Raw genomic sequence first — 68421 nt, forward strand, 5'->3', positions numbered from 1 at the left:
ACGCTGAGACTTCATGGTACTATAAGAGCATAATCCATATAGCAAACAGGATGATAGGTTAGTGCCAGGCTAAAACACACAAGGCCACTACAATCACAATTTGAGAAAGACAGATGCCTTTTGTAGAGTTTTGCATGTCTTTCTCTCTTCCTCTCCTTTCCTATTCTATCCCTCAAGAGAACAAGTGTCCTGGTTCCAGTTAGGACAGAGTTAATTTTTCCTCCTAGTAGCTGGTAGGGTGCTATGTTTTGGATTAGGATGAGAAGAGCGCTGATAACATGCTGATGTTTTAATTGTTGCAGAGCAGTGTTTACACCAAGCCAAGGACTTTTCAGCTTCTCGCTCTGTCCTGCCAGCGAGCAGGCTAGGGGTGCAGCAGGAGCTGGGAGGGGACAGACCCAGGACAGCTGACCCAAACTGGCCAAAGGGGTATTCCATACCATCTCACGTCATGCTAAACAATATATAGGGGTGGCTGGCCGGGGTGGGGGGGCCGGCTGCTCGGGGATAGGCTGGGCATCGGTCAGCGGGTGGTGAGCAATTGCATTGTGCATCACTTGTTTCGTACACATTATTATTATTAATACTATTATCATTATCACTATTATTATTATTGTTATTATTATTTTCCTGTCTTAATAAACTGTCTTTATCTCAACTCACAGGCTTCACTTTCCCGTTTCTCTCCCCCATCCCAGAGAGGGAGGGGGGAGGGTGAGCAAACGGCTGTGTGGTGTTTAGCTGCCAGCCGGGTTAAACCACAACAACAAGAAAGACATGTCACTTCTAAAACTCAGCTTTATTTTCAGAGTTTAAGTAGGAGGGGTGGGTTCAGAAGTGAATTATCTTCTTTTCTGTTTTTCTTCTATGAGGATTGTAGAACTGACTTATCAACCATTAGCAACCAAGATAATGATTCAGCTATTCAGATAGTATTTGACAAAAGCCATCCAGTTCCTCACAACACCCCTTTACAAGAGGGCTTCCGCTATTTATTTGGAAAAAAAAATAATACTTAGTTCCCAGCTATTTCATTGAAACAAACCAAACAAACACCACCCCTCTCACCTTCCCCCCTCCCCTTCTCCCCCACTCCCCAAAGCTGCTTTTGTATGAGAGAACAGTTTCTGGAACTGTTATCTAGAACTAGTTCAGCTTTTTCATTTGCAACAGCATTAAATACTAGAAAAAGGTCAGAAGCTTTTTTTTTCTTTCTTTCCTTCATGTTTTTTCAATATTGTATTTACTAGATAGTGTTACCTGAAAACATTCTGAAACAAAGATGTCAAGGGAAAACAACAACAAAAAGCCACCCAAAACTAAAAAGAAAGAAAAAAATCACAACAACAACAACAGCAAATTATTATTACATCTCTCTCTGTTAGTTTCTTGTTTAATAGAGCCCTAATGGCTCTTTCAAAGAGTGCTTTTGCATTTTCAGAGCCCCTATGGCTTCAAAGAGCAACACTGCATATCAAGATTAACCCAGATGTAAGTCTTAAAACCTTGGTGTGATGTAGTATGTGTGATTCCCAGTGAGAGCATTTTGGTGGAGTCTCTACCAAAGTCAACGCCAGTGATTACTTCTGACCTCTCCCATCTTCAGTGTAGTCTAATTCTTGGGTCTCCCTAATTAGTGAAATATAGTGCTGGCAGGACGGCTACTGTACATACTTTACTTGCTTGATTTTGAGCTTTTTGACCAAAGGACCTGTCCTATATATATTTTTGGAAAGTAGTGTATAAGGCTATATAAGTGACAGAGCTGTTCAAGACATCTAATGAAACAATTAATTGACAGAAATGTTCTTAATTCTGAAATCAGATCTCACTAAGAAACGGAAGAGTGAAAGAGTCATGCATTAATTCCTGGTTTATTGATTTTAATTTTTCCTTCCTCTTTCTTTCTCACTACTTGCAAGCTTTCAGTAACACAATAGAGAGAAAGCAAGCGGAATAAGAAATACTGAATGTTTGTATTGAAAATTAGTTTTTCAAATATTGTCATATAGAGATTTCTCTGTGATGTTAGAAATTATTTTCATAAGATTTTTGTTGTTGTTTCCCCTACACTACTTAATTATGAAATAATAATTTTTACTCATCAAAATAAATCCTAAGAAGGTAGAAAAAGAGTCATAATATAATTACAGATGCACCTGCTTTCATGGTACAACTGTAAACATTCAAAATATTTTAGACATAAAGCAAATGGGTTTCTTTGCACTGACTGGGCTTTAAATCTTTTCAGCACTGAAGATATAAATAAGTACTACACTGTGTATGAAGAATATTGCACCAAATAAGTATGTGGTATGTTTTCTCTCTAGCTGCAACTTCCCTGTCCTGAATTGGTTTTGCTTTTTCTCTAGATTTCAATATGTACATTAAAAAAGCCTACACAGTATATAATGGTGATAGGATAGGATGGACACAAACTAAAACACAGGAAGTTACATCTGAATATGAGGAAACATTTCTTTACTGTGGGGATGATGGAGCACTGAAACAGATTGCCCAGAGATGCTGTGGAGTCTTCTTTGGAGATATTCAAAACCTGCCTGGATGCCATCCCATGCAATGTGTTCTGGGTGACTCTACTTGAGCAGGGGGATTGGACTAAATGATCTCCAGAGGTTCTTTCCAACCTTAAACACTCTGTGACTGTGATTCAATGACTCTGTGATTACACTGTTTTTTTTTTTTTTTTCTTAATCAGATGCTGCCTATACCTGCATGATAATTCATGAGAAGTTGCAAAAGGAAAGAACAGAGAAGTTCAGAATCATGCCAAGAACATGACAGGGAACTTTAATGCCATAGTGACATCATGTAACTTGTATGACTTGGACTCTACCTAGTTAATATCACTCTTCTCAATAATTAGAAAGTTTGCCCTAGAATGTTAAAGAGGCAGTGTTCTTCACAACAACTCAGTCAAAAATGTACCCCACTTTGTCCAGATGTAATGAGAGCTTTTTTTTTTTGTTTCTGTTTTTGTTTTAAGAGTTCTGATTTGCTCAGACATATAATCATAACTTTTGACCATTGCAAACTATAGATATTTCTCACTTGTAACTGAAATCACTGAAATCTACTACTCTTCTTAATGGAAATGTTTTGATGATTGTGGGTTATAACTCCATTCAAGAATAGAAAGGCCATTACAAAATTGTCTACTCAATAAAATATTTCTTGTTCTAATTATGTTAGTGGTTTTTTTTCTTTTTTTTTTTCCTCCTTTCCATAGAATTCTCATAAAAGGCATTGCTTGTGACCTTAAAAAAACAAACAAAACAAACAGACATTTTTCACAGAAAACAATGATAGCTTTTAAACTTTGTTTTTATCTGAAACCTTTGCTTCTGGTGAATACTCACATAACAGATCTCTGAATCACAGAATGAGAAAATAGTTGAGATTGGAAAGAACCTTTGGAGGCCATTTGGTTCAACCTCCTTGTTCAACCAGGGAAATTTAGACCACCTAGATGTCTGCTGGTTTTGTGAATACACTAACCTAGTTGTAAGGACTGCTTCAGTAATAACTGCTGGTGCAGTGGGCAGACTGTGCTGTAGGAGTGAGATCTTGAGAAACTTGTGTCTATCTACTATGGGAAGGCATTGACAACAGACCCAGAGAGCCTTGATGTGAAGCCTCCTCTTTCTGCAATCATTTTAAATTCTATAGTCTGAGGATATGTTGCAGATAGTCATAAAGGACGTGTAAGGATATTCTTACTAATGTCAGAAGGTGAATGAAGTATAAGAATGAAAACACTTTTCCTCATTATATGCTAGGTTATATGAGAAGATAACTTGGTAAAATACACAGGACATAACACACATGCCATTAATTAACTTGGAATATTTTTCTTTCTTTTTAGTAGGAAACCAGAAGACATATCTATGACCATATCTATACAGTAAGTTCTAATTTTAAATGTTGTTAATTAAATGTATTTAAAAGGGAAAAAAAATTCTTTAGATTTTTGTAAGATGGTCTTACAAATAGTGTATAGAAAGACATATTAGCAAAGATATGTGGAGCCTTGTTTTTTATGGTCAGCTGTTTTAAACTTGATTGTAGCTCAGCCTTTTGACCTCAGTACTGGATTTTAGTACATGATGTTAACTCTATATGCTTCTGTAAGTTCTGCACTAAAACAGGTTAAGATAGTTGTTTGTTCCAGCAGGTTTTGAAAGATACTACTCATCCTTTCAACCAAAAACTTTCCTTCATCTCCTCTTTTAACTTCACAAAAATATCATAATTTTGCTAGATAGTTTGGATATGTTGTGTTGTTGGTACTATGTTTGGAGGAAAAAGCAAACAGTTACTGCCTGTACCTTTAATGAGAATCTTCTTGTATAGCATCAAGACTAATGTGGATGAACATGTTAGGTTGTAGGTATCCACAGAGGGCAAGCAATATCTTTTGCAAAGAACTACCATAAAAAATTCTTTGGGGAAGATACAATCTGCCTTGTACAGAAAGAAAGCCAAGTCTATTCCCAACCATTAAATGTAAGCTGTTTAGTGGGGTATTTAAAATAAAAAAATAAATAAAATAAAAATCTAGAGATTAAAAAGTCATATGACACATAAATCAAAAGAACAGAAGGGGCTGAGAATGAGTTTGTAAAGAAGTAATTTTAGCATTCACTATAATTGGTCCGTTATAGTACTTATCCATTATCTGCTTTTTCAGTTATCACCACTTTTTTTTTTACTTTTTTTTTTTTTCTGGAACATGATGGATAATTGTACATATGAATTTGAAAGTAAAATATGGCATTTGCATAAAGAATTCATCTTTAACTCAATTTCACCTTTATGCTTTTTAGTTTCATCTTGTTAGAAAAAGGCACCTGAAAAGCAAAGTTAGTTTCTGTAAGGACATATCTTGTATTGCCATAAATCATAGGACCTTTTGACTTTTGAAAGATAGCTTCCTACTCTTTACTAGATTTCTGTCCTTTGTGTCACTGTGACAGCAACCTCAATTTGCTACTATAATGTAACTGGCTAGAGAAACTGGCACAGTATCTTTGAGGATTCAAAATGAAGGTAGAAAATAATACTTCAAGAATATGTTCATTATTTCTAAAGAGAATGAGGAAAGAAACCAGAAAACATACCATTTCTCGCTTTTAAATACTACAAACTGCTGCAATATGCACATCACACATTTAATCAACAATAGAAGCCCTTTTGGTGAGAGCAATTTATCATCTGATAGATATGGATTGTGATGGATGATGTGATGCAGGAAAGCCTATTTCCCTGCATGAGTCTGAAAGGTATCTGCTTGTGTGAAACATTAAGGTTGTTATTACCTAGGAGAGTTAATAAAGGATTTAGTATGGCATATCCACGCTTAGATTATGCTTTCCTTTCAAGCATTTATATAAAAAAGCACACACAAATGGGTGCCTGCTAAGTGCTCTTGTCTGTACTTTGCCAACAAGGATAGCCTTGTTTCAGGGCTAGTCCAGTTTTCCCCCAAGTACCTCTTTGTTTTCCATTGTTCACTTTCATGTGCATCACTGTATCACATACAGATTCTTCTGGTCAGTAAGAATTATTCAACTTGGATTTAACTTTTGAAAAGTAGTCCTTACATGTAAAGTTCATAGCAATCATATATCAAACTAGGTATACAGTTATATATATATATATATATATATATAATATATCCTAGTTATATAACAATATAACTATATATATAGTTATATATATATATATAACTAGGATTGATTTAAACTAGGTTTGACAGGGGAAGGGAGGGGAGCTAGAAGTGACAGAGAAGGGCTGGAGGAAGTTGTCACTGCTGTCACTGTTGAAGATAGTAGGGAAAAACCTCTGAGTTGTCCCACAGGATTGTCTGAGAGCTCCTCATAGAAGGTAATGATCCCGATAGCCTGTCCAGAATCTTCTTCTTGCATCCCTCCAGGTGTGACTGTGCCTGCTGCTTCCCTAAAGTGCCTGTATACCAAGGCACGGAGCATGGGAAATAAACAGGATGAGCTTGAGATCTGTGTTAGGTCGCAGGGCCACGATCTCGTTGCAATCACAGAGACGTGGTGGGACAGCTCGCATGACTGGAACGCTGTCATGGAGGGCTACGTCCTTTTTAGGAAAGACAGGCTGGGGAAGCGGGGGAGGTGGGGTTGCCATTTATGTGAGGGAACAATTAGAGTGTACCCAGCTCCACGTGGGGGAGGGTGAAGGACAAGTGGAGAGCTTGTGGGTGAGAATTAAGGGGTGGGCTGGTGTGGGGGACACTGTTGTGGGGGTGTACTACAGGTCACCAGATCAGGAGGAGGAGGTCGATGAGGCCTTCTACAAGCAGCTGGTAGTAGCCTCATGATCACGGGCGCTGGTCTCATGGGGGACTTCAATTGTCCAGACATCTGTTGGGTAAGCAACTCGGCCAGGCACGCGCAGTCCAAACAGTTCCCACAATGTGTTGAAGACAATTTTCTGACGCAGGTGGTAGAGGAGCCGATGAGGCAGGGGGTACTTCTGGACCTTGTCCTTACCAACAAGGACGGGCTTGTTAGGGATGTGAAGGTTGGGGGCAGCTTGGGATGCAGCGACCATGAGATGGTGGAGTTCAAGATGGAACTTGGTGGAAGAAGTAAGGCTAAAAGCCGGCTTGCTACCCTGGAATTTCAGAGAGCCAACTTTGACCTCTTCCGGGACCTGCTTGGGAATATCTCATGGGCTAGGTTGCTAGAAGGCAAATGTGCTTGTGAGAGCTGGGCAACATTTGAACAGCACTTCTTCCAAGCATCAGTGCATCCCTAAGAGTAGGAAATTGGGGAAGGGGGGCAGGAAACCTGCATGGATGAGCAAGGAGCTCATTGATAAGTTCAAAAGGAAGAGGACGGTCTATGAAATGTGGAAAAAGGGCCTGTCCTTTTGGGAGGAGTATAGAAGTGTTGTCAGGGCCTGCAGGGACGCGATGAGGAAGGCTAAAGCCCACCTAGAGATGAGGCTCGCAAAAGAGATAAAGGATAATAAGAAGGTTTTTTTTAAGTATGTAAACAGTAAAAGGAAGACTAGGGATAATGTGGGTCCCTTGCTGAATGAGGGGGGTGTCCTGGTAACGGGAGACGCCGCGAAGGCGGAGATACTGAATGCTTTCTTTGCTTCAGTCTTTGCTTCAAGGACTCCCCCCCCCCGGTACTCCTCGACCCTGGTGGGAGGAGAAAGGGTCTGGGAAATGGAGGGCTCCCCCCAGTTGACAAGAGAGTGGTTCAGGAGCGTCTGAGTGGGCTCAACGCACACAAATCCATGGGTCCCGATGGGATGCATCCACGTGTGCTAAGGGAGTTGGCAGAGGTGATCACCGAACCACTCTCTATCATCTTTGAAAGGTCCTGGAGAAGAGGAGAGGTGCCTGAAGACTGTAGGATAGCCAATGTCACTCCGGTCTTCAAGAAGGGCAAGAAGGAGGATCTGGGAAACTACAGGCCAGTCAGTCTCACCTCTGTCCCTGGAAAGGTGTTGGAACAGTTTGTTCTGGATGTCATCTCCAAGCAATTGGAAGAGAAGAAGGTTATAAGGAGTAGTCAGCATGGATTCACCAAGGGGAAGTCGTGTTCGACCAACCTCGTTGCCTTCTACGATGGCATCCCCAGCTGGGTAGATGGGGGGAGAGCAGTGGATGTCATCTACCTTGACTTTAGCAAGGCTTTCGATACTGACTCCCATGACATCCTGCTAGCAAAGCTGAGAAAGCGTGGGATAGAGGAGTGGACAGTAAGGTGGGTTGAGAACTGGCTGACTGGCCGAGCTCAGAGGGTGGTGATCGGCGGCGCAGAGTCCGGGTGGAGACCTGTGACTAGCGGTGTTCCCCAGGGGTCGGTGCTGGGTCCGGTCTTGTTCAACATCTTCATCGACGACCTTGATGAGGGAATAGTGTCTGCCCTCAGCAAGTATGCCGATGACACAAAGCTGGGAGGAGTGGCTGACATGCCAGAAGGCTGTGCTGCCATTCAGCAAGACCTGGACTAGCTGGAGAGATGGGCAGGAAGAAACCAAATGAGGTTTAATAAGAGCAAGTGGTAGAGTCCTGCACCTGGGAAGGAACAACCGGACGTATCAGTACAGGCTGGGGGATGACCTGCTGGCAAGGAGCTCTGAGGAGGGGGACCTGGGGGTCCTGGTGGACGACAGGTTGACCATGAGCCAGCAGTGTGCCCTCGTGGCCAAGAAGGCCAATGGGATCCTGGCGTGCATTAAAAGGAGCGTGGCCAGCAGGTCAAGGGAGGTGATCCTCCCCCTCTACTCTGCTCTCGTCAGGCCTCATCTGGAGTACTGTGTCCAGTTCTGGGCTCCCCAGTACAAAAAAGACAGGTATCTCCTGGGAAGAGTCTGGCGGAGGGCCACAAAGATGATACAGGGACTGGAGCATCTTCCCTATGAAGAAAGGCTGAGAAACCTGGGTCTGTTCAGCCTGGAGAAAAGGAGACTGAGAGGGGATCTCATCAATGTGTATAAGTACCTGAGGTGTGGGAGACAGAGGGATTTGGCCAACCTCTTTTCGGTGGTTTGTGGGGACAGGACAAGGGGCAATGGCCACAAGACGGATCACAGGAAGTTCTGCACCAACATGAGAAAGAAATTCTTCACAGTGAGGGTGACGGAGCACTGGAACAGGCTGCCCAGGGACGTTGTGGAGTCTCCTTCTCTGGAGATATTCAAGGCCTGTCTGGATGCCTACCTGGGCAGCCTGCTCTAAGGAACCTGCTTTGGCAGGGGGGTTGGACCTGATGATCTTTCGAGGTCCCTTCCAACCCCTACAATTCTGTGATTCTGTGATTCTGTGATCAAAATCTAAATTTAAATTTCCATGTAAACAGATGTCTTTCCATATATCTGCTCTATCCCTTTTGAGTTTTTAGAATAATTTATTTAAAATACATTAGTAATATCCCTTTCTTATGGTGTTCTGACTGTGAATAGATTTCTGTTATGCTTAATTTTGCATTTGATTTTTTTTTTTTCTACTTAGTCACTTTTCTACCTGTGATCCTTCTTCCTATTTTAAGGTTGTAGAGGAGTCCTTAGAAAACCTGTGTTGGAATAGCTCTGTAGATATAAGAAAAAACAAGGCAATTTCAAACACTGAAAAAAGCCAAACTTCATCTTATTTTGCACATGGACACAAGAATTGGGTTAACACATAAAAAAACACATCTCAAATGTAAAAAAACAACAATAAAAATCAAACAAACAAAAAAAACAAACAGCAAAACACATTGAGAAAGTGCTATAACCTTACCTCAACAGTAACAAATATAACCCAAAATACAGTTAGATTAAATTTGTCATATTTCAAATAAATTCCTCTAAATTCACTGATTTATTGTTTGTTTGCTTCTCGTACTAGGTATGTTGTTTCAGGTTTATGTGTTCAGCTTTGCCATTCATTCATGTTTTCTTAGCTTTCAGCTTTTTTGTCATTCACTGCTGTAATAATTGAGGTCTTGTTCTTCAAATGAATTTAAAGATGTATTTAAAGATTTGTCTTTCCTATTTTGGCTCTTAGTTGGTCCATAAGACTATCTTTATCAACAGTTAAGCAAACAAACAAGCTACACAGGGCAACATTGATTTTATTTTAAGAAGGAACAACTTATTCCAATTGTCTGATTCTCCCCACAAATTATTAGTGAACTCAAGATGCACTAACTCAGATGCAGAGAACCAATTTTTAGGTGATTCAATGTTGTGGATTTCACCTCTAGTTTCCATTTTTACTGGGTCACAGTGCCTTTCATAATATATTTAAACTCTTAGCTTTTTATTTATTTACTTTTCAAGACAACAGTTTACAGAGATGTTGCTCAGTTGCTTTATATATTTTTTACACATCCCTCTAAAGGGTAACTCTAAGAGGAGAGGTGAGGTATCAGTGTTACAAATACTATTCTGCCTATGGCTAGAATGTTCTTTATAAAGGTGAATGTAAAGTTAAGCAGACTCCAATCTGACCTCAATTTTTTTTTTTTTATTAAGTATTTCTCCTTTTTGTTCCGAACTTCATTCCCCTTTTCTCTTGCCTTTAGAATTTGTATTGTCCCACAAGAGCACACCTGTCAGTTTTCAATTCAAAGCTCAGTCAGTAACATAGCTGTGTCTCATTCATTATCATGCATAACATTAAGAAAAAAGTATTTCCCAATGTGAACAATGAGCAACAATGCCAAAGATGTAGAGTAAATGTGTATATATGCACACATAACTATGTCTCCAGCAGTAAGAGGGTTGTGGGGGATTTTCAGCTGACTACTCTGACTTTCAAAATGATTTGTCTTGTAGATCCTAAGCCATCTGGAATACTTTTGAAAACACTTCATTCTTTCCGCCTCAAGCTTGCTCCCAAATTCTCATTCATCAGAGCCTTCTGGCTCAAGCGTATGTGGGATCTGCAGACTGGTCAACCTACACGGCCAGAAAGTTTAACACAGAACATTTTGGAATTTGCCCTTTTCCCAGTAGAGTCATTTTTTTACCTATCTAGCTGCCACATTCACAAGTCAAATGCCTTTTTTATGATCATCCATTGCCAATGATGTGTTCTGCACCGTGCAATATATAATACTGCAGGCAGGGACTTCTCTAGGGACAAAGTATGTGGTTCTCTAGCTAAGGGAGTGAGACCGTAGGGATTTTGAAGGTAAAATCTCTTCTTGGGCTTCAGAACTGCAACAAGAAAAAGATCGGAGCTTCAGAGCTGCAACAAGAAAAAAATCGAAGTATGTTAAACCAGACAGTGCAATCCTCACAGGTACCTATTAGAGCAGGGTTTTTATCAGTTTTGGATGTGCTTATGTTGTGGATGCAATTCTAGACACTTTGTCCAAATAAGTCAATACTTAAATTATTCTTTGCCATTTATTGACACCGCCCCCCCCCCCCCCCCCCCCCCCCCCCAGATGCCACAACATTTCTGTATATTTTAAGAAAGGCACTCAGGCGTGATGGAGTCACACATGTCCTTTATCATGCTATGCCAGTGAGAGAAACAGAATCTACTCTAAAACAGAAAACTGTCCATGTCTAGAAGCTATATCCTTTCAAATACTGGTGCTGTGGAAGCAAGTTGTATAGTGTTGGAGTGTCATACTGAAGGTGTACTGTACACATTTCAGTGCACCTGCACAATGACAGTGAACTCAAAACACTGACACCTGTGCTAAAAAGAAACAGTGGTATTGCCCATCATCAACTTCTTTGTCGATGACATTTTGAAAAATTTACAAAAAATTGATATTCATAGTGCTACTTCCTGTGTCTCTTTAGTGATATAGATACACCAACTATTGACACAACTATTTACATCAACCATTAATTTTAGTTACTAGTGACACACCAACCACCTGTAAAATACTTTATTTTGTTGTTACTTATAGCTAATGTACTGAACTTTCTCATACTTCACATTAATTCCCATCATCATGGATTAGATTTTCTTCATGCCACTGTAAGAGATATGACTACATTTCTGGAATAGCCATTGAATAAGAGATTAAGGTTGGGTTTGACAAATGTAGCATAGTTACTGTAAGGTTGGCTGGCAGTAAACAGACTTCTCCTAGCTAATGAAAACAAGAAAGTCTAAAGGTGTTCTTTTCTAACCTGAATGAAAACTTAGAAATAGCTTGTTTTAATCCACATAGTGATGGATACCACTATTTTTTTCAACACTATTAAATGACTTTATAAGGGGAAATCACTTCATAACAGTGGATTGCTTCTTACCTGAGCAGCCCTAGTCACTCTGCAGGAAGAAACACAGTAATTTCCAAATTTGGTAAGAATGAAATGCTACCACAGTACTTTATCTACAAATACAGCCAGCACCAGATACTTCTCATGAAAATTAGGCAGACTCTATGACTTTGGAACAGAAACAACCTCCTTGTGTATTTTACAAGAGTTTACTATTAGCTTTGGTGCAGTTTTAACAATCTAGTGGCCAAAGTACAAGTGGATAAATTTAAAAGTGTATTACAGTGATGTTAACACCAGCAAACATTATATGCTCTTCATTTTCTTTAGAAATACTGTTGGATTTGATATATGAGAACATGAGGATAATACTAACCTAGGATAGTTTTTTTTTTTTAATATTTATTATTTACTCTAAGTTTCTAAACTAGCAATTCATTAATTTGCTTATATCTATTATTATTATATATATATATTTTTTTACTATTGCAATAAGATCACTACATCCTGCTCAGTAAAGAAGTGGTAAAGTAAAAATTATGACAGAAAGTAAAGGTGGAAAACAGTTTTGAAAAGCATTTTGATCACCTCAAAGCAGAATAAGGCCCAGAAATCAACATCCTAGAACTAGACTTATCAGGGACCACACCCTTCTTTGTACCAGCTGGTAATGATGCTAGAGACAGTCAGTCATTCACTCATCCTATCCCGCTGCAATGCCATTGTATTCCTTTGAGTTGTAAAGACCCCATTGCTCTTTTCTGATCTGGATCCAATTTTGCAGACAAGCCACTGTCACTAGCAGTAATACTGGGCTTAGTCATACCTTGTGCTTTGTTTGAAGAGGTATCCTTTTATTAGAGGTGGTAGATGAAGTGTTAGTATCAGAAAAAAAATGATAAAAAGATAAAAAAAAAGAAAAAGAAAAAGAGAAGGAAAATTAGACTGTAAAGTTTATTTCGCAGCTGACACTTTGGAGTTAGGTGCTAAGAGCTACTAATATTGGATGATGTTATATCATCTGATTTGGCTTTCAGCTCACAAAGTTTATGTAATTACCTTTCTGAAGCATCCTATTGCAATCCTCTTCTATTTGTTTCTTTTCCATCTGAACTGACATCCATCTGGAATATGCTGCCTTCGCTGGGGAAACTCTAATTAGTAACAATTCCGAGTCATCTGTCAAAAATATTGATTTATATTAAAGGAGTATATATGTTTTTCCTTTGTATTTCTACTTATAAATTCAGCCTTCACATTTTCAACATTTTAGCTACGGAGAATAGTCATTCAAAATATTAATAAGTATTGCTGAGACATCTTTATCTTATACTCCTGCCAAGATATGATTAGTCTCAACAGTGCAGTTTTCATGACATCATCCAGTCCATTATTAAAAATAAGAAAATAAATAAAAATGTGAATCTGTAAATAATGTTTCTTTTATAAAGCATCAACTCATTTGCTAGCTTTAAGGCTGATGAAACTTGTGATTATGAGACCTAAATTCTGGATGAATTGGTAACCCTAGGAATATAATGTAATAAAAGTTGATATATAACAGTGTTTGTGAGGAGAAAGAAAGCAGAAGAATCTTTTCCTGGTGAATATTCTTTTGGTCTGTGATGGAATAATTCCCTGTCACTTTCCCAAAAATCCTGTTGAAGTTGAAAACACGAGAGGTCTTCTCTGTTATTTTCATTCACTCCAATTTATGAATGCTTGTGAATGGGTTAGAAATGCATTTGCACAGCTTGAGGAATGGTTGTTTTTTAACTATGTTTCAGGTTAAGCAGCCAAAAGATTAATCTGCTTTTACACAGCTATCCTAAAATTTTTGCTGAGCTTCTAAACGCAATGATATATTTTTTAATCTACTCAATTAGACAGAAACAGATGCAAACTATAAGACATAAACATAAGACATTATTCTTTCATTTATTATGGCTGAACTTTTATTTCAACAGTGTTTTAAATACCACTGTTTTTTCAGCAGCTTAATCTCATTAATTTTATTTCAATATTTTTCTTTTAGATTTTTCTTCCTGAAAGAAAATATCTGCAATTTGCCTTGAAAGATCCAGTCATACACAAATTATTTGCCTTTTCTACCCAGTGAACCTTATCTTTCAGTTTAAGCAGTTGCTCTGGGAGTTTGCCTTTTGGGGTATTCTTCAGACCTTTTCTTATTTCAGTATGAAAAGTAGGGAGATAGGGAGATAAAATTGCAGAAACTTACACAACTGCAATTTTTATAGTGAATTTAAACTACCCTACAACTGATTGCACAGCTGCTCTATATTTATACTAATGGTGGTTCCAGTTTTCTTTCAAACCCAAGCCCCAGTCACCCATATTCTGATGTCAGCTGACATTCAGATTCTACTCTTGAGTGACACAGCTGGCTTCCCTGACAGGGAAATGAAGGACTTCATTCAAGTCTTCCCTGCAGACTGTATGATGACCAGAACCATAGTAATTAATGCTAGTACACAGCGCCTTTACCGTGCCTTCCCAGTGCCTTCAAGCCCAAACCACTTTGTTCCATGCTGCCTTGGCTTCTTACTGCAAAAATTCATACATGGTGGGCTACAAGACAGCCCTCTCATTTCTGGGGAAGATTTCTGTGTACCTCTGACATAAGGAAAATGATAATTTGTATTACAGGAAAAATAAATTCCTTATCCGTACTTTGAAAGTACCCATAGCTGAGTGCACAGCATCTTGGAGGAAATCTGTGGCAGCAAAATAAAGCTATATCTGAAGATCTCCTGTTCCTTAGCCAGCAGGGGAGTCACACAGATTTTTTTATAAACTCAGGACAAGTTATTCACTGCCATGTTCTATTGTACTTGTGATGACAAACAAAATGCATAGCAGGGAAGCTACAACAGGGACATAAAATCATAGAATGGTTTGTGTTGGAGGGAACCTTTAAAGATTGTCTAATTCTGACCCCTCTGCCACATACACAAAAATGGCATGACTGAGAGATTAGCTAATGTCTACAGTGAATGCAGTTGTCTTGAGCCATGAAGTTCTGCAAACTTCAGTAGTCTCATGCAACTACCAACAGCAGGTAAATAACAAGGTAAATAATTATTCGCTTTTGTCTGTATCAAACTGTACCTTAAATTCTTTTTTACTGAGTGCTGGTCTTGGGTGAGCACAAGAAAGAAAGAAGATAGAGGAAAAGAGTGGTCACTAATATGCTATGCTCTTTGGTCCATTTTGGTTTGTTAGAGGTAATCTGTGGCTGCCCAAAGAGATCAGCCTGTACAGTGAACTCAGGGCTCCTGTACTTCTGCTGTTTTTGTGTTAGATCTTGAGGGCGAGAAAGAGAAAATTTTTGTGTATTTTCTCTAGAGACAGTGTGGCTCAAAATGAGCTTTTTCCTTTTTCAACCCTAAAAACGTTCCTTTTAAGTTAATCCAATTGATTATAACACAGTTGAAGTGGTAATTCAGATTTGGGACTTTTATTTTATTTTATTTTATTTATTTTATTTTATTTTATTTTATTTTATTTTATTTTATTTTATTTTATTTTATTTATTTTATTTATTTTTACCCTCCCATTACTTTGCTGTGTGATTTGGGGCAAATCTCAGACTTGATTTGCCTGAGTTTACTCATCTTTAAAACCTGTACTGGGACACTGTTTTTAATTTCTATGACATTAACCATCGAATTAAATATTACTGAGTATTGAATTGAATATTATGTCATTAAATAATGTTATTGGATTTAAATAATCTTTTAAACTCCTGTCAAGATCCTCAAGATCATTCTGTTGTACTGAAATAATATCAAAGATATATTATTTTGCTGTTCCCGAATCTTCTTACATTTACAGAATAAACAGCATCTGTGGTATATCATGATTCTGCTGAATAAACTTCTATTGCCCGCAGAAAGCTCAAAAAATGTGTTCATAATGGTTTGTGGTAAATAGCTTTTATTTCCAATCTGAACAAGAACCTTTTGGTTGGGGCCAGTGGAAGATTAAAGGAATATTTTTTCTAAATTTTACCTTCAAGGGTTTACTCCACATTGGATTTTATCATTAGTTTTGGCTTCTACACAGCTTTCTTGAGCGTCTTCCAGCCAGAAAGCCCATCATAGAGTGCAGGTGATTCTAAGAATGATGTTGAAAATCACAGTGTCCAGTTTGACTTTGCAGCCCTATTGGATCTGCCTAAATCCACACAAAACAGGACTAAACTTTTTAGAAAAAATAAAACAATATATATATCTATTTATATATATATGAATATATATTTATAGATATATATGGATATAGAAATACTATATATTTATCTATATTTTATATAAATATATACATGATATATATCTAAAAGAACAATATCACAAGATAATACTAATAAAGCTGAAGCTTTATGTGAAAAATCAAAAGATTTTATTTGAATCACAGTTTCTTGATATTTTTTTTTCCCATTACAAGTAAAAATACATATTTGCAAATAATACAGAATTTCCAGTTGTCCTTGACAGCAGTGCACAATACATGGAGCCACATGTCTCTGAGAGGATTATGGCTGTATTCCATGTATCCAAGAAGATATTCAGAATTAGTCTTTCGTTGATTTTTAGTCTATCCTTCAGTTATTGAAGTACTAGCACCAAGTACCCCAACCAAGTAGGTTGAGATTTCCTCTAGATCTCTTTTCTTGTTTGCAAATTATTTACTTTTTTTTTTTTTAATTAATATATCCCTAAGAGATAAGACCATAAACATATCAAAATTGTGACACTCCAATAAGTGGTTGAGACTGAAAATAAATTAATTTGGATTTAGAAAACATAGCGTAATGACAATGAGAATGAACCTTGCAGGTGAAATTTGCTTTTGTATTTCAGATATAATTTTGCTTTTAATTTAGGTTAAAATAGCAGGAGTATCAGGTTAAAATATTACTTTTTAAGAACTATCTTTTAAAAGCACAGAAGCAGTCAACACCATTGTGTTCTAAGTCGTGAAAGTGGGGCAGAAGAGCACCTTGGCAGAACAGCGAATTCCTCCAGGAACTCAGGCAGAAAAAGAAAGTGGATAATCTCTCTAAGCATGGGAAGATTACAGAGCTGCAGTTCATGTGTGCAGGAAGAAAACCTGAAAATCCAAAGCTCAGCTAGATTTAAAACTGGCCAGTGATGCACTAGGTAACAAAAAAGGCTTTTCTAACTATGTTAATAGCAAGATGAGGTCATGAGTCAGCAGTGTGCCCTGGTGGGCCAGAGTGTAAACCGTATTCTGGAGTGCATTAAGTACAGCATAGCCAGCCAGTCAAAAGGAGTGATTATCCCACTATATTCAGCATTGGTGTGGCTTCACCTGGAGTATTATGTGCAGTTCTGGGCTCCACAACACAAAAACGGTTACTAAGATACTTGAATGTGTCCAGAGGAAGGCAACAAAGCTGGCTAAAGGGCTGAAAGGCATGTCCTCCGAGGAGCAGCTGAGGCCACTAGGTTTGTTATGGTTGGAGAAAAGGGAGTTGAGGGGTGACCTCATTGCTATCTACAAATTCCTGAGGAAGTGAAATGGAGCAGGAGGTGCTCACCTTTTCTCCCTGGTATAAAGTGACAGAGCATGTGGCAATGGCTCAAACCTGTGGCAGGGGAGGTTCAGACTGGACTTTAGGCAAAACTCTACCGAGAGAGTAGTTTGACGCTGGAAAAGGGTTTCTAGAGAGGTGGTTGGTACCCCGTGCCTGTCAGTGTTCAAGGCACATTCGGATAATGCCTTTAATTATATGTTTTAACTTTGGGTCAGCCCCTGACAGTTGGACTAGATTACCTTTGTAGGTCCCTTCTAAATGAAACTATTCTATTCTGTTCTATTTAGAATGACTTATTTAAAAAAACAAAAGAAAACAAACAAACAAAAAACACCATAATGCTATCAGTAAATGGAAAAATTTTTTCTTGCTTCAAGACCATTTTAAATGTTTCTGGAAATGGAGAGGAACAGAACTGAGAAACAAGTCTAAAATAATTCTCATTTAAGTTACCTGAGTAGTCTGGTTTGACTTCAAACAGCTTTTAGTAGAAGTTGGGGTTTAATAACCTCCTGAGGTCATTCCAATCTGAATTATCCTACAATCCTAAGATTTATATATGACTTTTTACAGACTTTAAAGGGATTTAAGACATATCCTTTTATCTGCTGGACCTCTTTTGAATTACTATTAAATTTCTATAAATATCCTAAAAGGCTGTCATAAGAGACCTTATTTAGGATTAATGGTGTACTCAAATTGTAATACTGATTTCACACCTCTTTCCAGGATCTTTTCAAGGTCTAATGAAAATGTTCATGAATGTCTATGTTCTTTGGATTTGGAAAGCTATAAGACCTAAAGCTCACAGTAATCATAATGAGAAAATGCATTTATTCCCTTCTACTTGGGAGTGAAGAAGCTGCTTTTGGAATGTTGTCTCCTGTTTTTGGTACCCAGTATACCACGGGTAGACCTTGCACCAAGAACTGGAAATGGGTCAAAATGACCATCCCTCAGGTAAATCTTCCTACCTCTGGCATTGCATAGATTTATGAGCAACCTCTATACCAGTCAACTTAAGTGGGTCATGCCTGAGGTCAACTGGCATGACATGGCTGTACTCTTCTACTTCCCAGAACAAGAAACAATATACAAACTCTGTGGATATGGTTGCGGACCCACAAAGCCCAACAAGTCTAAACACTGTCCATGCCCAAGCACTTCCTTAGAAGGTGTTAGATAGTCCAGGTTAATACTGTACTAGATAAAGTTTTAAAAAATAATAATATGTACCTCCACATGACAGTATTTAATGCTGCAATCTGTTCATACTTAGTTAAAGCCAAAATTTTTCCGGAGTTCCAACCAATTCAATGGTTATGTGGTGTAAGTAATTTATTAATAACATTATATTGAGAGAAAGCATACATCTTGAGGGGTATCATAAACTTTTTTTTTTTTAATTTTCTAAAAACAAATTAAAAGTTGGAGACAGAAACAACTCTGTATAAGAGGTGTGAAACAGTAGTGATGTCAGAAAAAAAACACCCTAGACTTATCAAATACTCCTCAAAAAAAGTAAATTAAGGTAGTGACTCAAAAGATATGTGTATAACAAATTATTAAAATGTGATTAAAGTCTAAATATACAGCATAGCTGACAGAAAGAAAAAAGCTGGGTGAAGCTGAGAATTTTGAATCTCTGCGATCAGTTACTTCCATCCTTACTCACAACATTTGGGTTTAGATCCATATGGCTCCAGACTTCATCCATATCAGTATGTGAAAAGTCTTTCACTGGCATTCTCTCTGTTATCATGTATCTGTCAGAGAACCAGGTGTGGCAACTTTAGTTCCATAAACAGATGTTAGTAAAAGGTGTGTTTATAGTATGAGACTAAGATCAAATGTTAAGGACTTCAATGCAACCGATAATTGGTAGAACTGTTTGTTAAAGCTATCTCTGTTCAATTTAGCATATCAATATAAATTATCATATATCAAATATCATATCAAATATCAATTTAGCAGACTTTAATTATAAAGTCTAATTTGTCAAAAAAAAAAAAAAAGGTTTGGAGGACTATGTCCACCAGTATGAACACTGGATTAAGGGATGGATCATGGCTGAGTGTCCATGGATTTTCTAATCATAGAATCATAGAATATCCTGAGTTGGAAGGGACCCACGAGAATCATCAAGCCCAACTCATGGCTCTGCACAAGATCACCCCAAAATCAGACCATATGTGTGAGATTGCTGTCCAAATACTTCTTGAACTCTGTCAGGCTTGGTGCCATGACCACTTCGCTGGAGAGCCTGTTCCAGCGCCCAACCACCCTCTCAGTGAAGAACCTTTTCCTGATATCCGGGCTGAACCTCCCCTCTCCGGGTACAGCTCCATACTGTTGTCTTGTGTCCTGTTGCTGGTCACTGGAGAGCAGAGATCAGTGCCTGCCCCTCCGCTCCGCCCTCGTGAGGAATCTGTAGGCCGCCATGAGGCCTCCCTTCAGCCTCCTCTTATAATGTCCTTGCTCCAGAGGGAGGTGAGATGGAAAGAGGAACATTATAGCTCCATCTGTGCTATGAAAAACAGACAAACAAAAAAACAAAACACAACAACAAAACAGACCATCAAACAAAAAACACCATACCACTACCAAAAACAAACAAACAAAAAAAACACCAAAAACAAAAACAAACAAACAAACAAAAAAACCCAACACTTTTAACATTTCCAAAACATTTTAGCGATGTATTTTTATGGCCACTGTTGTGGTTTAACCTGTCAGGCAGCTAAGCACCACATAGACATTCACTCACCCTCCCCCACAAAGTGGGATGGGGAGAGAATCAGAAAAAAAGTAAAAGCTTGTTTGTTGAGATAAAGACAGTTTATTAGGACAGGAAAGAAAATAGTAACAGTGATAATAGTACTACTAATGATGTGTAGAAAACAAATGATACACAATGCAATTGCTCGCCACTTGCTGAATGATGTCCATCCCATCCCCGAGAAGTGGTTCTACCCACCCCAGCCAGCCCCCCCATATTAATCGTTCAACATGATGTCATATGGTATGGAATACCCCTTTGGCCAGTTTGGGTCAGCTGTCCTGGGTCTGTCCTCTCCAACTCTTCATGCACCCCCAGTCTCCTTACTGGCAGGGTGGTGTGAGAAGCTCAAAAGTCCTTGGCTTAGTGTAAGCACTGCTCTACAACAATTAAAACGTTATCATCATTAAAACGTGTTACCAACATTCTTCTCATCCTAAATCCCAAACAGAGCACCATACCAGCTACTAGGAAGAAAATTAACTCTATCCTAGCCAAAACCAGGACAATATCCACCCCATTCCATACCCTTTTTGGCATGTTCAGGTCCCATATTTTCCAATATATCCCAATTAATCACCACCTTTCATATATGTATATAAAATGTTTGTTTAGTCTGTGACTGACTTTGAGCTCCATCTGTCACAACAGTCTTTCAGGGCAGAAGAGATGGTGTGTGATGTTGGATCATCACACTTTGAAGCGCACACATCATCACATCTCTATGCTTGTCCAATTCTATCAAAATTCATTCGTCACTATCTCCATGGCTGTTACTGTGATACCATTAATAGGACATATAGCAATCATAGTAGTGATGACATACAGTATTATATAGTAATTAATGTAATACAATTCAAATCATGGTCTATTCTCAAACAACATTAAATCCCTTTGAGGTACACAGTGGAATTCACCATTCTTCTGCATTAAACAGCAAGTGCACCCAGGTACCCGAGCAAAAGCAATCCCATGAATGGATTTGCCTTTGCCTGAGGCAGGAACAGCCCAGAATGCCTTCCTCAGCATGTTTTTTTTTTTTTTTTTTTTTTTTTTTTATGTGCACTGCAGGGACTTTATCCCCTTCTATAGTACGTAACAGGTTTGATTGGGCAGGTTTGTCTCGGATGACAGATCACCTTGTGTTGACTAACCAGGTAGCCTTTGCTAAATGTGTACCCCAATGTTTGAACGTTCCAGCACCCATTACCTTCACTGTAGTCTTTAGCAGTACATTGTATAGCTCAATTTTCAGAGGCTGGTGCACGACAGAGGATGTGATACACCCACTCAATATGAAGCTCTTTGGCCCAAGTGTCTATGAGGTTGTTTTGGAAATGAGTCCCATTGTCTGACTCAGTTCTTTCTGGGGTGCCATGTCACCATAGGACTTGCTTTTCAAGGCCCAGGATAGTGTTCTGGGCGATGGCATGGGGCACAGGATATGTTTCCAGCCATCCGGTGGTTGCTTCCACCATTGTAAGTATGTGGCACTTGTTGCAGGTTGAGGGAGTGTGATATAATCAATTTGCCAGGCCTCCCCATATTGACATTTCAGCCATCATCCTCCATACCAGAGAGGCTTTAACTGCTTGGCTTACTTGATTGCAGCACGTTTCACAGTTGTGAATAACCTGTTCAACAGTGTCCATGGCCAGGTCCACCCCTAGATCATGAGCCCATCTATATGTTACTGTTCCTTGATGGTCTAAGGTGTCATGGGTGCATCGAGCTATAAATATTTTACCCTTATGTTGCCAGTCCAGATCCACCTGAGCCATTTCAGTCTTGGCCACCTGATCTACCTGCTGGTTGTTTTGATGTTCAGTGGCCCGACTCGGGTACATGAGCATCTATATGATGTACTTTTATAACCAGGTTCTCTACCCAGGTGGCAATATCTTAACACAATGCAGCAGCACAGATGTGTTTGCCTGTGCACTGCCAGTTGCTCTGCTTCTATTGCTATAAACATACCCACAGGTCAACTGTTACTATGAATCAGTATAGAGATAGAGAACTGTCCACTTTTCTCGTTCAGCAATATCTAAAGCCAGCTGGATGGCTTTCACTTCTGCAAACTGACTCGATTCACCTTCTCCTTCAGCAGTTTCTACAGCTTGTAACACAGCAGCCTTCCACCTCTGATACTTTCCATAATATGACACGACCCATCAGTGAGCAGGGCATATTGCTTCTCATTTTCTGGTAGCTTGTTATACAGTGGGGCTTCTTCAGTACGTGTCACCTCCTCCTCTGGTGATACCCCAAAATTATTTGCCTTCTGGCCAGTCCACAATCACTTCCAAGCTTCCTGGGCTACTGGGGTTTCCTATTTGAGCCCGCTGAGTAATCAGTACAACCCAATTACTCCACATAGCATTAGTTGCATGATGTGTAAAAGGGGTCCTTCCTTTAAACATCCAGCCCAGCATCAGCAGTTGGGGTGCCAGGAGGAGCTTTGCTTCAGTCCCCACCACTTCTGAAGCAGATCGAAACCTTTCGTATGCTTCCAATAACTTCTTTGGTTGGTGTGTAGTGGGCCTCAGATCCTCTGTGTCCCCAACTCCTAAACTCTAGGGATTGACCTCGAGTTTCCCCAGGCTCTTTCTGCCAGAGGCTCCAAGTGGGGCCAATCTCCCCAGCTGCAGTGCAGAGCACATTCTTTACATCTTGTCCTACTCTGATTGGAGTAAGTCTACTACATGAACCATCTCCTGTTTAAGTTGTTCAAAGGCTTGTCATTGCTTGGGGCCCCATTTGAAATTGTTCTTCTTACAGGTTATTCGATAGAGTGGGTTTACAATCAGACTGTAATTTGGAATGTACATTCTCCAAAAAGCCATGAAACCTAAGAAAGTTTTTTTTTTTTTTTTTTTTTTTTGCTAGTTGGTAGAGACATAGCTGTTATTTTGTTGATCACATCCATTGGGATTTGGTGACATCCATCTTGCCATTTTATTCTTAATAACTTGATCTCCTTTGCAGGTCCTTTGACTTTATTTTGTTTTATGTCAGAACTATCTTTCAGAAGCATTTGGATTATTTTCTTTCCTTTCTCACAAACTTCTTCTGCTGTGTCCCCCCATACGATGATGTCATCAGTGTACTGCAGGTGTTCCTGTTGTAAGTACTGCTCTACTACAATTAAAACATTAGTGCGTTATCAACATTATTCTCATCCCAAATCCAAAGCAGAGTACCATACCAGCTACTAGGAGGAAAATTAATTCTATCCTATCTGAAACCAGGGCATCCACTCATTCTAGTCACTGTATTTGCATATTTGCATGAATGCCATGACCTTCATACAGTTTCCAAATATACTGGCTGCTTCAAATGTTAGTATATCCTGATTTCCACTTTTGTTGTGGTTTAATCCTGGTAGGCAGCTCAGCACCACATAGCCACTCACTTATTCCACCCTAGTGGGATGGGAGAGAAAATAGTAAATGTAAAAGTGAGAAAACTTGTAGGTTGAGGTAAAAACAGTTTACTGTGTAAAGAGAAATCTGCACACACAAGCAAATCAAAGCATGGAATTCATTCACTCCTTTCACAGGCAGGCAAATATTCAACCATTTCCAGGAAAGCCAGGCTCATCAAGCCTAGTGGTTTCTCTGGAAGACAAAAGTCATCACTTAAAACATTCTCTGTCCTTCTTTATCCCAGTTTTATTGCTGAGCATGATGCTATATGGTATGGGATGTCCCTCTGGCCAGTTTGGGTCAGCTGTCTTTTCCTGTGTCTCCTCCCAGCTACTTGTGCACCCCCAGCTTCCTCACTGGTGGTGCAGCATGAGACAAAAAAGTACTTGATGCTGTGTGAGCACTGCTGTGCAACAACCAAAAACCTTATGTGTTACCACCATTATTTTCATCAAAAATTCAAAACACAACATCATACAAGCCTCTACAAAGAAAAATAACTCTACCTCAGTGAAAATCAGGATGACTTGTACAACTGAGCTTGTGTTATCTCAGTAGAAAATGTTTCCTTTTTGTTAGGTTAATTTCTGACCAGCTTGTTGCTTTTTTTTTTTTCTTCCCCCCTCCCCTCCCTCTTTTTTTTTTACCACTTCTTTTTTTGATTGACAAAAATTTCTTCTACTTTGATTGCCACTGAAGTAGAAGTATAAAAAGTATAAGAATTATAAAAACCACATCAGTAGATTTAATGATTTCTCTAACTAACTAAATACAAATTCTAAAGTATTATGTCTAAATAATCTAAACTATTTTGAAAAACTGTATACCAAAAAATAAAATAAAGAATAAATACTGGAACATGGAAAATAAGATTTATTTCACCAAACGGTTTTTACCCCTAAAAACTTACTAGTAAAGAGCTATCATTTTAGTTCATATAAGAAAAAAATGATTTTGTAATTTTAACTGTTAATCTCACAAAAAGTGTTGCTTTACCTGTAAAACTAACATACACAATTTAATAACTATTTAATAACTTTAACATTTCTTTGCCTTGTTGTTGTATTGTATTATAACAGATATACTAACTAAAAATATTGGAACTGAATGATGGATTTCCAAAACAGTATTTGAGTTCAGATTTATTATTTTTTTATGATGAGGAATGACACTCCCCTGACTCTGGAAACAGACTAAGGGTGCAGTAGGTAGAATTTTTGGTTCAGTAAAGGTTATTTTTAAGTCACTACATTTAGTCCACACTTACTATCAACAGTGTGTAGGATGTAGCTGATTTTTTTGTGAAATCTGTACAGCAGCTATTGAAGTGCTGAAATATGTGAAATTCATATTGTTTTTGATACTTAACTCATAATCCTTTGAGACTTCCTAACAAGGTAAAATATTCTAGCTTTAGCCTGTTAGCTTTGTATTATCAATGCTTGTCACCACTCCTCTTCAGGTCTGAAACACTTGTCATTTTAAAGTCAACAAGTTGTTGATATATTATTATTATTTTCTTTAAAAAGAGACATTCTGAAAAGGAAAATAAATAGTGCAATATGATATCTGAAATGAAAGATAAATTGTGTGTATGGGGTCATCCTTTTGGCAAAATTTAGTGGAAATATGTCTGGTAGCACAAATTATGGGAATGAATTCTGAATCTGTTAGTTCTTTGTTCCAAAAGTCCAAGAAATATTTTGTCTGTCTAACTGAATTGGGAGTTTTGGAAAAGCACTTTCTTTCTGAATGTTTTCATCTTATCTGCTTCTGTTCTATCAGAAATTGGTAATAAATAATACGGAAAACTTTTTCTTTAAGCATTTAAGACATTAAAGATAGATATATAAAATTCTATGTGAGTATATATTACATGGATTCATTTGAACAAGTAATTGAGACCAGGGTCTTGTTGATAGCTAATTCGAGCTATTTTTCTGTACTCTGCCTCTCTCTTTCTCACACAGTGTCCACATAAAATTACTACCTGAGAAAATGAACTGAAATACTTACAAGGGTAGGTTTTGCAGAAGCTATGCTTCCCTTATAATAAAAAGTGACAAACAAACAAACAAACAAACAAAAAACAAAAAACAAAAAACAGTTGCAGTTGAATTCAGATGAAATCCACAAGGATCCCATTGGCAACACACTTGCCTCCTTTTCCCCCCTTCCTCTAACAGGTGGAGGCTCCATGCAGTGGGGCGAAAAGGGAGCTGAGCCTTGGCCAGGCCTGGCACTGCTCCCCCAGCCCTTGCTCTCAAACCCGGAGTCTTCCTGGGGTGACCTTCATCCTGCACATTGCTCTGGCTTTCCCTGCCACAGCCACACTGCCTGTGACTCCTCCTCAACTCCTTACAGGGCCCAGACTCTTGGCTGCATCTGAGCCCTATTGTCTTTCACAGAATCAGAGAATCACTGAATGGCTGAAGTTGGAAGGGACCTCTGCTGGTCATCTGGTCCATCCCCCCTGCTCAAATGGGGCCACATAGAGCCAATTGCCCAAGACCATATCCAGACGGCTTTTGTAGATATCCAAAGAGGAAGACACCACAAACTCTCTGGACAATCTGTGACAGTTGTTGGTCAACTGCACAGTAAAGTGTTTCCCGATATTCAGAGGAAACCTCTTGTGTTAGAGTTTGTGCCCATTGCCTCTTGTCCTGTCACTGGACACTACTGAGATTAGCCTGGCTCTTCCCTATTTGCACCTGTCCTTCAATTATTCAGACATTGATGAGATCCCTCTTCCCTTCTCCAGGCTGTACATTCCTAGCTCTCTCAGCTTTTCCTTAGAGCTGAGAGGCTGCAGTCCCTTAACCATCTTTGTGGCCCTGTGTTGTACTCTGTAGCTCTGTGTCTCTCTTGTACTGGGAGTCTTGAACTGGACTGGGGAGCTATTTCCAGCATGGCCTCCTCTCAGCTGTCATCCTCAGATGCTATGGAGGCTCTGAGTGTATTCCACATGTAACCTCTATTCTTTTTATTCAAATGATGTGTTCTTTAACTGTATTGCCTAGAAGAGGAAAGTGTTGTGTACTTGTCAAGATACTGAAGGCAAGGAAAAAACAAGCTAGTTTTTCTCAGTGTAGATGCTAAGACCCAAACCAGTTTGACCATGAAATAGTAATGAGCTATAATTGATAAAAAAACTCATGGCAGGATCCATTATAGAAATTTGTTTTTCAGAAATGGGGGTCCTCTACATTTCCATAAACAGAAAAATAAACAAACAAGAAAACCCTAATAAACAAAACAAATGAACAAACAAAAAATCAATAATATGATAATATTTTCAGAATGGAAAAAAAAAACCCAGCCTTCATCTAAAGACAAAACCCTTTTAGCTTATCTGGTAAAACATCATCCTTTGCATTGAAAATGCTATCAGTTAAGGTTTCGCGATATTAAAAGAAAATGAAACCAGGGCATGTGATGTAAAAAATTGGCCAATTTTGGCAGGCATCATTAGCATCCCAGATTGTATGTTATGAACTTTGGTGTTTTGTGTATTTTGTTTAGCACCTTCTTCATTTAATGAACATTTTTTCTCATAATTTAATAGTTATTGGGTTACAGTGTCAGGAAAATCACAGCCAGAAAAGAGACTATTAGAGCTAATTTAGCCATGTCTGTGCACTGAACTAGTATCAAGTACAATTAGACCTTTCTAGAAGGTATTTATCTAACCTCTTTTTTCATAAACTTTTATGAAGGTATAATCTCTCTCATTAACATCTGGAACTGTCTAAAAAGCCTTAAATTTTTCTAATATGTGTTCTGATTTTTTCTTGTAGAAAAAATGCAGGGACCTCTCAATTATTTTTCAACAGTCCCGGGAATCTGGAGAGATCACAGCTGACTGGAAGCTGGCAAATGTGGTCCCAATTTTCAAGAAGGTCTAGAAAGAATATCCTGGCAATTACAGGCCTGTCAGTTTTACTTTAGCCTGGTAAAATTATGGAGAAGATTAGTCTAGGAGTTATTGAAAAACACGTAAAGAACAATGCAGTCCTTGGTCAGAGCCAACACGGGTTCACTAGGGGAAGGTCATGTCTAACAAACTTAGTTTCCTTCCACAAGATCATCCAGCTGGTTGACCAAAGGAAGACAGTCAATGTAATCTTTCTGGATTTCAGTAAGGCTTTCAGTACTTTCTCTCACAGTATCCTTCTGGACAAAATGAACAGAATACAGTTAGACAAAAGCATAATAAGATGAGTGAACAATTGGCTGATGGGTTGGGCCCAGAGGGTTATTGAAAAAGGGGTTACATCAGGCTGGCAACCTGTCAGTAGTGGGGCTCCCCTGGGCTCCATTTTAGGACCAGTCCTCTTCAGTGTTTTCATAAACGATTCAGCTGAAGGACTTGAAGGTTTCTTGAGCAAGTTCACAGACGATAGCAAATTGGGTGGAGCTGTTGACTCCGTCGAGGGTGGTGAGGCCTTTCAGGGAGACAAATTAGAGACCTGGGCAATCACTAACAATATAAAGTTTAACAAGAGCAAATGCCAGATTCTGCACCTGGGAAAGGGCAACCCTGGTTATACATATAGCCAGGGGGATGAGATGCTGGAGAGCAGCCCCATAGAAAGGGATCTGGTGGTTTTGGCTGATAGCAAGGTGAACATGAGCCAGCAGTGTGCTTTGGCAGCCAGGGGGGCCAACTGTACCCTGGGGTGCATCAAGAATGGCATTGCTGGCCAGTCAAGGGAAGTGATTATCCTGCTCTACTCTGCATTGGTGCAGCCTCACCTTGAGTACTGTGTGCAGTTTTGGGCACCACAGTATAAGAAAGATATAAAATCGTTAGAGATTGTCCAAAGAAGGGCAACTGAGATGGTAAAGGGTCTGGAGGGGAAGACGTATGTGGAGCAGCTGAAGTCACTTGGATTGTTCTGCCTAGAGAAGAGGAGGCTGAGGGGAGACGCCTCATGGTGGTCTGTAACTTCCTCACAAGGGTGAGCGGAGGGGCAGGCACTGATCTTTTCTCTATGGTGAGCAGCGATAAGACCCAAGGGGATGGCTTGAAGCTTCAGCAGGGGAGGTTTGGACTGAATATCAGGAAAGGTTTTTTTACCAAGAGGGTGGTTGGGCACTGAAACAGGTTCCCAAGGGAAGTGGTCACATCACCGAGCCTGCTGGTGAAGAAGCATTTGGACAATGCTCTCAGACATGCGATCTGATATATAAATATATATATATATTTGGTGATCTTGTGTGAAGCCAGTAGTTGGGTTGGGCTTGCTGATCCTTGTGGGTCCCTTCCAAATCAGATATTCTATGATTCTATATAGATTAAAAAAAAAAAAAAAAAAATTTCCTCTCAAGTCAAGCCATGTTCATTTTTTTCCATGAACATGGAAAAAAATCACAGTTCTGTCTCTAGATTATTTTGATACAGGAAAACTATTATCATGCCCCTACTCTTTCATCTCACATTGAAATCTGATGAGCCTTTTTATTTCAGCTACTCTCTTCTCAAGAAATTATATTTCTTGTCACTGATTAGACATTACCCAGCTTGTCCAAAATCTTGAAATGTAATGCCCCAAACTAGATGCAGTACTTCTGTTGAGCTGTATTTCTGCTGAGCTTCCATTAACAATTTATCAGATGGCATAACTGCCTTTTGTTTCCTTCATATATATATATAATACATATATATATATATATTTTTTTTTCCCAATAGAATTGTGCAACTTGTGATTTATTAACCAGTTACTATGATATGCACATTTTGGAATTATATGCTGCTCTCTCTTATCAAAGCCATTAATTAAATTATTGAATAAATCTGACTCTTTGGAGACCCCACTTTAATTATCTGCCGTGGTGTGTGTGATATTGTGATATTGAAGCAGTTGTGCATCTGACTTATGGTAGTTTTAGTCAGATCATACATCCTTAGAAAGATTGTGAAAAATACTCTATGAATTAGCCCTTTCCAAAATCAAAGTATCTCAATCACATCTAGTTTTCCCTTTTTACAACTGGGTTAGTTATCTGATCAAGAGAAGCAAAAGATATTTTATACAATTTATTCAGAAACATATTGTGGCTACTTTCATCACCATATGCAGCAGACATTTATAATTGTCTGATAAATTACATTACAAGTATAACAATTTGTTGAAATATTTCCACCTTGTCTTCTTGTACTTACAAAAGATAATCTGCCACCCTGAATGTGAATATCATTGAGCTATACATCCATAGCCAAATGTGAGGGTAGGAGAATCTGTGGTAAAATATATTTTCATTTTCATTTCAGGCATTATGAACTCCTGAAAAGGGAAATATGAAACCTTACTATCTCATAGTAGGTTGAATTATTTCTCATTAGAACTGTCTGGTGAGCACTAATGTCAACACCTTTAAAAACTGAATTTAAAAAAAAGAGAGCTAGCTAACCAGGTGGAAATCAACATATTAATGAAAATGAAGAGACTATGTTTTCATTTCTTTTAATTTCCAGGGTACTGGACTGTTTGAATTTCAAATTAAAAGGAAAGAGAAACACTTAAAGTACAACTTTCCTCCACTTTTTTTTAAATAACTATTAAATGTCCTTGAAGGATAGCCTCAGGCACATATATGGGAATCTGTTAAACTGATGTTATTTTACCTCTAGTGAACCTCATCACATAATTGCAACTGCACATAACTGCATTTCAATGAAAATATTGCTACCTGGATTTTTCTTCTCTCTTGACATACTCCCCACATACATAAAATACTAGCGAGTAACTGTCAATTTAAGGTGATGTTTTAGAATTACAGTTTACCAAGGCAGTGAAATTACAGATTCAAAAGAATGTATATTTTCTTTGAATTTTACATGTGTGTAAGATATATTGTGAAAATAGAAAAAGAATTTGTCTAATATAATATTTCTGAAGTCATATGCAGAAAAAATGGGAAAGTTAACAGTGGAAAAAAAAATGACTCTGGAAAAAGTACACGAATGCATGCATAACTTTTTTTTTTCCTTCCCTTTCTTTTTCCTTACAATGAAATACTATGTTTTCCTAAACACAATTGTTTTTTCCCCACTTTTGCTTTTTGAATTTTATCATTTATTGATATTTACATTTTTTGAGGCATGATTTCAGGTGAAGATGAGAAGAGAGGTAAAGAGGATAGCAGAGAGATATGACAGAATATGTATTACCACCATGGGTCTTGCTTATTAAATGTTCTATTTTTGTCATTTTCATTGTTCTTTGGAGGTTAATTAGCAAGAATTCTAAACTCATATAATTTGCCTGATCTGCCTGATACCAGTGACATTAGAATAACTGAAGACTAATACTATTCTGCAGCAACAGACAGTGACACTCTATTAGTACATAGTTGTGTTCTCACTGTTTCTTTCAGCTGCCATTATGCTATACTACTTGGCTATATATATTTTGTTATCGCTGTCTCTTTTTTCCTTTTTTTTTTCCCTCCAAAAATGATTGCCTTGTATAAAATCATTAAAAGAAAAAAGGTAGGTATGGTGGAATACCAGTTAGTAAAGCACAGGAAATAGAAGGGTATTGTTTATCTGGATGAAATCTTTTTTAATGTGCATACAGAGTTGTTTGGAAGTGTTTCTAAGTGTTAAACTGTAGGCAGATTTTGGATTTATTATAACCAAAGAGATTCTTATTCAAACTGCTCAGAAAAATTGATGTTTCTCTCTCTTTTTTTTTTTTTTTTTTTTTTCTTTTTTGTTACTGGTCTCTAAGTAAGTCCACACAGTAGTAGAAAGGAAATAAGAAACATCACCTCTTTTCCCTTATCTTTCCTACTCAGTTGGAACAGCATGCCTAGAAATTTAAGCTCCCATAAAATTGCTCAACTGTAATCGTAAAATGCTGATTAAATAACACATAATATATCCTTGAGAATATGATAAGAAGTAACATCTTCTCAAGTTACCCTGTCTTTGAATAAACTGAAGGTAATACAGTAATTATTCAGTACAGTTTGTAAAGCTTACACTTCCAAAATTACTACAGCATGAATCTCTAAACTTAGCAGGTGGTGCCTCAGCTTCTTCAGATCAGTTGTCAATGGACTTTTCTGACTTAAATGAGCCCTAGAGAATCTGCTATATTTTAATATCTTTGGTAGCTTTCCATGTAGTTTGAAAATTTGCAAAATCACAGAAATCTTAAAAAACAAAAACCCAAACAAACAAATAACAACAACAAAAATCAGCTGCCAGCTGTTCCTCCAACATTGCCTTTTTCTTGGAGCCCATAATGGTCCTATGACAAAATTGAAACTTCAGTGTGTTCTATACACAAATAATCCAAGAGTGGGATGTGAGAGACGTACTAGAGTTGTAAGCCTAACATTGTTTAGGATAAGCATGGAAAATTAATAAGCTGCATTGTGATTTGCAATATGGCAATATCCCATGAAAAAGACTTAGAAATGAGATAAAATCTTTAACTCAGGATACCTCTTTTTCCTCCAGAGTTGTGTAGTCTTCTGACTGAGTCAACAGAAGTAAGATTTGGTCCAAATTATTTATTTCCACATGTATATTTTTGTATGTTATGACTTTCTTAAGTAAATCCATCCAGATTAGCTTTTTAAAGTGTGTATATTCAGCATATTTTAGGTGCTAAATTATATTTATATAATTTTCTAATATATTATTGGGTCAGGCTATAAACAGCAACTGCATGCATAAGAGATATGTAATTTGTCACCCATTAAAGACCTAATGGTCAACAACTTTAACATTCAATATATTACAACAGTAAAAGCAATTGGTGGTAGTATGTCTTCCAGTGAGTTTCTTAATATTTAGTTTAATAGTAATATCCTTTTTTTTTTACTCATGTAAATGTTTGGTAAAGTGCTCAAATGATAATTATGTTGCAAGAAAAATGCCTTGTTTAAAGAAATTGTACAGAAGATGAGTACTATGAACAGATATTTAGATTGCATCAAAACTAAAAGCAATCCGTCTGTTGCTTTGGAAAATAAGTTTCTAAAATATCATTATAAACAAGAGAAGTTATTTCAGTCAACTTTTCAAGAATTGAAACAACTCACAGAAAGACTGATAAAAGAAGATGTACACGTGGGATGAATTTGGCAGTTCTCTTCAGCTTTGCTCATTAGACTTAAATTTTCTTAACTAAATCCATGATTAATTGAGATGCTTAGTCACTCAGACAAGCAATATGTATGTCTCATCTGTAATCCCTTAACAGGTATCTACTCCTCTTGCTCCAATAAATAATGCTGTAATAATGGAGGAGACTACTACACAAATAAGCTCTTAATTTATAGATGTTGCAGTAGGTATTGCAACAGCAGTAAGTGTTGATTTTGAGGGGTCTAGAAAAGTGTCAGTGAGGCACCAAAAAGATAGGAATCTGTCTTCCTTTGTGGCTGCTTTTTGAACTACAGCATTTCAGATCTTGCCCTACACTACGTGAGAACTACACTACACCATTCTCAAGTAAATGGGTTGCAGATCTACAGTTCCTCCTTTCCAACACTTTTTCTTGAGGAGTAAACTTTTTCTAGTTAGATAGTTTCTAGAGGATAAGAAAAGAAAAGCCATTCTGTGGTTATAATAATAGACTTCCAGTATGACCTCTGACTGCCTACTTTGCCTGCAATTTTCTAGATGTCAGGTTGTGTTGGCTGCAGACATATGGCTTGGAAATATATTTTTGTGTCACTGCTCCTCTTCTTAAAAATACGATAGGCTCAGTTTTGGTAAAACATTTCAGTTAAAACCTTTAAGCCTGCAAAGCACTTATGCAAATGTTTAATTTTAAACATGTGAATAGTACTATTAACTTTGATGGGACTATTCACATACCTAAAGCTAAGGACATGCTTAAATGCTTCACTAATAACAGTGAAGGAGGGGGAAAGAACACCCATGACCTCCATTTATATTATTGCTTCATGATTTTTTTTATTTATAGCCTCCTTTATGGCATTCAGCATCACACTATTGGAGCATGTCAAGAATATTAATGTTGCCATTTATTTGCCTTTTCTTTACATCTGATGTGCTTCAGGAAAAAAAAAAAAAAGAGGGTCCTGTAGAAGACTGGGTTGCTTATGTAGGTAGGCTATCATGATAAGTTCTTGATACAATTATAAAAAATATATTAATAATTTCCCTCACAAAGCCATAAATATGTTCCAGTGCTTTGAGATTTTCACAATCTTAATTTTCCTAATTTTCTGAAAAAAAAAGCCTGAACCAGAATTTTTCTGGAAAACAATAACTTTCTAATCTTCTCTTGTGTATCCAAGTAAAACAAAAGAAGCTGTCATACTTTTAAAATAGTTGCTTAAAATGTATTATTCACTGTGTAACTTCTTTTGCTGTTCCCCAGATGTCATAGTTGTTATAGGTCCCAACCTTTAGATTAGGACCCATGAATCTAATTCAAGAAATTCACACGATGCCTCTGTTTCTATTAGAAATAAAGATACTACAAAGGAAATAAAATATTACGTGTTAATATTGACACCTAGTAAACTGCTTGTCAGAATTGAAAGCCATGTTTATTTCCTTGTCTTTGAAAATACGGTAGCAGAATTTTGACTAACATGTGATATGGATACAAACTGACACAGGGTCACGATTCTAGCAAAACTTCAAGGTTTTACCTCTGCCCACATTTTTGCAGACTCAGATTTGCTTAATGTTAAGTTATTGTGTGTACAGGATCTAGAAGGAATGTGGGTCTTTCCTATATTTCCTAAAATGTTAGCAAGATAAGCTAACAACCATCCATACTAAATGATAGCCATACCACAAATGGTCATTTGGTCATTCTCAAATATAGTCTTTTGTAATTCCTGTTTTGTCTCCATTTGGTCATTCATCTAATATTGGAAATGCAAATTTTAATAACTGACAGTGCTACAGGCTCTTAAATGTGAGAACTAGAGAGCAGAATAAATAGCAATGCCACCTCTAAGATGGAACTGCTGATTTTCTTGGGTGCTGTCTCTGCATCTGTCCCCAGTTCATTACCGTGCTTTTTACAAATGCTATGAAGTGTAATAAAAATAAAATCAAATTAAATATGATGTAATTAATCACTTAGGCAGGAGATTACAAATTCCATCAAACTAAAAAGTTTTAAACAAACAAACAAAAATAACAAACATGAAAACTAAAATATATAGTTATCAAGCTAATACGGTTCAGCAGAAATACTTGTGAGAAATTTGTAATTACGGTTTGTATCTTGTCCTAAGGGTGGGACTTAGGATCTTGGCATTTTGTGATGAAGGCAAAATCCTTCAGTCAGGTTGGCTTCACAGAAAGGATTAAGTTATTTGATGACAAGCTGGTGTAGACAGATCTGTTTTCCACTTTTGCTCTGATATACAGGCTGTCTTCCTGGTCAAAGAATTGTGCTGCCATCACACTGTAATTTCAGGTACATTGACGAGCTGGTGGTAATAAGTGGTAATTGAGACCCCTGTCGCATCCTGTCAATTCTATCTGAGCTGAAGATGATCTATAAGCAGACGGGCTGGACAGCATCAGTCAAATTAGCATGATATATCTACATGTATCATGAGTGGCTGAAGCTCAAATTTTCCAGCTTTCTTACAGTGAATTTTAGTTTGTTTTATAACATAACTAGTTAAATTTGAGTTTGAGATTCAACAACTGGAAAGTACTAAAAGTTGCAATGCTGAAACTCATTCAGCATTCATGAATTTAAGTGTTTAGGAATTTAATTGTTAAATAGTTACAAACTGATTGTGTTAGATAAGCCTTAATTATTTTATTGACTGGAGGCTATGTTAAATCTCAAAGTGAAATTTTGTTAGCTAACACACTTCAGCTTTACCTAGAAAGAGACAGTTGAAGTTTATTCAATTCTATTGTGTCATCTGCCCTACCTAATATTTTCAATCTTCACTTAAAAGAGCTTTTGTTGCATATAATGTTAATATATATATATAATATAGTATATATATAAATATATATACTTTCTAAACTGGTTGTTATGAATGAACATTTCCAGTCTGGTTTACTTTTGAAGTTGTGCGACATCAGATTTCCAGAACAATTCTGATGTTAGACTCCAGCATATGGAACACTTTGGATGCTACCCCATTAGATAGTGTTATGGATTAGTGCAAAATATCAGTCTTATCACAGTTTGTGCCATACACAAAGCTACAGTGCATTAGGAGCTGGAATACATCAAGGGCTAATATTCTAATATGTCTTTGTGGTGGTTTTACTTGGGTGGGCGGCCAAGCTCCACCATAACTGCTCTCTCACTTCCCCTCCTGAAAGAGGAACGGGGAGAAGATATGATGAAAAGGGCTCAGGGCTTGAGATAAGGACGAGGAGATCGCACAGTAATTATCATGACGGGCAAAACAGACTCAGCATAGGGAGATAGTAAGACTTATTGCTTATTACTAACAAGCTACAGAAGTGAGGAACAAAGGAAAGAAACCAAAAACACCTTCCCCCCCATCCACCCTCTTCCACCTCCTCCCCCCGAGCGGCACAGGGGAATGGGGAAATGGGGGTTATGGTCAGTCTATAGCACTTCGCCGCTGCCGCTGCTTCTCGGTTACTCTCATCCCCTGTGCTGTGGGGTCCCTCCCATGGGATGCAGTCCTTGCCGAACTGATCTGAGTGTGGGCTGCCCACAGGCAGCAGCTCTTTAAGAACTGCTCCAGATATGGGTCGGTACCATGGGATCCATCCCTCAGGAGCAAACTGCTCCAACCTGGATCCCCCACGGGTGGCAGCTCCTGCCAGGTCACCTGTTCCTGCGTGGGCTCCTCTCCATGGGCTACAGGTCCGGCCCGGAATCTGCTCTGGCAGGGGCCTTCCACAGGCCACAGTCTCCGTCGGTGCAGGTCCACCTGCTCCACCATGGTCTCCTCCACGGGCTGCAGCGTGGAACCCTGCTCCACCGTGGTACTCCATGGGCTGCAGGGGGACAGCCTGCTTCACCATGGTCCTCACCACAGGCCGCAGGGGACTTCTGCTCCGGCGCCTGGAGCACCTCTCCCCCTCCTTCTTCACTGACCTTGGCGCCTGCAAGGCTGTTCCTCACTCCTCTCACTCTCCCAGCTGCTGTGTGTCACAGCGTTTTTTTTTTTTCCCTGTCTTAAATATGCTCTTAGAGAGGCACAAAACAACATCACTTATTGGCTCAGCTCTGGTCAGCAGTGGGGCCCTTACCAAACATGGGGCAGCTTCTAGATCCTTCTCACAGAAGCCACCCTACGGCCCCTTGCTACCAAAACCTTGCCATGTAAACCCACTACAGTTTCCTTAGTAGAAAGACAAGGAACTAGAAGCTTTATATAACCAGGGTTAAAGTTTCCTGTAAAAGTTTAAAATGATGTAAAAGCATTCCTTTTAGGAATTTAAACCTGCAGTTAGATGTGTGTACAAGGCAAACTACTATGACATTGAATCCCAAATAGAAATAGATTTATTTATTTATTTATTTATTTAATTTGAGGATTTTTATAAGTTTTTTTTTTTTTTTTTTTGTATGAGGAGAGGTTAGAAACAAAATTTAGAACTTCTATCAGTTCATCTTCTGGTAAGCCTTAAGGATGCATATGAGTCTAATTTTTTGTAGATATATTTCCAATGTTAATCTTTTCCAGATAGCGGACACCTGACCATCTGTCAGTAGGTCTTTTTGTTCGTGTAGGCTCACAAAAATATTTTGAAATTCTCTGGCACAGATCTTCCTTTCCTAACCACTTCTGTTAATATTATGACTAACATTCAAATTTTGCTTCAGTAATATCAGAGAGTGTTGTCATGGAACTCTGGGGCTCTGTAGATGTTACCTTACCATTTCAGGTTCTTTTGTTATTGCTATTTACTACAAGGAGATTATTTTCTCATTCTGACCATGTCACACTCAGCAGTATGGCATGAGATTTAAGGAAATGGAACATACATAATCTCTCTTTTACTACTATTAGGCTCTTTAAACAGTTTTGTGCAGTGTTCTGTTACATTGAATATAGTAACCAATGTGTACAACCTCTCAAAATTGCTTTAAAAAGCATTGTACAACATGTCATTAATGAGATATAGAGTGTACTGGAAATATAGATTCAGATAAATATTGCGTAGTTTAATTCCTGTAGGTAGAGAAACCTTAAGTAAGGGAAATTAGTTTCATTGTTTTATAATGCTTATTCTGTCTATTTTAGTAGACAATAATCATTGATGCTGCCAATCTTAGCTTCATAGATAATATTTAATAGTATGTGGCACATACTAAGAGTTCTGAGTGAGTAGATTTGTGCAGTTCTTTATTTGTATAATGTGTAGAAGTAAAGTAGCTAAAACATATCACAGTTTTACTAAACTAATAAAAGTCATCCCTTCTTAGGTTAAACATCCCTTCTTAGGTTAAACACAGCCAAGAGCTGGGTTACCATGTTGAAGTTGTTCTTGGGCTTTGGCTTTCATGGTGACTTTTATTTATTATATTATGTTATGTTATGTTATGCTATGCTATGCTATGCTACTCTATGCTATGCTGTTGTCCTGGTTCCAGTTAGGACAGAGTTAATTTTCCTCCTAGTAGCTGGTAGGGTGCTATGTTTTGGATTAGGACGAGAAGAACGCTGATAACATGCTGATGTTTTAATTGTTGCAGAGCAGTGCTTACACCAAGCCAAGGACTTTTCATCTTCTCGTTCTGTTCTGCCAGCGAGCAGGCTAGGGGTGCAGCAGGAGCTGGGAGGGGACAGACCCGGGACAGCTGACCCAAACTGGCCAAAGGGATATTCCATACCATCTGACGTCATGCTAAACAATATATAGGGGTGGCTGGCCGGGGTGGGGGACCGGCTGCTCGGGGATAGGCTGGGCATCGGTCAGCGGGTGGTGAGCAATTGCATTGTGCATCACTTGTTTCGTACACATTATTATTATTAATGCTATTGTTATTGTTGTTATTATTATTATTATTATTGTTATTATTTTCCTGTCTTAATAAACTGTCTTTATCTCAACTCACAGGCTTCACTTTCCCGTTTCTCTCCCCCATCCCAGAGAGGGAGGGGGGAGGGTGAGCGAACGGCTGTGTGGTGTTTAGCTGCCAGCCGGGTTAAACCACAACAGTCCTTTGTCTGTCCTTTGTCAGTCCTTTTTTTCAGTCCTTTTGTCAGTCCTTTTGTCAGTCCTTTTTTTGCCTTCTCCTGAGGCAGGAGTAGCCCAGACTGTCTTACCCAGCATGTTTCTTACGTGCACTACAGGAACTTTATCCCCTTCTACAGTGCGTAACAGGTTTGATTGGGCAGGTCCAGCTCGGTTGGCAGATCCCCTGGTATTGACTAACCAGGTGGCCTTTGCCAAATGTGTATCCCAATTTTTGAATGTCCCAGCACCCATTGCTTTCAGTGTAGTCTTCAACAGTCCATTGTATCGTTCAACTTTCCCAGAGGCTGGTGCATGATAGGGGATGTGATACACCCACTCAATACCATGTTCTTTGGCCCAAGTGTCTATAAGGTTGTTTCAGAAACGAGTCCCATTGTCTGACTCAGTTCTCTCTGGGGTGCCATGTCGCCATAGGACTTGCTTTTCAAGGCCCAGGATAGTGTTCCGGGCGGTGGCATGGGGCACAGGATATGTTTCCAGCCATCCGGTGGTTGCTTCCACCATTGTAAGTATGTGGCGCTTGCCATTGTGGGTTTGAGGGAGTGTGATATAATCAATTTGCCAGGCCTCTCCATATTTATATTTCAGCCATCGTCCTCCATACCAAAGAGGCTTTGACCATTTGGCTTCCTTGATTGCAGCACATGTTTCACATGTCATGAATAACCTGTGCTATAGTGTCCATGGTCAGGTCCACCCCTCGATCACGAGCCCATCTGTATGTTGCATCTCTACCTTGATGGCCTGAGGTGTCATGGGCCCATCGGGCTATAAATAATTCACCTTTATGTTGCCAGTCCAGGTCCACCTGAGCCATTTCAATCTTAACAGCCTGATCTACCTGCTGGTTGTGTTGATGTTCTTCAGTAGCCCGATTCTTGGGCACATGCGCATCTACATGGCGTACCTTTACAATCAGGTTCTCTACCCGGGCAGTAATATCTTGCCACAATGCAGCAGCCCAGATGGGTTTGCCCCTGCGCTCCCAGTTGTTCTGCTTCCATTGCTGTAACCACCCCCACAGGGCATTTGCTACCATCCATGAATCAGTATAGAGATAGAGAACTGGCCACTTTTCTCGTTCAGCAATATCTAAAGCCAGCTGAATGGCTTTCACTTCTGCAAACTGACTCGATTCACCTTCTCCCTCAGCAGTTTCTGCAACTCGTCGTGTAGGACTCCATACAGCAGCTTTCCATCTCCGATGCTTTCCCACAATATGACAGGACCCATCAGTGAACAGGGCATATTTCTTCTCATTTTCTGGTAGCTTGTTGTACAGTGGGTCTTCTTCAGCACGGACCACCTCCTCCTCTGATGATATCCCAAAGTATTTGCCTTCTGGCCAGTCCATAATCACTTCCAAGATTCCTGGGCGACTGGAGTTTCCTATTCGAGCCTGCTGAGTAATCAGTGCAACCCACTTGCTCCATGTAGCATCAGTTGCATGATGTATAGAGGGGATCCTTCCTTTGAACATCCAGCCTAGTACCGGCAGTCGGGGTGCCAGGAGGAGCTGCGCTTCAGTACCGACCACTTCCGAAGCAAATCGAACTCCTTCATATGCTGCCAATATCTCCTTTTCGGTTGGAGTATAGCGGGCCTCAGATCCTCTGTATCCCCGACTCCAAAACCCCAGGGGTCGACCTCGAGTTTCCCCAGGTTCTTTCTGCCAGAGGCTCCAGGTGGGACCATTCTCCCTGGCTGCAGTGTAGAGCACATTCTTTACATCTGGTCCTGTTCGGACTGGCCCGAGGGCTACTGCATGAACTATTTCCTGCTTAATTTGTTCAAAGGCTTGCGTTGCTCAGGGCCCCATTCAAAAGCATTCTTCTTACAGGTTACTTGGTAGAGCGGGTTTACAATCAGACTGTAATTTGGAATATGTATTCTCCAAAACCCCACGACACCTAGGAAAGTTTGTGTTTCTTTTTTGCTAGTTGGTGGAGACATAGCTGTTATTTTGTTGATCACATCCATTGAGATTTGAAGACATCCATCTTGCCATTTTATTCCTAAAAACTGGATCTCTCATGCAGGTCCTTTATTTTGTTTTATGGCAAAACCGGCCTTCAGAAGGATTTGGACTATTTTCTTCCCTTTCTCGAAAACTTCCTTTGCAGTGTCACCCCACACAATGATGTCATCGATGTACTGCAGGTGTTCAGGAGCTTCCCCCTGCTCCAGCGCAGACTGGATCAGTCCATGGCAAATGGTAGGGCTGTGTTTCCACCCCTGGGGCAGCCGATTCCAAGTATATTGGACTCCCCTCCAAGTGAAAGCAAACTGTGGCCTGCACTGTGCTGCTAGAGGGATGGAGAAAAATGCATTAGCGATATCAATTGTGGCATAACACTTGGCTGCCTTTGATTCCAGTTCATACTGGAGTGCTAGCATGTCCGGCACTGCAGCACTCAGTGGTGGCGTGACTTCGTTCAGGCCACGATAGTCCACTGTTAGTCTCCACTCACCATTAGACTTTCGCACTGGCCATATGGGACTATTAAAAGGTGAATGAGTCTTGCTGATCACTCCTTGGCTCTCCAGTTGACGAATTAGCTTATGGATGGGACTCAGGGAGTCTCGGTTGGTGCGATATTTCCGCCGGTGCACAGTTGTGGTAGCGATTGGCACTTGCTGTTCTTCAACCCTCAGCAACCCCACAACAGAAGGGTCCTCTGAGAGACCAGGCAAGGTAGACAACTGTTTAATGTCCTCTGTCTCTAAGGCAGCTATGCCAAAAGCCCAGCGGAACCCTTCTGGGTCCTTGAAATATCCTCTTCTAAGATAGTCTATGCCAAGGATGCACGGAGCATCCAGGCCAGTCACAATACGGTGCTTTTGCCACTAATTTCCGGTTAGACTCACTTCAGCCTCCAATACAGTTAACTGCTGGGATCCCCCTGTCACACCATAAATACAGATGGGCTCTGGCCCTTTATAGCTTGATGGCATTAGAGTACATTGTGCACAGGTGTCTACTAAAGCCTTATACTTCTGTGCGTCTGACGTGCCAGGCCATCGAATCCACACAGTCCAATAAACTCGATTGTCCCTTTCCTCCCCCTGGCTGGAGGCAGGGCCCCTCTAGTCCTGGTCAGAATCTTCGTTTCTGTGTTTAAAGGACTGGCTGCTGGAAGTTGGAGCAGCAAACTTTTCAGAGAACCCCTTTTTCCCAATTGTTTTCTTTTGCAAGTCACGTACCCGTGCCTCTAGGGTCGCAGTAGAATTTCCCATTTTCCCATTTTCTCATGTCCTCTCCATGGTCATGTAGGTAAAACCACAGGGTGGCGCGGGGTGTGTGCCCACCATATTGTCTTCCTTGCACAGATGAATGTTTACCCCTAATAGCTGAGACACTGGTTTGTACAGGTTGGGAGGAAGATAAATTCTCTTTAAGTTGGCGGAACTCTTCAGAGAGTTTCTCCACAGCTGAGACACAGGCCTGTAGGGAAGAGGAGAGACTTTCTTCGTACTGACGGAGTTGTTTAGCCAATTCATCCACTGTGGGTTCCTCATCCTCTTTCCAGGCTATTATTGCCAATGAGCTGGCATATGATGATGGTGCACTCTGTACAAACTTCCGCCACATGGGTTGTGTACACTGGACTGCATCTGGATCTGCGGATATTTGTGCGTCGTCTAGGTCCTTATAAATTACTTCCCGTACGGCTAATTCCCTCAGGTACTGAATTCCCTTCTCCATGGTTGTCCACTTGCCTGGTAGACATACAAGTTCTTCCTTGAAGGGATACCTTTCCTTCACAGCTGACAAGAGACGCCTCCAGAGGCTCTGAGATTGTGCTCCATCTCCAATTGCTTTGTCAATGCCTGCGTCTCTAGCAAGGGATCCCAGCCGCCTGGCTTCCCTGACCTCTAATTCCACACAATTGGCTCCGGTGTCCCAGCACCGGAGCAGCCAGGTGACAAGCTGCTCACCTATACAGCGACCAAAATCTTTTCGCACATCTCGTAGCTCACGCTGGTATAGGGTTCGGGTAGTTACTGTTGATTTTTTGACATCCTCATCCTCATCTTCATCCTCCTGCACATTTGATGGCCCAGCCTCATCTTCTCTATACCTAGACCTAGCAGAAGACTGTCTGCGTTCTAGACGACCTGAGCCTCTATACCATTTTTTCACCTTGTCTACAGGGGCAACTTGCACTGCTACAGCTCGTTTCTCTGACCCAGACACAGGGTCTGCCACAGGGGTTGGAATACCCTCTGCGGGGTCAACTTGCACTGCTACAGCTCGTTTCTCTGACCCAGACACAGGAGCTGGAGCTGCTGCAGGAGCTGGAGCGGCTGCAGGAGCTGGAGCTGGAGCGGCTGCAGGAGCTGGAACTGGAATGGCTGCAGGAGTGGGAGCGGCTGCAGGAGCTGGAGCTAGGTTGCTAGTAGCATCAATTGCAGCTCGATAGGCACAAGCCAGACCCCAGCACGCTACAGTGATTTGTGTCACTTTGGAACTGCTAGAGTCATGACACCTTTTTTTTCAAGCATTCTACCAGCTTTTTAAGATTTTGCAGTTGTTCAGGGGTGAATGTCCAAAACACTGGAGGTGACCACTGCTCTAGAAACCTGCCCATATCCTCCCACACTCCCTGCCACTCGCAACTATCCCGCCTCAAGACAGATCTCCGGATGAGATTCCTAAGTAGTTGTTTAACCTTAAACAAAACCTGAAGCGTATTCAGGAGACATAACAACAAGAACATGCTGGTCTGAGTATCCCAAGGATATTAAGCATCTTGGAGAACTACTGTAACTAGCTCGGGGGATAAGAGGGTGGTAAGGAGAAAGGGAGTGTGAACAGGCAGGAAAAAATATCTTCCCCATCCCCTCCACAGACTGGCTCCCTGATGAAAAAAGGCAATAGGTGTAATTGCTAATAGTTTCCGAGATATGGTTTCCAAAGTATAGAGTCGACGACAGTGCTGAGTACAAATACCAGGTTAGAGTCATGAACAGAAATCTCATCATTTCATAAGCCATTGTTACACCGCACAGTACCATAACAATCTTAAACCAGGGCCCAGAAAGGATAAACGGCGCGACAGGGAGCACATACAGAAAGTAACGTGCTATAAAACTCAATTTGGAAAACAGGCACAGCAGACTTGAGATAAGGCAATCAACATTGTGACTAGCAACTATTAAGCAGGTCCAATACTTATACCAATTTTAGTTTAACACACTCTGGGCAAATCTGTCGATATCTCAACCCTTCGTGCCCCACGTTGGGCGCCACAAAGGACTGTTGTGGTTTAACCCGGCTGGCAGCTAAACACCACACAGCCGTTCGCTCACCCTCCCCCCTCCCTCTCTGGGAGGGGGGGAGAGAAACGGGAAAGTGAAGCCTGTGAGTTGAGATAAAGACAGTTTATTAAGACAGGAAAATAATAATAATAACAATAATAATAATAATAATAATGATAATAGTATTAATAATAATAATGTGTAAGAAACAAGTGATGCACAATGCAATTGCTCACCACCCGCTGACCGATGCCCAGCCTATCCCCGAGCAGCCGGCCCCCCACCCCAGCCAGCCACCCCTATATATTGTTTAGCATGACGTGAGATGGTATGGAATACCCCTTTGGCCAGTTTGGGTCAGCTGTCCTGGGTCTGTCCCCTCCCAGCTCCTGCTGCACCCCTTGCCTGCTCGCTGGCAGAACAGAACGAGAAGATGAAAAGTCCTTGGCTTGGTGTAAGCACTGCTCTGCAACAATTAAAACATCAGCATGTTATCAGCGCTCTTCTCATCCTAATCCAAAACATAGCACCCTACCAGCTACTAGGAGGAAAATTAACTCTGTCCTAACTGGAAACAGGACAGCTATGCTATGCTATGTTATGTTATTATTTTATTTTATTTTATTTATTTTATTTTATTTTATTTTATTTATTTTATTTTATTTATTTTATTTTATTTTATTATTTTATTTTATTTTATTTTATTTTATTTATTTTATTTTAGTTTTATTTATTTTATTTTATTTTATTTTATTTTATTTTATTTTATTTTATTTATTTTAATCTTATTTTATTTTATTATTTTATTTTCATTTTCATTTCATTTCATTTGCAGACTTGAGATATACATTTCCTGAAATGAGAAGTAAATATTCCTGAAATAATTTTTTTGTTCTGTTTTCCTCCAAACTTTATGTTGTGTGTGATCTATATTTCTTTTTGAAGTACATCACTGTGAAGTCATCTACAGTGCAAACACCAAATGAGGAGTCTACAGGACAAAATTATTTTTAGGTAAATTTCTATTACTGTATAGTTAGAAATTATGCTATTGATACTTTATGCTGGCATGTATTTATATTAGTTATTTAAACTTTAAAAATCAATGAAGAACTGAAAGCAGGTTATTGTTACAAGGATGTTAAGAAAAACAATGTTGAGCATAATAGACAGTGACGGATTGAGAATAGGTCTAAGCAAAATAAGACTTGTAGGGATGTGTTATAGTTTTTATCTAAAAAAAAAAAAAGATTTGACTAAACATGGAATTTTTACATTTATTTCAAGACTATAAAACTATTTTTAAACACCTTCCTAATAATCTATTCTGACCTTCTCTTTAATAGAATATCTAACTTAGTCTCAAACAAAGTGCCTCACATATATGAAAGGAAACAAGTCTTGGATGATAAATCCAATTGTCAATCAAATTTATAATCTCCTTAAATAAGAAGGCCAAGTATGTTTGGCAAGCCTATTTATCCTATTATTTTGACATTAGTAGTACTTCTAAAGCTTAATTCCAGATAGATCTGTATACCATATCATCCTTCCCGTGATTTTGTTCAACATCCATGTCATGTTACTTGAGTTTGCCATTTTTCCGGTGCCCGTTCCTTGGAGCTTACGGAGTAGTCTACACTCTCTATTGTTGACTGCCATTGATGTCTAAGAATGACTTTCAATCCATTCTTTTAAAACAACAGAGAACTACTAATCTAATTTAGCATATTTTGAAAGATGTTTTTTTAATATATTGATCTACTATAACAGTGGAAACTATCTTGTTATGATTTGTAAGTTCTGAGTATACCCTTAAGACTATAAAAAAAATAATAATAATGATAAAAAGAATATTCTTCCATTACTGTTTATATTCTGCATATTTTAAAGAAGAAACCTGCATCAGTTTTTAGAATTAACTTGTCCCTGATGTATATTTCTAAAAATTCTTAATGCGAGTGTAAATGGCATTGAAATAAAAAGGATGGATTTCTGTATTTTATTCAGATGTTGTGGTATTCATCTGCTATAGCTCTTCCTTTTCTTCCTCTTTTCTTTGGAACAACGACTTTTTCTGTTAATTTATAAAACAAAGAAGTCATGTAAAGTTACATGTTCAATTGCACTGTGTATTAACAATTTTAAATCTGTATCCAGTGGCTTCTCTTATGCAGGCTTCGGAAGAGAAAACCTGTATTTTTCTCCTTGAATTGTTTCCTTTCTATAAGGAAAGATTTGGATATTTTGTGTTTAAATGTTTAAGGCCATATCTTCTCATCAGAATTAGCCCTTTTAACCTATATATATATATATATACATGTGTATATATTATTATTATTTTTATTTTATTTCCCCCAGGCACATTAATGTTGATAGTCTGGGTTTTTAAGTACAGGATATGAGAGTGACCAGATTCAGTACCATTAATCAGTAAGACAATCTGTCAAGCACAAGTTATAGAGTTTGCATAATAAAATACACTACCCATGTGATATTGCAGAACAGAAAGGCTATTCATGAGATAACATGCAGACATTTTAACTTCTGGTAGCACATTGATTAAAAAAGCAACGGGAAATGACACATGCTTGAGAGATGAATTTTAAAGCACAATTGCATGTTGCCTGCTGTGGTGACTGAAGACTTGTGAAATGAGCCTAAAGCATGCTGCAGTCCTTGAACTGAATTAACTCAATCAGTGTGGGAACACCATTTGCTGTAGGCAAAGATTGCCTGTGTTCAGAAGAGACAAGATTCAGCAGTTCAGAATGTTGATCTCTTTAGACAGAATAATAGATGGAGATAGGACCAGGATCTTTTAATCTATAAAATTGGGACATAAAACAAGGTAAGTGATATTAAAGCTAGGAAGTTTCAACGCAGAGTACTTATCTTTTTCCCCTTACCAATGAAGATAATGAGAAGAACAACTTTACATGTCATAGTACATTCTTTGTGACTGGGAATTTTGGTATGTCTACCTTAAAATAGGAATCAACATTTTGAAACAATCATCATAATCATATGCCTATAATTTATATTTCTCCTCAAGACGGTGTTTTAAAAGCAGCACAGTTATGCCATGAAAGATTGTTAAAACTGCTACAGGTGTTGCTACAGCAAGCCAGCAGGGGAAATATAGTTAGATGGCTATAAATGCCTCTCCATTTATTTAACTTTTTTTAGCATTTTTAAAGCAAAATATTTTGAAAATATACATTCTTGAATATGCAACAACACAGAGGAAAAAAAATAAAAATGAAGTTACTGAGATTCTGGCCCATTACCTATGATTTTTTAAGGATAAAGAAAGTTTTGCCTTGTATTATTCTGATGTGGAAAGTTTTCTACTAATGTAAAAAGACAATAATTATTAAAACATTTTTGAATGTTTACATAGTCTTTTTTTTTTTTTTAATGTGTGTTTAGTTGTTGTCATTTATTTTCACTGACTACTGTGGATATTGACAGTTCTTGTTGTAGGGGTTTTACATGGCAAAGATAAAAAGAGATCCAAATATGTAACAGTTTAAAATTTTGGAAGGGCAAAAAAACCACAGTATATTTAGAAAAAAAAATCAATCACATCAGGTTGCATCAGGCTTGAAAAGATACAATCTTAATGCTTACATTGAAATCAGGATAAAGTGTACAAAACCTCTTTTCAAATTAAATAATTTATCATTGTTTTCAGAAGTATCATTAATATCAGTTAAACTAACCTACTTAACCAAAGGAAAGTAACCAGTTTTCATTTTTTTTTTCTGCCTAGATGTAGGACTCAGACTTGTGTGGAAAAATGTGTTTAAGCTAGCTGAGAACTGAGAACTTACCAGACAACATTGATTTAGCGATAATTTGATTTCCTTTTCTAATTTATAATGCAAAAGAAAAATGCACATATTGGTATTCTGTATCAAAGTATTCTTTTAGTGCTGATTCTGTACAAGAAAACAGAAAGATGACAGACACATATTGCTAACTGTGTAGCAGTAACCAATAAATAAGAGTTTATTGCTGCCAAGGAACTGTCATTTGGCAGCTGCTGCTTTTGGACTAATTGCCATGATATGAGATTGCTAAACTGAATTCAAAGGTTCAGGTGTAGAACCAGTTGTCTTCAGAGGTAGTGAGGCTAAGGAAAAAAGGCAAGCAAGTTTACATTTCTGTTAAAGATCCAATGTTGTTGCTCTAAATATGTATACCAATGCTACTGATTTTAACATAGAATTGAAATAATGGTGCATTAGTCCAACAGAGAGAGAGTCTGGGTTAACTTTCAAATGTATTTTTCTTCTTGGAGCCCGTATTTGTTTTGAGTCATCAACGAGCATCTCCTATAAAGAGCTACAAAATATCATTTTAGAAGAAGATCCAGTGATACCTTATGAAGCAGCAAGAAAACTAGAAAATCTTTCAGGCCATTAATAAAATTGTTTATACTTTCCATTTCAAGGTATGTGAAAGAACAATATATGTTGAGCAAAGAAGACTAATATGTATTTGCTGCTTTCTGTTTCACCAGTGTGGGGATGTTGAATAAGCTTTTCTCTCAAAAGTAGCTAAGACTTAAGAGTAAGCATCATGTATTGCACCTGCTGCTTGCTTAAATTTGTTTTCTTTCTTGTGTGGGTGCAGCCCTACAAGCAGTGTGAATTTCAGTGTAAATGTGAGAATGTAGGTGTTATGACTTGAAAAAATACAAGGTGGTAGTGACCTAGTATTATCTTCATGAAAATCAGAAGAAAATACCTACATTTCATTATTATTATTATTATTATTATTATTATTATTATCATCATTAATGTATTGGAAGAGAGAACAACTCATTAGCAAGAAATGAAAAGCAACACCAATCTTTCAACTTTCAAAGTTGTGTTTATCATCAGGGAGGCTAACAACTGTCATTACAACTTTTTAACATTATGACATGCAGTGAGAACCTTATGATATGGGAGATGATGAGTTGTGATGCTCATCTACATGAAACTCTGTAAATTTAAGCGAGACACTGACTGATGTTCACTGTGAAGGCAGAATTGCTTTATCCTGGCTACTGTGCTTTATGAAATTCAGTCTCTGAAAATTATTCAGTATAGTTTCATATCTAAAATAAGACTAGATGTTTATTGTGTCTTCTTTAAATTCTATGTATCCTAGATATTCTTTGAAAGAAAAGTCAGTACCAGAAGGTAAATGACTTACAAACTTGTGGAAAATATTAGAAATAAAACAAAACAAAACAAAAACAAACAAACCAACAAACAAACAAAAAACATGTAGTCCAGATAATTCAGAGAGAACAAATAACTAGAATGTGCTATGAAGGATACTTAGGGCTTTGAAGGTCTAGGACTTCATCTGACAGCAAACAAAAATCCTAAACTTCAAAGTATAAATTTGTCAGTGAATTGCAGAAGAGACAGACAGTTTATCATAATTTCTCATAACAGTGGCAGCTTTTTCATCCTTGCATAAGCAAAACTTAAAGTCTAAAAAGATCTACTATCAGAACAGCTAATGGTTCTGAAGATGGAAAGATGTTATAACTGACTTAAGCAATACAGAAACTATTAAATAATTATGAATTGAGAGAAAAGGTCAGACTTTTAGATACAGTATTCTTAGTTTACCAAAACTCAATGTTTTATTGGAGCATCTTAATGGTGGCACAAAAGTTTTTAGTGGTACAGGATCAGTGTAGTAATTTGTTTTAGCTAATGAAACAGAAGAAAACAAGCTACTCCTGTTCTAGGTGTTTCTGCTTGAATGTGTGTGGGGGTTAGACCAGATGACCTACAGAGGTCCCTTCCAACCCTATCCTTTCTGTGATTCTGTGACATTTAAAAAAAAAAAAAAAATTATTACAAATTCCAAACAATCATTTCCCTCACTGGAGGCAAATATTTAAATGTCTTTAATTTTAATTGCATGCTTAAATGATCTGCTGATATGGGGCCATGATGAGTTAAATATTTCTACAATATTTTTTAAGACAAATGTGTAGTATTTAAGCAAATAACTTTGGCCACAAATAATAATATCTTAGCTTCATGATCATACATAATGCATTTTATATAAAACGCAAACTCAATAGCATTTAGAATCTGCCCAAAGTATTCCTAATAAATTAGGTCAAATTAATAGATGATGTTATGCATGCTGACATCAGTGAAATTACATTAAAGATTAATTTGGCCTACTGCTTAAAATTCATTCTTTAACCTTTAGGGTTAGACAATTTGCATTATGAAGAACTGATACTACATTAAGGTTACTTTTCAGTCTGTATGTTTGTTCTGAAGTCTGATTGAAATCTCAGGTACTTAAGTAGATGGATTTATCAACTGATCATGAAAAGGACAATATTGTATTATTATTTGAGAAGAGAAGGTTCTGGGGAGACCTTATAGCAACCTTCCAATACTTAAAGGGAGTCTACAGAAAAGCTGGGGATGGAGTCTTTGTCAGGGAATGTAGTGATATGACAAGGACTAATGGGTTTAAACTAAAAGAGGATAGGTTTAGATTTGATATTTGAAAGAAATTTTTTACTCAGAAGGTGGCAAGGCACTGGAACAGGTTTCCGAGAGAAGCTGTAGGTTCCCCATCCTTGGAAGTGATTAAGGTCAGGTTGGAGGGGGCTTTGAGCAACCTGGTCAGGTGGAAGGTATCCTTACCCATGGCAGGAAGGTTGGAATTAGATGGTCTTTAAGGTCCTTTCCAACCCTAAGTATTCTGTGTTTCTAAGTGATTATTTTCCTCTACTAAGCAGTTATTTGATAATATGTTGAACAACATTCCCAGTTTTGGGCTCTCCAGTACAGGAAAGGTATCTGCAAACTGGATTGGGCTCAGCAAAGGGTCACCAAGGAAAAGCTTGTCAAGCTGGAACACTTGCCTCATGAGGAGAAGCTAGGGGAGTTTAACTAGTTCAGCCTGGAAGTTATTTGGCTGACCAGATATGGGGTGCAAAATTCAGATGACCACATGTCAACAGTTGCTTAGTGCTATTTGATGGTGAGGTGTTTGAGGTATGTGGCTAATATAGGATCTATAGAATACCTGGAACATCAGGTAGAGGACAGGCAAGATGTTATTGGGCACCTAAAATGAACCTAAGGGTTTATGTTAGAAAAACTGGTAGCTAAAACAGTAACAGGCAGTAAATAGGACCCCTAGAGACTAGCTGCTGGTATTGAGCACAAATGGAAGTAGCTATGATGAGACAGGGTAAATTGGTAGGTTAACCAAGACACACCGTGGTAAGCTAACCAGTACTAATGTTTTAGTATATGATGCTCAGGTGTTGCCCAAAATGTACATCTATAGTCATCTAGGAAAAAAGTGAAAAGGAAATAAAAAATTTTGGGAAGATATACAATTTACTAATAGTCCAATTTACTGTAAATAACAAATTATTATTGAACAAATCAAAGAACTGAAAATGAATATGAATATATGGGAGGTTTAGACCAAAGAACTTTTATTTCACAAAGCTATAAGCATCTAAAAAAATCTAATAAGATTTCTCAACTAAAACTTGAGTTTTAGTTTGCTAACATAAAAATTAATTGTCCTTATATTATCATGAAGTAACTATAGGTTATTGTGAAACCAAGTGTAACCTCTCATCATACACTTCAGACTTTCCTAGCGTGACCTTTTCTTTAATGTGCTGCGAGCATCTTGGAGGAACACTGGGCATGTGCACAGAATATACTGAGGAGACAATGGCTAAATAGTGTGAAACGAATGATAAACTATTATTTTATAAATCACATTTTCAGTGAACTAAACTTTTGCTGCACTTTTGTGTCTTTGATAAATTTGGATACAAAATGTAATAAGCACATTGATAGTCTGAAAACAAGCACAATGTTTTTTCATCAAAGAAAATAGTATATGCAAAAATGAATGTCTGATATTTAAAATTCTATGCTAAAGTACCAGTAACATTATTATTTGTATGCAGATAATGCCTACAATCCCCACCAAAGACAAAGTGGTTACTCTAAACATTGAACAAATGTTTTGTACAACACACTCTAATCCTTTCAGTTTAAGAAAACAAGAACAACAACAACAACAAAAACAGAAAGAGGGGAATATAACATTAATCTTCTCCCAGTGCAGGTGCTGGCATATAAATTAGATGGTTACTTTAAGAGTTTTGAATTTAGCTCTCTTGACTTTTGGTTGTACATACAGTCTTTCACCTGTCCATAAAATCTTCTTTGCTGATCTTCTTAGCTGATCTCAAACTTCTAACATGATTCCAATTGTTCTGCTTCTTGCTGGCTTTCAGGCTTTACTAGCTCTCAGCTCGGGAACAGTAGATCTTATTGGAAAAATTGCCATTAAAGTAGAGTGTTTCAGAGGCAGCATTACTTAGTAGCCTGAAGTGTCTTAATTATGAGACCCATGCTTATTCTTAATGATATGACTCTAGTTCAGTCTGGCTGAAATAGGAATTTCTCCTATGAAATAAAAAAAAATAAAAATAAAATAAAATTTCTCCTAGGAAATAAACCTCATCTTCCTAAAAATTTCCCAGATGCCTGTACAAAAGTGTATTGTTATTTTAATATAAGGTTGGCAAAAGTTTTAGATATTAGAAAATGGGGCCTTGATTTTTGCTCATGTAAAGCAGCACATAAGTATTAATAGAAATTCATGCAGCAGTTTCTATAACATACTTAAAAATTTTGAGTTCTATGTAAACTGTAGAATAGAATTTGGAATTCTAAATATATTACTGAGCTTCAATACATTTTGATTATATATATACAGTTACACTATTTTTTGTTCATTGATAACCAAAACATTGGAAGTATTTTGACTAACGGTGTGTCCATATGAAATCCTGGTAGTAGGAAGTGAGGAGTCCAAAGCCAAAAATGAAGAGAGAAAGAAAAGTTGATTTGAGAACAACGGGGTTTCTGTGGATAAGATTTTGTGCAATTCTAAGTCACTTGGGTTAGTTTTAGTTTCAAGTAGAACAAGACATTAAATGGAGGGGGCAGAGGGTGAGGACAGACGCAACACAAATTGGGTAAAAAATTCTGGATCAGCTTTCTACCGTCTCAGAGTAAGATGAGTGATAGTGTGAGTGGGTTTTCATAAAGCCTCTTAGGGTAAAAATACCTATTATTTTAGGTTAATGAGATCCAGATAAAGTCATTCAATTCAGGTGTCTGCAGTGAATTTTTCTACATGTCATTTTGGTGCCTTTATCTACCATCACAGCCAATGGAGATCTGTGGCAGTTTTCAGTGCCAGTTTAGATGGTGTAACCTATCCCACCTTGCCCTCATAACAGCTTTCAGAACAGCATGGCATTTCACGTCTACCAGTCCTGTTTAAATAGCTCAAATACACAAGCATATCCTGAATGTCACAATATACCTATGTTAAATACTAAGCTGAGCCTGTAGTCTAAATAATAACTGATATCTAGAAAACCATTCATCTGATAAAACATAGTTGTTCAATTTTGTATGACAATATAGCTTTACAAATTAGCTAATTAGATCTTCACTGGCTTAGACATAATGCTGGCATACAGATGTCTTTTGCTATTGACTTACACACACTGTGTTCTTCGACTGTTGTGATAAAAAGGTCTTACACATGATGTTTTAAATGAACTAATAAATCTTTATTGTCTAGAGGACAAGAAAGAAGGAGAAAGTGAGCTATGGGTATAGTCTCTTAACATGACCATGTATATTGTAAACTAAACTATTGTAAACTATTAGGCAATAGTCTGTGAGTCTGTATATAACTGGAAACTGTTCTGGAATGAACCAAGGAACACTGTCATCGTGAACATAATTGCTCTCCTGAAATCCAGGGTTGCAATCCTACTTTTTCCCTGCTTCCTCCTCACTAGATCCTGAACTCCACCATATCATGCATGGTCACTGCAGCCAAGGCTGGGCCTGACCCTCACATCTCCAACTCGTTCTTCCTCATTTATTAATAAAAGGTCCAGCAGCACACCTCTCCTTGTTGGCTTCCCCACCACCTGTGTCAAAAAGTTGTCATTAATGCACTGCAGGAACATCCTGGACTGTTTGTGCCTCGCTGTGTGGTCTTCTCAGCAGATAACAGGGTGGTTGAAGACTCCCATGAGAACCAGGGCTTATGACTGAGAGGCTACTTGGAGCTGTCTGAAGAAGGCTTCATGTACCTCCTCTTCCTGATCAGGTGGCCTGTAGCAAATACCCACAACAGTGTCAGACATGGTAGCCTGCCCTTTAATCATCACCCATAATCCCTCAACTCAGTCTTCACTCCTTGGCAGAGGTCCATGCATTCCAGTTGCTCTCTCACATAAAGAGCAACTCCACCAACTTGCTTTCCTGGCTGGTCTTTTCTAAAAAGAACATATCCTTCCATGACAGCATTCCAGTCATGTGAGTTATCCCACCATGTCCACCATGTCTCTGTGATTGCAATGAGATCATAGCTTTGTGACTGCACACAGGTCTCCAGTTCTTCCTGTTTGTTTCCCATATTACACGCATTAGTGTACAAGCATTTCAGGGAACTGAAATACTTCTCTCTCATGCTGCATTTGTATGTATAGAAACACTTCAGATGTCCTTCATTCAACTCAGCCCTTCTTGGGGCAGACTGAAGGGTGTCCCCAGCATGCAGTTCCTCAAAAAATTATTGTGCAGTCCCATAGCTTATCACTGCAGGGCCTGTTTTTGTCCCTTTCCCCCTTCAAATCTAGTTTAAAGCCCTGTCAATCATCCCTGCTAACTTCTGGGCAAAATACCTTTCCCCCCTCATAGAAAGGTGTTCCCCATCAGAAGCTAGTAGGCCCAGTGTCATGTAGACCTTCCCATGATCAAGAAACCTGAAACTGAGTCAGTGGCACCAGTCTCAGAGCCACATATTGATCAGCTGGGTTCACCTGTTTCTTTCAATATTGATCCCCACTACTGGAAGGATGGAGGAAAACACTACCTGTACACCTGATTCTTCAACCAATCGACCCAAAACCCTAAAGTCTGTTTTGATCATTCTTGGGTTTCTCTTTGTCACCTCATCACTACCAACTTGAAAAAAAAATAAAGGGTAATAATGAGAGGGGTGTATCAGTCAAGTGACTCTCCGAGTGATGTCTCTTACCCGTGCCACAGGGATACAGCAGACTTCCTTATGGGTCGAGTCTGGACAACAAAGTGGGCCCTCTGTTCCCTTATAACCCTTCTTTTTTCTTGGTGGGGCTTGTTGTGATGCGGGGCATATGTCAACTTGCCCTGAGTGACTCCCCCAACATGGATGGACCATGATCCACATTGTCATTTGTTTGCCCATCAAGTTTCAGAGCCTCATACCTGTTGTGTAGGGACACCTGGGAAAGTGAGCTATGTAGCAGGAGGTTTCATCTGCTGTGCCGAACAGAAACCCACTTCCACTCCCTCCTGTCTCTTAGATCCCCTCCCTCTGCCTGGTGGCAAGGGGGTAAGGGATCCTTTGTTTCCTGCACGGTGACTGGCTGGCTGAGGAACCTGCCTCAGGGATGGCAGAACTTTACCTTACCTTACCAGTAAATCTCATTCTCCGAATCCCTGATACTCCTCAGCCTGCCCACCTCCTTCTGAAGGTCTGCCACTTGGTGAAGCAGTTCTTCAACCTGGGCACACCTCCCAGAGACCTGTGAGACTCACCTCTGTGCCTAGCAAGATCATGGAACAGATCCTTCTGGAAGCCATGTCAAGGCACATGCAAGACAAAGAGGTGATCCGAGACAGCCAGCAATCCCTTCAATTTCCTTCACTAAGGGAAAAGTGTGCCTGACCAATCTGGTGACCTTCTGTGATGGAGTGACTGCATCAGTTGACAAGGGAAGATGTTATCTGATTGGACTTCTGTAAGGCCTTTGACATGGTCTCATATGACATCCTGATCTCCAAATTGAAGAGGTATGTATTTGAAGGGTAGCCCATCTGGTGGATAAGGAATTGGCTTGAAGGCTGCACCCAGAGAGTTGTGGTCAATGGCTCTATATCTAGGTGGAGGTTGGTGACAGGTGGTGTCCCTCAGGGGTCTGTCCTGGGACCGGTACTGTTTAATACCTTTAACAATGACATAGATAGTGGGGTTGAGTTCACCCTCAACAAGTTTTCAGATGACACTAAGCTGAGTGGTGAAGTTGATACAACAGAAAGAAGAAATGCCATCCAAAGAGACCTGGACAAGCTTGAGAAGTAGGCCCATATGAACCTAACAAGGTTCAACAAGTCCAAGTGCAAGGTGCTGTACCTGGATTGGGGTAATCCCAGACATGAATACAGACTAAGTGAAGAACTCCTTGAAAGCACTCCTACAGAGAAGGACTTGGGGGGGCTCTGATAGACGACAAGCTTAACATGAGCCAGCGGTGTGTGCTTGCATCCTGGGCTTCATCAACAGATAAGTAGCCAGCAGTACAAAGGAGGGGATTGTCCCACTTTACTCTGCCCTTGGGAGGTCCCACTTGGAGTCCTGCATCCAGGTCTGGGGCCCCTAGCACAAGAAGGATGTGTACCTGTTAGAGTGGGTTCAGAGGAGATCCATGAATTTGATCAGAGAGCTGGGGTACCTCTTCTGTGAAGAAAGGTTGAGAGAGATGGGGCTGTTCAGCCTGAAGAAGAGAAGGCTTCAGGGTGACCTCATTGCAGCTTTTCAGTACTTAAAGTGGACTTATAAAAAAGATGGAGAACAACTTTTTGCTTGGGCAGACAATGACAGGACAACAGGAAATGGTTTTAAACTATAAGAATTTATTTAGATTAAATGTTAGGAGCAAATTATTCACTCATAGGATGATGAGACACTGGAACAGGTTGCCCAGAGAAGTTGTGGATGCCCCATCCCTAGAGGTGTTTGAGACCACTCTGGATGAATCCCTGGACAACCTGATCTAGTGGGTGGAATGCCTGCCCATGATGGGGGGGGGTTGGAATTATATGATCTTTAAGGTCCCTTCCAAGGCAAGCCCTTCTATGATTCTAGGAAAAGAATTCATGTACATGTAGCATGAACATTTTTCTGAATTCTAGTTATTCACAATACATTTGATACATAAACTTGAGTGTGACTGTAACACCATATCCACACCGAAAAAAAAAAAAAAAGAAAAGAAAAGAAAGATCAATTTTGAAGACACAAAATCTAACTCTAAGTTACTAATTTGTTATTAAGAGAATCAGATTTTTTCAAATTTTCTGAGTTTTCTCAAGTTTAATTTTGCTACTCTTGAGCTAAGGGCTTTTTGAAGGCATGATGCAAATAGCTCATTTTTTAAGCCATTTTCGGAAGTCATATTGCTTCTGTAAGGGCCACTGTTTTCAATTCTCCACTGTTTTCAATTCTCTGGCCTGCAGACCATACTATACCTTTGAGAGAATGACCAGGTTTGAAGAACATTAATTCAAACCTGAATGTGCAAGAATTTAATCTGTTCAGTATTACCTAATTTTATCATAACAATTTCACTAATGGGATGACTTTATTTAAAGAATTTATGCACAGACATAAATGTTTGTGAGACAGATGTTTTGGGAAGATTTGTAATGGAAGAACCTTAAAACTCTAGTAAATACTAAGGCTAATATCAGTAAACAAGTCAGGGACATAGCTATTAAATATTAAAAATTAAAAATACTAATTTTGTTTTCTACTCCATATACTATTTATGTCAGTATTTGTATGTATTAAAGCAATTTCACATCTCGGAAAAAAACTTTGATGCAATCAAAACTTTTTCCTAAAGTAACACCTGTAATATTTACACCGCAAACATTTTTATAAACTCTAACAATGAAATTCTGGAACAGGAGAGATGAAGGATAAAGTATAATTGCATTTTTGACTCTAGAGATTCTAGGATAAATTTTAACATCTGTCACCATACTATACCCTGAAGGACCTATAAACTTTCATGGGAGAAGCATTGCCTAATTCTATAAGCCCAGGTCACACTTTTGACATCTGGTTTGGTTTTGATGACTTTTATACTGGTTAAAATGAGGTTAAAAATAAGGTACTTTCAAAATTGTTTGTTTCAGATAAATTCTGGCAAATAAATAAAACCCGGCAAGACCTATTAAAAGGGCTTTAAACTAGGGTCAATGGGGGAAAGAAATACTATTTGGAACAATGAGATGAAGTCAATTGATGGTGCATTGGGTCATCAGCAATGACACGAAATTTAACAGGAACAAATGTTGAGTTCTGCATTTGGAATTGAGCAATGCCAGACAGAAGTACAGACTGGGAGATGAGTGGCTAGAGAGCTGCCTTGCACAAAGGGATCTGGTGGTGCTGGTTGACAGTAATCTCAACATGAGTCAGCAGTGTGCCCTGGTGGGCCAGAGTGTAAATTGTATTCTGGGGTGCATTAAACATAGCATAGCCAGCCAGTCAAAAGTGATTATCCCACTATATTCAACATTGGTGTGGCTTCGCCTGGAGTATTGTGTGCGTTTCTAGGCTCTACAACACAAAAACAGTTACTAAGATACTTGAATGTGTCCAGAGGAAGGCAACGAAGCTGGCTAAAGGGCTGGAAGGCATGTCCTCTGAGGAGCAGCTGAGGTCACTGGGTTTGTTACGCTTGGAGAAAAGGGAGTTGAGGATCAACACATTCTAGGATCAACAGAATCTCTTCCATAAAATTTGTAAAATGTTAACCTTAGAATAATTAAAGTAATTGTCTCCACAGTCGTGTTTGTAAGCTTATCTGAAAATTTATTTCATTATTGTAAATATTTTTCTTATTCTGTCTGGAAATATATTCATAATCAAATTATATTTGTTTGACTTGCACCAGGATTATCTTTCAATTTAATTATTTTTTTTCTCACTTCCAAAGCCCCAGATACTTAGCTCAGCCAAATTAAATGACTTCTAAAATAAACAAGTCAAGTCCTTTAACCTCTTTTTGTAAACTTCATTTTCCATTACAAATAATTTTGTTATTTCTTTGAACTTCAGTTTAAGTTCATTAATGTAGGTAACCAAAACTCTAAATTATATTCTAAATAAGGTCTTAGATCTACTTTTTATTGTTATGAATACAGAAATGTTTCTTACCATTCTGTCTTTTCAGATGCTTCCTAAAAACATGATACTTTTAAAAAAAAGTTTTGTTACAGTGACAGCTCAAAACTGTCTTGTAGGATTTGAGATAGGAAATGGTAGTCTTAAACTGAAGCCAAGGAGACCTAGGTTAAACTAAAAGAAAACATTCTAATACTGCATCAGAATAAACAGCTTAAAAAGTTTGAGAAAGAGGAGAATTTTGAGAATGGCTTAGACAAATATTAGACAAAAATATTTCAGGAGTGCTTTAAGTTTAATTCATCTGCTTTGTAGTGGGAGAACAAACTAGATGACCTCTTCAGGCCCTTCTCATTGTTATGGCTCAGTGACCAATTATATTTCTATACTGTCTCAGAAACTTTATGAATTATGTATTTTATTACTCACAACAGCAAAAAATATTCTTAATTTTACAGTAAATGTTATTACAAATCAATGAGAACCTGGGAGTGAACTTATCCACACTTCTTCTAAAAGATATATAATGTGACATGTGCTCACAACAGTATTTTTCAGTTATGAAAATCAGATTCCTGATCTGAAAATTGTGGATTTTTTTTTTCATCCATTCATCTCTTTGTTCACCCTCAATTTCTGTAACATTTGCAATAGTCATAATATTTTTTTTTGTACAAATTACATTATTTAACACAAATCTGTACCAAACACTGTTCAATTATATTGTATAAATGTGTGTTTTTAAGACAGTCCAGCAATAAAGAAAAAATATACCCTGCAAATATATTTTCCAGTTAGATTGTTCTGAGAGTACTTTGTAGATATAAGAGAGAAATTGCTATCATAAATCCATATATAGATATTTTTCTGTGAATTACACCTAGACGCAGTAGGAGGTAACAAAGGAGAAAATCCCTTCTTTGGATCTGTGGGCTGTTCCCCTGTTAATACAGCCCAGGAGCTGTCAGGGCACACGACAGATATTCCCACCACCATTCCAACGAATTTTCCTCAGAGCTTCTCAATTCCTCTAGCCTCTTTGGGTCATCTGAATGGCATCCCTGCCCTCAAGCATATCAACTGGTCACCTCAATTAGGTATAACCTGCAAACTTAAGGAACTTAACAAACATCTCTTCAGTATCTCTTCTAGGTCATTGATAAAGACTTTAAACATAACAAGGCCTAGAATAGATTATGTGCTATGACCTTTGTCAGAGGCGTCCTAACGGAGAACAACCATTAAACATTAAATTATTTTTTTTCTCATCTAGTTGTCCACTTATCCACTGTAACATCCTAATTTTGCCAAAGAATATAATGGGAGAAAGTGTCAAAAGCATTGCTGAAGTCAAGGTATTGGACATTCACTGCTCTCTCCTTGCCTACTTGTCCTCGTTATATTGTAAAAGACAATTATGCTGGTGAAGCATAATATATCTTTGGTAAATCCATGTTGGCTGCTCCTATTCACTTTCTCATGCTTCCTGTGTTTCAAAGGTACTCACTCCATGACTTTTCCAAGGGTCAAATTGAGACTAGCCAGCCAGTAATTGCCCACATTGACCTTTTGAACCTTTGAAGCTGTGACATTTGCCTTCTTCTAGTTGTGTGAAATGTCTTCTAGTCTTAACAGTTTTTTAGAGATAATGGATAGTGGTCTTACAAGGACATTGGCCAGCTCTGTCAGTACCTTTGGTTGCAGTCTGTCATGTTTTCAACTTCCAATTAATCTATTACTTGATCCTCATCAACAGCTGTTGTCTTTCCTCCTCAAATCCTGCCTCTAAGAAGAGATTTAAAATAACTTGTCCAATTTTGTGAATTATTAAGTGTATTGTTTTCCTATAGAATATTTGTAATCATGAAACATACTAATTACCAAAATACTTGGCAGTTCCCCAGGCATTTAATTATAGTCAGCAAAGCATGCTCTGTGATATGTTCTGAAATGTCCTAATCACAAGATTAGGAAGCTTTCCTTGCTCATCAATCACTCTTCACAGTCACACTTCAGGAGGAAGATTTTTATTTGTAGCATTTCATAGCTTTGTGATCACAGATATAAATTCACTCCATTAGGTTAGTACAGCCTTACTCAAGTATTTGTGAACTTTTCTGTCTCAGTTTTCCAAACACATGGTTATTTTTGAAAAAGTGTTCTCACAGCAGTTAGGTCTCCATGTGGGTGGTAATGCATTCACCTTAGTTATCTCTATTCTTAGTGAAAAAAGGAGATGTGTGGCACAAAGGGATTTAATAGCACCAGAAACCTGAGCATATAAGTTCCGTAGACACTTGGAGAGTAAAGAGGAATGTAACTTAAATGGACATGATGTCTGTTGACTGTCTGGGTATTTAAAAGATTTTGTTAAGTAGATTTCTTACTGCCAAGACAGCAACCAAAATTTCATTGACACACTGCCAAGATTAGACATGCCTTGCTACCATTTGCTGTGTTCACTTCTCTTATGCCCTTGCTGTTATTTATAATGTTTGGAGCATTGGATCATGATTTTTATTTATTTATTTACTTACATACTTATTTATTTATTAATAGCTGTAGTAGAACAGGCTTTGAACTTTTAAAGTTCTGTCTCATTCAGTAGCTCACTTCATTAAGTAATATCCTCATATTTCCCTTAATCTCTTTTAATCTCTTTTTAATTTATATGGTGCTTAGAGAACCTTTTATTGATGTCTGTATTCCCTGCTAGTATTCAATCCTTAGGTCTTCTGAATTTCTACTATGTGTTTTTTCTGTTCTTTCATCAATTATTTTGTATTGTCTTACTGTTTTCACTTTTACCATCATTCCTTTGTCTTACTGTTTTCACTTTTAGCATCATTCTTTTTTGCTTTTCATATTTATTAAAGAATTTTTCATCTGATTACATTAATTTCTGATCTAACCTTACCTTTCCTTTGTATGGGGATAGTTCACCTCAATGCTTTTAATATTGTCTTTTTCAGAAATGTCGCTTGTTCTATATTTTTCCTTTAGATTACTTTCTTCACAAACAAGTTGTCAGGTTTGTTTAAGTCCATGTTCCTGAAGTACATTGTTATTCAACTGTGCAACTCTGAAATAAACAAATTTTAGTCTTTTATGCTTATTTTGCAGTCTTCAAATTTTAATTTGACTTCTAAGAGTTATTATACAGAATTAATTCTAAACAAATTGTGAGCTAGATCTTGTACTATTTTCAATTTAAGTCATTCCTAATATGTTACAAGAACTCACTGAATACTTTCAGCCCTGTGATAATACTTTTCAACATGTATCAGATAGTTAAACTCTTCGGACTGGAATGTTTTTAGTTTCAACAAATGTTGGTGCTTCTCATCTGCCAAATTCAAATTCAAAACTTTCAGAAGTCTATTCAAAGCAAAGAAATTAGAAAGCTTGGCTGGCTTTTGTACCATTGATACTTTCGCTATAGTTCTTGCTACATTTCCTGTGTTTGTGTTTCCTTTACCTCCATGCTGGGCCATTTTATACTACACTTAATGTCTTGTCAGGAACAAACAAAATTATATAAAACATAACAAAAATTCATATAACAATGATAAAACATTCCTCAGGTTTCCTAAAAACATTTCTTATTATCATGTATAGAGTAAAGTGGGAGATTACCAGAGCCCCAGAAGAGTTCAAGGCATTACCAAAAAACATTTTGAGGATATTTGTAGTCAAGTACAATTCCAGAGTGAGTGGCTTTACAAGCTCCATCACAGTTACTGCCTATGATATAGTCCTGGCTGACAGGGCCCCTTAGGAAGTGGTTTTGAAAGGTAAAGGAGTCCAGAAAGGCTGGACCTTCTTCAAGAATGAAATCTTAAACGTGCAAGAACAGGCTGTCCTAATGTGCCAAATGTTGAGCCAGTGGGAGATAAGACCAGCCTGGCTGAACAGAGAGCTTCTTCTGGAACTCAGGAAGAAAAAGACAGTTTATGAACTCTGGAAAAAGGGACAGGAAACTCAGGACTATAGAGCTGTTGTAATGCTGTGCAGGGAGAAAAGTAGAAGGGCCAAAGCCCAACTAGAACTCAATTTGGCCATTGTAGTAAAAAACAATAAAAATGCTTTTATAGATACATCAACAGCAAAAGGAGGATTACAGAGGATCTCCATCCTTTATTGGATGCGAACGGAAATGTAGTGAGGGATGATGAGGATAAGGCAGAGGTAATTAATGCCTATTTTACCTCAATCTTTATTAGTAAGGACAATTTTCTCAGAGTAATCAGCCCCTTGAGCTGGAATATGGTGATGGGGAGAGAGACGAAGCCCTGTAATCCAATGGGAAGCTGTAAGTGATCTCCTCCATGTTTTGAATGTTCATACGTCTATGGGGTCAGATGGGATTCACCCAAAGATACTGAAGGAGCTGGCGAATGTTCTTGTCAAGCCACTTTCAATAATTTGCCAGCACTCCTGGCTAAATGGGGATTCCTGTTGACTGGAGGTTAGTAAATGTGACTCCAATCTGTGAGAAGGGTAGGAAGGAGGGTCCAGGTAACTACAGGTTTGACATTCTGACTTTGGTATCAGGGAAGGTTATGGAGCAGATCATCTCGAATGTCATCACAAGACACATATGGGGCAATTGAGGGATGAGAAGCAGACAGCATGGGTTTAGGAAAGGCAGATCCAGCCTGACTAACCTGATCTCCTTTTAGGACAAGATCACCCACTTAGTGGAGGAAAAGCTCTTTACCTGGATTTCAGTAAAGAGTTTAACACCATTTCCTGCATCATTTTCCTGGAGAAACTGGCTGCTCATGTCTTGGGCAGGTGTATGGTTCATTGGGTGAAAAACTGACTGGATGGCTGGACTCAAAGAGCCATAGCAAATGGAGTTCAATCCAATTGGTGGCTGGTCACCTGTGGCATTCCCAAAGCTCAGTACTTGGGTCAGTTTTTTTTTTAATATTTTATTAAGGATCTGGGTGAGGGGATCGAGTGTACTGTCAGTAAGTAAACAGCTGATACTAAATTCAGTGGGACTGTCGATCTGCTTGAGGGTAGGAAAGGTTAGCAGGTGGATTTGGATAGGTTAGATTAAAGGGTCAAGTCCAATAACATGACATTCAACAAGGCTAATTGCTGTGTTCTGCACTGGGTTCAAAACAACCCCATGGCAACGGTACAGGCTTCGGGATGTGTGGCTGAAAAGTTGCCTGGCAGAAAAGGACCTGGGGGTGTTAATCGACAGCCAACTGAACATTAATCATCAGTGTGCTCAGGTGGTCAAGAAAGCATCCTGGTCTGCATCAGAAACAGAGTGGCCAGCAGGTCTAGGGAAGTAATTGTCTCTATGATGTACTGGTGAGACTGCACCTCAATACAGTGTTCAGTTTCAGTCCCCTTACTACAAGAAGGATATTGAGTTGCTTGAGTATGTCCAAAGAAAGGCGACAAAGCTGGTGAGAGACTAGCAAACACATTTTTTTTTGAGGACTGGTTGAGGGAATTGGGGTTGTTTACTCTAGAGAAGAAGAGGTTGAAGGAAGACCTCATTGTTCTCTACAACTATCTGAAATAAGGTTGCAATGAGGAGGGTGTCAGTCTCTTTTCTCAGGTGACATGATAGAACATGAGGAAATGGCCTCAAGTTGCACCAGGGGAGGTTTACACTGAACATTAGGAAGAATTTCTTCATGGAGGGGGTGGTCAGGCAATGGGCTTCCCAGAGAAGCGGTGGAGTCCCTTGACCTGGAGGTTTTTAAGAAACATATGGATGCAACACTAAGGGACATGGTTTAGTGATGGGACTCTGTAGGTCAGGTTGATGGTTGGACTTGATGATCCTGGAGATCTTTTCCAACCTAGATGATTCTATAATTCTACTACAGTCACTAAGGCTTTGATATTTCCTTGCATTCTCTCTATTTAATAATATATCACTTGCATATTTCATCTTTACAGGGAATGCCATGTATTACAATTTTTTTGCACTGCGGATTTGCTGTTAGTATTTCATTAAAGACAAAGGAGTACTGATTGAAGTATTTAAACACATGACACTGGTAGTATTTTAAATACCTATAGCTAATGAATTCCTTATGATCTCCAGCTATCATTCTTGTATGGCATAGTTATGACATATTTACTGAACTGTATCTGACAATCCTGTAATGATATCTGGGATACTGTAGTGCATCTAGAATAGCGCTAGATGCCCACTTGTAAGCAACTGAATTACTCTATTTTTTTCAAGCAATTATCTGATTGTCCTCCTTTTAGGTAATGTGCATGGCTTATAGAGCATGCTTCATTCAAAACTTCTCCAGTTATTGTTCACATTTCTGGATAGTAGTTGTGTCTTCCCTCATTTTCTTTCAGTTGATCAACTCTTCAACTCACAGTTGAAATGTCATTCCATTAAAAAAAAAAAAAAAAAAGCAGGAAATTTTTGCTATGTACTGAGCTTTAACTTCAATAAGTGTCCCATGGATTACGCAGCAGGAACAGGAGATGCTGATTCAGGAGAGCATGAGTGTGGCCACTTTCCTTACTCCATTCCCTTTTTACTCTTACAGTGTCTAGAACTGTTGGATTTAGGATTCTTAAAGGTATGTCCTTGCCTATTCACTTTATAATCTGTTGTCAATAAACCCAGTGACATCGTCTGTCTCCACAGCCTCCTGTGGTGATAAATTCTGGAAGCTCACTAACCACTGGGATGAAAAAGTTCTTTCTTGTGTAAGTCTCAATCCCTCACCCTTCTCTCCAAATTTAAGAATATCAGATGTTTATTCTGTCCTTTAAAATCACAATTCCATCTACTTTTTTCTGCTTTCATCTTTACTTTCACTGACTTCATTCCATCTCTTCTGAGATGCATAGACCAAACCTGTACCTAGTACCCAAGAAACCAGTCTAGCAAAGTTTTTTTTGTAGTGAGCAAATGAGACACTCTCTTTTGTTGTTAAGCCCTTTTCTGATGATGCGCACATTTTGCTACTATTTTTTTTTTTTAACAACATCAGTATTAAGACAACAAATTCAAAGAACCTTGGGATCTCTTACCTGAACTGTAAATACCAAACATAACTGACAGCCTCCTATTAGATGACATACTACACTACTGAAACTACACTTTTTAATAGAGATGTACATCAGGTTTGATTGCAAGAAAGACACAGGAAAAGATCTTGATTTTAATTTATTACCAGTGTTTATGTAATTTGCTTTAAATTTTCTTAGAATGAGTGAACATATTATTACTGGAGTTGTTGTTTTGCAGTTATATTTGCAGGTGCTCTCCAGAGAATTCGTATACTGAGCAATTTTGCTTAAGCCTAACTTAAATGGAAGGAATATATAGACACTTGTAAGTCTAACGGGTAAGAAAAGATGATGACTGGGGAATGATTAAGTCTGAATTTTCATTACTCTAAGTATGCGATGGTCATGTAAGGATAATTTAAAGTTTACAAAGATCTGCTATTAAAATTTCAATGAAATGAGTCTGGAAAGATCATACATCTTTAAGGACATCTGTTTTATGGTGTGCACGTGAGTCCCTTCCAGAATGATATGCTGGAAATTAAATACATTAACAATGCGTTCTGGAAGGAAAATGGGACAAAGTCAAGTGAAATGTGGGGTTAAACCAGAAAAAGACCCTTCTGCATTAATATTTTCAAATTAAAATTTGATGCGCTGGTAGTCTGGCAAAGAAATGTAAATTTCCTATAGATTTTTGCTCCAATAACCTAATAGTTTGTGGCAAAAAGAAGTGTTTTATTGATTTCTGTGATACGGAGAAAGATGACCAGTCTGCAAGAAAAAGCTGTGGAAAACTATTATATCAGGAAAATATTTTTAATATTTTTAAAATAAAAATGGATATAGTAAAAATCATATTTACTTTTATATACATTCAGAAAATGTTCATGAAAATTAAATCTTTACAAATCATTTTTTTCCATGGAAATTAAATCTTTACAATACATTTATTGCATAAAATTATTGTGTAAAATATGTGTAAATATGTGTAAAATGTGTAAATTTATTGTGTAAAATTATTATGTAAAACATGTATTGTGTAAAATAAAAAGTAATAATATTAATTTCTTGTTCTGAAACTAAGGAATATGGACTGATTTACATCCACATTGTTTTCCTTCAGTGTTAGACATAGAATTTGCTTGGGCATAGCCCCTGAATTCTGTTTCTAAAGTCAGAGGTATGGATTACTTGTAAAGAAAACTTCTCTGTTTTACTTGTTTCCCCTTTCTCTAAAGAATTTTTATTTCAGAACACGAAACCAGTATCCTCACTGCTGTCAGACTTCTACATGCCATTGAAGGTGAAGACAGGTGGAGAACCTTTTTGTGATCCAAGTGTAACTCATGGTGGCTTGTTACATATAGAGAAATTGTCACAGAAAATTATTTCTGAAGTTTTCTGAAATGTTTGGCTTTATTTCTTCACAAATGCTACATCATTTACTATCCTTCTTTTCATCCTCACATTCCCTGTTGTCTTCTGATGGACAAAAAACAACAACAAAAAAAGCATCATGGTATCATGAGGACTAATGAGATTCAGTGAGATTGGTTAAGTACAAGTGGGAGAAAAAAATATTATTTTTTAACTATTTTTTGTGTTTGAAATACAGTGGTGTTAGAATTTTTTTTTTTTTTTTTTTTTTTTTCTCAGTTCTCAGCTATTTTTTATGTACAAGTTGCAAGTTGGGATAGCAGTGGTTATCTACAAGGAATTTCAATTGGGACTCATGTTCTTGATACATTTATGTATAGTTGCAGTTATAGAGGAGACATTACCTCACTCTTTCAAACCTTGAAGACCTATGCTTCCATTCAATCAGATTAGAATTGCTCAACACAACTGTGGAAGGAAATCAAAATTGGTATATTTATATTTTCACAACTTTTTGCTTTTATTATCAGAAATAGATTTTACGCATTGACCTGGGTATTGTATCACTGATTGATATATATTAGCCTGAAGCATAAAAAGACTGAGAAACTGGAAATTTAAGTATGTTTGAAGAAAAAATTTTTGAACGGCTACCTGCAAATAAAAATACTTCATTACTTCAAAGTGAAAGAACACAGCAAAAGTTATATTAGCACCCACGTATGGCATTTATTTTTGTTTTGACAGAAACAATAACTATCTTCCACAAATAAATGTTAATCAACAGAGAAGAATATGCTTCCCTTATTGGAAGATAGAACTGCAACTTTTTGATAAACTGATTAAATTAGATTGGGGAAAAATATATTCCTTGTGTATCACTTGCCTAAAATGCATTATGATTTAATTAATCGCTAACATCTGAGGAGCAAAATTTCTTTCCTTTCCTTTCCTTTCCTTTCCTTTCCTTTCCTTTCCTTTCCTTTCCTTTCCTTTC

The 68421-nt window shown here is 38.3% G+C and overlaps 1 protein-coding gene and 1 long non-coding RNA gene across 4 annotated transcripts; one reads left to right on the top strand and one right to left on the bottom strand.

Annotated features, from left to right (window-relative positions):
- Positions 1-498: 498 nt before the first annotated feature.
- On the top strand, positions 499-4219 carry LOC310896706. The gene is made up of 3 exons (XR_014581764.1): positions 499-533; positions 2252-2313; positions 2720-4219. It is a non-coding gene; the product is annotated as an uncharacterized lncRNA (long non-coding RNA).
- Positions 4220-9078: 4859 nt separating this feature from the next.
- Positions 9079-38420, bottom strand: LOC310896686 (uncharacterized protein). 3 transcript variants are annotated; one of them, XM_083829261.1, is made up of 4 exons: positions 36323-38420; positions 12808-12927; positions 12575-12599; positions 9079-10750 (listed from the first exon to the last, which is right to left on the bottom strand). In XM_083829261.1, the coding sequence occupies exons 1-4, from the start codon at positions 36516-36518 to the stop codon at positions 10714-10716; spliced, it is 378 nt and encodes a 125-aa protein (XP_083685387.1). In that variant the 5' UTR covers positions 36519-38420; the 3' UTR covers positions 9079-10713. The 3 variants fall into 3 exon arrangements, 2 of the variants coding, with proteins under 2 accessions (XP_083685387.1, XP_083685386.1); XM_083829260.1 differs by lacking the exon at positions 12575-12599; XR_014581747.1 differs by lacking the exons at positions 9079-10750; positions 12575-12599; positions 12808-12927 and adding an exon at positions 16252-23530.
- Positions 38421-68421: the final 30001 nt, after the last annotated feature.

The sequence above is a fragment of the Anser anser genome (assembly GCF_964211835.1).
Source record: "Anser anser genome assembly, chromosome: 1".
Lineage (NCBI taxonomy): Eukaryota > Metazoa > Chordata > Aves > Anseriformes > Anatidae > Anser > Anser anser.

What these genes read in the sequence shown, in the direction of transcription:
- LOC310896686 (XM_083829260.1), bottom strand. Translation starts at nt 36,518, where the DNA reads ATGGTGAAGCAGGCTGTCCCCCTGCAGCCCATGGAGTACCACGGTGGA. An exon ending in AGGAGCCCACGCAGGAACAG is followed by an intron (nt 12,928 to 36,322) that starts GTGACCTGGCAG and finishes TATTTTTGACAG; the next exon opens with ATGACTCGGAATTGTTACTA. An exon ending in CAATAGGATGCTTCAGAAAG is followed by an intron (nt 10,751 to 12,807) that starts GTAATTACATAA and finishes TTCTTGTTGCAG; the next exon opens with CTCTGAAGCTCCGATCTTTT.